This window comes from Triticum aestivum, chromosome 2B (genome assembly GCF_018294505.1).
Source record: "Triticum aestivum cultivar Chinese Spring chromosome 2B, IWGSC CS RefSeq v2.1, whole genome shotgun sequence".
Classification (NCBI taxonomy): domain Eukaryota; kingdom Viridiplantae; phylum Streptophyta; class Magnoliopsida; order Poales; family Poaceae; genus Triticum; species Triticum aestivum.
The window spans coordinates 540,997,166-541,069,254 of NC_057798.1; the positions used below are offsets into that span (position 1 = coordinate 540,997,166).

General features: G+C 48.3%; 1 long non-coding RNA gene across 2 annotated transcripts; it reads right to left on the minus strand.

The window, feature by feature from the left end:
• Positions 1-37,545: 37,545 nt before the first annotated feature.
• On the minus strand, positions 37,546-38,333 carry LOC123041597 (uncharacterized). 2 transcript variants are annotated; one of them, XR_006418570.1, is made up of 3 exons: positions 38,110-38,333; positions 37,922-38,040; positions 37,546-37,823 (listed from the first exon to the last, which is right to left on the minus strand). It is a non-coding gene; the product is annotated as an uncharacterized lncRNA (long non-coding RNA). The 2 variants fall into 2 exon arrangements; XR_006418571.1 differs by having other exon boundaries at positions 37,916-38,040.
• Positions 38,334-72,089: the final 33,756 nt, after the last annotated feature.

Here is a 72,089-nt window from a genome sequence, read left to right on the forward strand (position 1 = left end):
AGTATCCCGAACTTGTGCACGGGCAGTTGCAGCACACCGCGGCAAGGCTTGCCGGGCGACCGCCAAGGTCCTCCGTGGTTCCTTTGGATCCATTCAAGAACAAAGTATTCAAGCCAAGGAGACAAGGCCCCGGCAACAGGAGCTTGCCGGGAAGGCCAACCAAGGCATCTAAAGGAACTTGCCGCGACGCGCCACGCGTCCCGGCGAGGCCCGTTGAGCGACAAGCTTCCGAACGCGACAAGGCAACAACCGCGGCAAGGCGCTTGCCGCGGCAGGCTACCACTCTGTACCCGCGCTCCAGCACATCCACCAACGTGTCGCCCTGGGGCCTTTCCAGGCGCGCATGGCAAGAGGCTGTGCAGCCAGCGGTGCGCGGTGGCAAGCGACGCTGACAAGACTGCCATCGTGGCGAGCGGTGGCGTCCCTGACGGTCCCTTTCTGCATTGTTTGGGCGACGCAGACGGGCATTTAATGCCTTTATCCCCTGCCGTCAGGGTTAGGTAGGATACACTATACAGGTAGTATTACCAACCGCAACACCTTTTCCATTTTTACCCTTGACTACGTTGCCACCTGTCGGTGACCCCTTCAGCATATAAAAGGAGGCCCATGCGCAACGTAGAGAGGGGTTGGAGGGCTAGAAAAACACTCACGCTCGGTCTCGTTAGCAGCTCGTGTGTACTGTAGCACTCAGCGCTCTCGAGCAAGAACTCAATACAATCAGACAAGCAGCAGTAGGAGTATTATCTCTCCGGAGAGCTCCAAAGCTGGGTAAACTCCTCGTGTGCTTCGCCTCGATCCGCTCATCGTGCGATCTCCGCCCCCTGCCGAACCGAAAGGGGCTCGGTCCGCCGGTCCCCATAGGTGTACGTGGATCAGCTTCCCCGACAATTACCAATTCTTTTACATTCATCGCAAGACATGACAAACTTACGGGCATCTTTGAAGAGAGTAGGCCAATAAAAACCAGATTGCAATACCTTATGTGTAGTTCTATCTCCAGCGTGGTGCCCTCCATAAGCCTCGGAGTGACAGTTGCATAGGATTTATTCATGTTCATGCTCAGGTACACAACGTCTAATAACACCATCTACTCCTTCTTTATAAAGGTGCCGGTCATCCCAGAAGTAATGTCTTAAATCATAGAAAAACTTTTTCTTTTGATGGTATGTGAAACTAGGTGGTATAAATTTGGCAACAATATAATTAGCATAATCATCATACCATGGAGCAGTACGAGAAGCATTTATGACAGCTAATTTTTCATCCGGAAAGCTATCATCAATAGGTAGTGGGTCATCAAGAACATTTTCTAACCTAGACAAGTTGTCTACAACGGGGTTCTCAGCTCCCTTTCTATCAATAATACGCAAATCAAATTCTTGTCGTAAGAGAACCCATCTAATAAGTCTAGGTTTAGCATCTTTCTTTTCCATAATATATTTAATAGCAACATGATCAGTGTGAACAGTTACTTTAGAGTCAACAATGTAAGGTCTGAACTTATCACAACTAAATACAACTGCTAAAAATTATTTTTCAGTAGTAGCATAATTTCTCTGGGCACTGTTTAGAGTTTTACTAGCATATTGGATAACATTTACTTTCTTATGAACTCTTTGTCCTAGAACAACACCTACAACATAATCACTAGCATTACACATAATTTCAAAGGGTAAATTCGAATCAGGTTGCTGAACAATAGGTGCAGAAATCAAAGCTTTCTTAAGTATTTCAAATGCTTCTACACAATCATCATCAAAGACAAAAGGAATATCTTTTTGTAAGAGGTTAGTCAGAGGACTAGAAATTTTAGAGAAGTCTTTAATGAACCTCCTATAAAAACCGGCATGACCAAGGAAACTTCTTATACCTTTGATGTCCTTGGGACACGTCATCTTTTCAATAGCATCGACTTTAGCTCTATCAACTTCAATACCTCTTTCAGAAATTGTATGCCCCAAGACAATACCTTCATTAAACATAAAGTGGCACTTCTCCCAATTCAAGACAAGATTAGTTTCTTCGCATCTCTACAAAACTCGATCAAGGTTGCTCAAGCAATCATCAAAAGAAGTTCCATATACGGAAAAGTCATCCATGAAAACCTCAAAAATCCTTTGACAAAAATCAGAGAATATAGCCATCATGCATCTTTGAAAGTAGCAGGTGCATTACATAAACCAAAAGGCATACGTGTATAAGCGAAGGTACCGAAAGGGCAAGTAAAAGTGGTCTTATCCTGACCCTCTTTTGACACAGGTATTTGAGAGAAACCAGAATAACCATCTAGAAGGAAAAAATGGGTATGTTTAGATAATCTTTCTAGCATTTGAGCAATAAAAAGTAAAGGGTAATTATCTTTTCTAGTAGCTTTATTTAATTTGCAGAAATTAATTACCATCCTATAACCTGTAACAATTCTTTGTGGGATCAATTCATCTTTATCATTAGGAACAACAGTAATATCTCCCTTCTTAGGGACACAATGGACAGGACTTACCCACTGACTATTAGCAACGGGATAAATTATACATGCCTCCAGAAGCTTTAGTATTTCTTTTCTTACCACTTATTTCATCTTAGGATTTAACTGTCATTGGTGCTCAACAACTGGTTTAGCGTCTTTCTCCAATTTTATCTTGTGTTGGCATAGAGTGGGACTAATGCCTTTAAGGTCATCAAGAGTATATCCAATAGCAGCACGGTGCTTCTTCAGAGTTTTCAATAATTTCTCCTCTTCCTTCTTTGAAAGGTTAGCACTAAAAATAATAGGATATATCTTCTTTTCATCAAGATAGTATATTTAAGAGTAACAGGTAATGGTTTAAGCTCAAACACGGGATCACCCTTGGGTGGTGGAGGATCCCCTAGGATTTCAACAGGCAAGTTGTGTTTCAAAATAGGTACCTGTTTAAAGAATACTTCTTCTATTTCCCTTCTTTCATTCATAAACATATCACTTTCATGGTCTAGCAAATATTGTTCTAAAGGATCATTAGGAGGCACGGCAATAGAAGCAAGACCAATAATTTCATCCTTACTAGGATATTCTTTATCATGGGGTTCTCTAGGAAATTTAGCAAAGTTAAAGTCATGAGACATATCCCCTAAACCAATTGTAAGAATATCCTTTTTGCAATCTATCGTGGCATTAACAGTATTCAAGAAGAGTCTACCAAATATAATGGGACAAAAGTCATCTTGTGGGGGACCAAGAACAAGAAAATCAGCAGGATATTTAACTTTCCCACACAAGACTTCAACATCTCTAATAGTCCCAACTGGTGAAATAGTATCTCTATTGGCAAGCTTAATTGTAATATCAATTCCTTCTAACTCGGCGGGTGCAATATCATGCATAATTTCTTTGTATAAAGAATGAGGTATTGCACTCACACTAGCACCCATATCACATAAGCCATGGTAGCAATGATCTCCTATTTTAACGGAAATAACAAGCATGCCTACAACAGGTCTATGTTTATTTTTAGTATCGGGTCTAGAAATTCTAGCAGATTCATCACAGAAGTAAATAACATGCCCATCAATATTATCAGCCAAGATATATTTAACCATAGAAATACTAGGTTCAACTTTAATTTGCTCAGGGGGTGTAGGTGTTCTAGTATTACTCTTACAAACCACAGTTGAAGCTTTAGCATGATCCTTTATTCTAACAGGGAAAGGTGGTTTCTCAATATAAGCGGTAGGAACAACAGGATCAACATTATAAATGATAGTCTTTTCTTCAACTTTAATAGGTTCAAGTACTTTTAATTCAATGGGAGTATGATATTTAAACCACTTCTCCTTAGGGAGATCGACATGAGTAGCAAATGATTCACAGAAAGAAGCTTCTATCTCAGAGTCAAGTCCATATTTAGTGCTAAATTCACAGAAAACATCGGTATCCATAAAAGATTTAACACAATCAAACTTAGGTGTCATACCTGGCTCCTTACCTTCGTCAAGATCCCAATCTTCAGAGTTGCATTTAATTCTTTCCAACAAATCCCATCTGAATTCAATAGTCTTCATCATAAAAGAACCAGTACAAGAAGTTTCGAGCATGGAGCGATTGTTGAGAGAAAGCCGAGCATAATTTTTTTGAATAATAATTTCTCTTGAGAGCTCATGATTGGGGCATGAATATAACATTGACTTAAGCCTCCCCCAAGATTGAGTGATGCTTTCTCCTTCGCGAGGCCAAAAATTATATATATAATTACGATCATGATGAACCTGGTGCATAGGATAAAACTTCTGATGAAATTCCAATTTCAATTGGTTGTAGTTCCATGATCCCATATCATCACATAGCCTAAACCATGTCAATGCCTCTCCCTTAAAAGCCAAAGGGAAGACCTTCTTCTTGATAACATCCTCGGGCATACCCGCAGGCTTAAATAATCCACAAACTTCATCCACTTAGATTAGGTGCAAATCAGGATGCAATGTTCCATCTCCTGTAAAGGGATTAGCTAGCAGTTTCTCTATCATACTCGAAGGAATTTCAAAGTAAACATTTTCAGTAGATTCTATAGGTTGAGGACAAACTCTTTGCTCTACTGGTTAGGGTGAAGATACCCCGAACAAGCCCCTCAAAGGATTACTTTCCGTAGTAACAAGTGATAGTAAATTTTAGCACACTATATAATTTTTTCCTTACCAATTTCCACTTACCGAAGGCGCTTCACTCCCCGGCAACGGTGCCAGAAAAGAGTCCAGATGACCCACAAGTATAGGGGATCTATAGTAGTCCTTTCGATAAGTAACAGTGTCGAACCCAACAAGGAGTAGAAGGAAATGACAAGTGGTTTTCAGTAAGGTATTCTCTGCAAGCACTGAAATTATCGGTAACAGATAGGTTTGTGATTAGGTAATTTGTAATGGGTAACAAGCAACAAAAGTAAACAAGGTGCAGCAAGGTGGCCCAATCCTTTTTGTAGCAAGCCTGGAGAAACTCTTATATAAAGGAAAACGCTCTCGAGGACACATGGAAATTATCGTCAAGCTAGTTTTCATCACGCTCATATGATTCACGTTCGTTACTTTGATACTCTGATATGTGGGTGGACCGGTGCTTGGTTGCTGCCCATCCTTGGACAATCATCCCACTTATGATTAACTACTCTCGCAAGCATCCGCAACTATGAAAGAAGAATTAAGGTAAACCTAACCATAGCATGAAACATGTGGATCCAAATCAGCCCCTTACGAAGCAACGCATAAACTAGGGTTTAAGCTTCTGTCACTCTAGCAACCCATCATCGACTTATTACTTCCCAATGCCTTCCCCTAGGTCCAAATAATGGTGAAGTGTCATGTAGTCAACATTCACATAACACCACTAGAGGAAAGACAACATACATCTTATCAAAATATCGAACGAATACGAAATTCACATGACTACTTATAGCAAGACTTCTCCCATGTCCTCAGGAACAAACGTAACTACTCACAAATCATATTCATTTTCATAATCAGAAGGGTATTAATATGCATTAAGGATCTGAACATATAATCTTCCAGCGAATAAACCAACTAGCATCAACTACAAGGAGTAATCAACACTAATAGCAACCCACAGGTACCAATCTGAGGTTTTGAGACAAAGATCGGATACAAAATATGGACTAGGGTTGGAGAGGAGATGGTGCTGGTGGCGATGTTGATGGAGATTGACCCCCTCCCGATGACAGGATCGATGGTGATGATGATGGTGATGATTTCCCCCTCTCGGAGGTATGTTTCCCCGGAGAACAGCTCCCTCGGAGCCCTAGATTGGTTCCTCCAAGGTTCCTCCTCAAGACGGCGGCGCTTCATCCTGAAAGCTTCCTTCTGATTTTTCCAGGGCGAAGGAATTCATATAGCAAAAGATGGGCACCAGAGGCCTTCTAGGGGGCCCACGAGACAGGGGGCGCGCCCAGGGGGTAGGGCACGCCCCCATCCTTGTGGCCAGGGTGTGGGCCCCCTGTGGTTGATTCTTTCGCCAGTATTTTTTATTAATTCCAAAATGTGCCTCCGTGAAGTTTCAAGACTTTTGGAGTTGTGCAGAATAGGTCTCTAATATTTGCTCCTTTTCGAGCCCAGAATTCCAGCTGCCGGCATTCTCCCTCTTCACGTAAACCTTGTAAAATAAGAGAGAAAAGGCATAAGTATTGTGACATAATGTGTAATAACAGCCCATAATGCAATAAATATCAATATCAAAGCATGATGCAAAATGGACGTATCACACCGCCAAGTGCCTCATGGCCAAAGCCACCAACAAGGTAACCCCCAACATAAAAACTACCATCATTACTAATCCTTCCTTGACTGATTGCATTGATGAAAGTGAGGGGTACAATGAGGAAGTAAATCAATTTGAGTCTTTTATGAGTAAGCTCAAGGGAAAATCCAAGAAGCACTTCGTTGCTCTCTTGGAACAACTTGGTGGAGCCAATGACATGATTGAGGCTCATGAAGAAACCACCTCTAAGATGGAAGGTCATAGTCATGAGTATGCGGATGAGATATCTGATCTCTCTAATGCGCTTGAGGAAGAGCGTGTTCATCGTTTGGCTCATGACACTACAAAAAAATACACTTCCGTGATGATACGTGTTTTTCACAGTAGGTCGCGTTTTTTGTCATGCATGTACATCCACGACAATTTTATGACAAAATCAAGATAGTCATACATGTGCTGTCGTAGAAGTGTTCCATGACATTACCAAAATTATCATCACGGAAGTGTCCACCTCCATGATGATAAATCGCGCATCACATAAGTGCTTTCGTCAAGGGTGACCGACACATGGCATCCACCGTAACGGGACGTCGTTAAGCTATCGGGTCCGGTTTTGTATCCGATAACCCGTTAACAGCCCGGACCAATGGGAAATTTCCATGTGTAAAATACTGATTGGCCTGAGGAAACACGTGTCAGCTTGTTAGTGGTCAGATAGGCGCCTATGATATGTCGACACGTGCGACGGACCACCACTGGCCCATTAGCTTACAAAGGCCGGCCCGTTTGACCTAGTCAAAAGTTAGCGGGCTGGGCCATGAAAAGCCTGTTAACGGTCTCTTTGCAAATAGCCCATTTTACGGCCTGATAACTCACGACCCATTAGGGCCTAACCGAAATCGTCCCAACAACGTCATGTGAGCCGTCGAATATAACACCACCCCATTTCAAGTTCGGCCCATGTATGGCCCACGACGTCTTTCAGCCCATATGAGGCCTTCGTATCTTCAGACCCTTTAGAGGCCCACGGTGGCTCTAGCCCATAATTAATAGTAAATTTCTTTGTACCCGTTAACGGCCCATGATTCACATAGGTTGTTTCCAGCCTATGTTAGCTTTCAGCCTACTGACGGCCCATACGTTCTTGGGCTCCTTTCTTGCCCTCGATTACTTCCAGCCCGTTACTGGCATGTTCCCCTAATGGGCCAAATTCGGCATGTGGCAACAGTAAGCCCGTTTCTGGCCTGTTAACCCATTGTGCCATTTCCAGCCCGTCCTATATTCTATCCCATTAACGACCCGTTATGCCTCTGACAGAATTAAGCCTTTGCTGTCCTCCGGCCTGTTAACGGCCGGTTACTGTGTTGGGCCGATACCAATTACAGCCATTTACGGCCCATGTAGACCCATTTATCCGACGGCCCAAGGCCCACCAATTCTATGGCCCTGTTGGAGGCCCATTTATCGACGGACCGTAGGAGACCAATGTATCCTACGGCCCGTAGTAGGGTCAAGGTTACCACGGTCCGTATATGGCCCATGGTTGTTGCGGCCACTAGCAAACCAGGGAAAAAGAAGACTAGGAAATAAATAAGCCCGAAACTAACGCTAGGCTATTAAGGCGATTGCACAGATTACATCCACTTGGCATCAAAGATCGTCACCAGTGCAAATATAGGGAACACCCTACACTATACAAAAATGGCTTGCTGTTTTCTTCAGCCGATGGCTGCACTTTAAGAACAAATTTTGTATCGCAACAAAACAAATTACAACTATAAAACAAAAGGAAGGTTGGCATAAAAGTTAACAGTCTAGCAGATAAATGCACCACTAGAAGTTCAGAAGCTCAGTTCATTTGACCTGACTGTTATGTTTTCATGATGTATTGTCCGATGGAGCACCATAACCTTCACCTTCATTTCTCCTAAGCTCCTGAACAACATAGGAAATGTCTCATAGTCTGGTTTCAAAACCATGCATATCTTGATGACATCGAACAATGTCTGTCGTTGTTTCACAAAGGGTCTCTGTTAGGGAATGGACTTGTGTATGGAGCGCAGATATAACATTGTTTTGAGCTTGCATATCTTGATCTTGAGGCAGTTTGGACGAGATTGCCTTAACAACCAACCCAGTATTATGCAGGAACATGCTTTTGGCACTGTTAGTGGACAGGTACTGACCCACTGCAGCAAGAGCTGACATTGCGTTTATAGTTGCCTCGCCACCTTCAGAAGTTGGCGGTTCCACCATTTTTTCCATAGCTTGCTGAAAAGTTGAGTTTTTACATTAGTAGTACTAGAATAGAAGATATTAAGGTGGCAGCAAAACCAAACAAAATAGCTTTGGTCAATATACAGAACTTATTCTAGTGAACCCATGTAAAATATTAGTTGTATTTTATAGAAAAGTACATAATAAAACTGGGTTCCAAACATATGACCATGTACCATCACTAATGTGTTGTTTATTTCTTCACATTGTATTGACAGCTAAGGATAAAGAGACAAAGTTTATAATACGGTAAGCATAGTATGACATCATTCATATTACAAAACAACTGAGAACAGAGAAATAGGCAATTGTAACATTGTGTGGGCAAGTCCAGCACGAACTAGATTACATGTCAAGATCAAAGGAACATCACCCCTCTCTTTTAAACCTTGTAAGGTGCAATGATACGCTAAGACAATTGTGTATAAAATTGAAAAGAGTAATAGACATTGGCTACAAACCATGCAGTTCAAGGCACAAGTCAGAGTAAGTAGTAGTTAAAAGGCATGAGGATTAAGGACTTATAATAGCGGCTTTGACTGGTGTAGTCATTGAGGGAGTCCTGGATAAGGGGGTATCTGGACAGCCGGACTATGTACTTTGGCCGGACTGTTGGACTATGAAGATACAAGATTGAAGACTTCGTCCCGTGTCCGGATGGGATACTCCTTGGCATGGAAGGCAAGCTTGGCGATTCGGATATAGATCTCCTTCTCTGTAACCGACTCTGTGTAACCCTAGCCCCCTCCAGTGTCTATATAATTTAGTCCATAGGACACAACAACAATCATACCATAGGCTAGCTTCTAGGGTTTAGCCTCTCTGATCTCGTGGTAGATCAACTCTTGCAATACTCATATCATCAAGATCAATCAAGCAGGAAGTAGGGTATTACCTCCATCGAGAGGGCCCGAACCTGGGTAAACATCGTGTCCCCAGTCTCCTGTTACCATTAGCCTTAGAGGCACAGTTCGGGACCCCCTACCCGAGATCCGCCGGTTTTGACACCAATATTGGTGCTTTCATTGAGAGTTCCTCTGTGTCATTGCAGTAAGGCTCGATGGCTCGCCTCGTTGTCAGGGACAAGATCACCTCTGGGGGAGCACTGGCCCAAGGCCAAACTCTCCGTCTGGGCCGCTTCGTCATGACCGCCCGATCGGCTATCGCGCCGACGATGACTTCTCAGGTCATCAAAAACAGCCTCCACGTCAGTTCAGAACTCGCCGAACAGATGGATCCAATGGAACTCTCTTCCCTTAATGTGCTCTTGGATCGCATCGCCGCCCTGGGCGTCGCTATGGACTATGATCGGATCGGGCTTAAACCCGACCAAAGGGAGATTTATTCTCCGCCGGTCACCCACGAGATCGCGGTGGTGGAGGAGCATCATACAAATTCTCCCTCTATTTTGATGATGAACTATGTCTGGATCTCCGAGCTCTCTATCGCGGTGGTGGAGGAGCATCATACAAATTCTCCCTCTATTTTGATGACGAACTGTGTCTGGATCTCCGAGCTCTCTGAGCCGGACACCCGCTCGTGGGAGGACATGACCCAAACCCCGAACTTAGGATCGGGCGACAGGTCGAAAAAATTGGGCAACATCCCAGAGCCCGAGCTGTTAAGCTCGGAAGCTTCTTTCCCCCTGGGTCTCCGATCGGGTCAGGATTCAGATTCGAAAACACCCACCCACCCAATTTTATTCAATCTTCCAAATATTAGACAAGAGCCCCAGGAGACAGTACATCGTTACTGGGCCAGATTCCTCCGTGTGGTAAACAGGGTCAAGGACTATCGCGGGGAAGATGCAATCTCCCTCTTTTGCAAAAATTGCGCGGACAAAGGGATCATCAACGCTATAAGTCGCCGTGACATAGTACGCTTTGCTGACTTAGCGACCATAGTGCAGAAATAATATGTGATGGAAAGCGCTTGGAAAACCCAAACAAACTTCTGGGACAATCCGGCTCTCACTAAACCCTTCGTCCGAACTAAAAGGGCAAGCTCTCGTAAGTTACCTGATTCAGTTACCAAAAAACAAAAGCCTGATATAAGGCGCGGAACCGTATTGGAGGAATGGCTCAGTGGGCCGTGCAAAATTCATAGCACACCGGATACCACCCCAACCTATAGCCTTAGAGCATGTAGGATACTCCAGCAGGTAGCAAAGAGCGGTGATGATCTCCTCTCAAACCATACGGCAGAGCAACATCCCGCTCGCAACAACAGTATGGTATTTACAGTCTTCGAGACTTTCGTCTCAAATAATAGGCGCAAGTGAGCTCAACGCAGCCTCGTCGAAGTCTACCACGTAGCAACAATAAACCCATGGAACGACACGACTATAACTTACAATGCAAGTGATGAACCTCAATTCCGAACAGTTCGAGCACCAGCCGCTTTGGTCCTTAGTCCAATCGTGGACGGCTTCAGCTCACTAAAGTGCTCATGGATGGCGGAAGCGGACTAAACCTCATCTACGAGGAAACCCTTAACAAGATGGAAATTGACAAGAGCCGCATTGAGCAAAGCAGCACGACCTTCAGGGGAATCATCCCTAGTCGGGAGGCGCGATGCGCGGGAAAAATCACACTGGATGTGGTATTCGGCACGCTGGAGAATTACAGGTCCAAAGAAATTACGTTCCAAGTGGCCCTGTTCAGCAGCGGATACGACGCCCTCTTGGGGCGGGACGCATTCACGAGTTTCTAGGCTATACCCCAGTACGGATAAATAAAGCTCAAAATGCCCGGGCCCAACAGAATCATCACTCTAGCTAGTGTTCCGGACGTCGTACTCTGCGCCGAAAATAAAACCGCCGCCCTCGCCCTAGAGGCATTATCAAAAGCCCTCGCGGCCGAAGAACTCACAACGCTGCAAGCAACAGTGGACAGAGACGACGTGATACTCGACAAGCGACCTAAATCCACGTCCTTCAAACCCGCGGACGAGATAGTCAAATTCCAGGTCCACCCAACGGACCCTACAAAGACAGCTTCCATTAGGACACAGTTGAACCCCACAATACACGCAGCACTGCGAGATTTCCTGCGTGAGAATTGGGAATTCTTCGCCTGGCACCCTTTAGACATGTCGGGCATCCCACGCAGGCTGGCCGAACACAGCCTCAATATACTGAAAGGATACAAGCCAGTCAAGCAGACTCTTAGGCGCTTCTCAGAGCCAAAGTGGAAAGCCATGGGAGAGGAGCTAACCAAGCTACTCGAGGCCGGATTCATTAGACACATCAAACATCCGGATTGGCTAGCAAACTTGGTAGTGGTACCAAAGAAGGACAAATCCTGGCGCTTATGTGTCGATTTCAAGGACCTCAATGAAGCTTGCCCTAAGGATCCCTTCCCCCTCCCCCGCATTGATCAAATCATCGACGCCACCGTAGGGCACGACTCATTGTGCTTTCTCGATGCATACTCTGGATACCATCAGATCAAGATGGCGGAGTCCGACCAGGCCACAACGGCCTTCATTACACCGTACGGCCCCTTCTGTTTTAACACCATGCCTTTTGGGCTCAAAAACACCGGCACAACCTATCAACACATGATTCAGACATGCCTGGAGAAACAAATTGGCAAGACAGTAAGGCCTCAGTAGACGACATGGTTATCAAAACAAGACACGTTGAAACTTTAATAGATGACTTGAGGCTTACATTCGACAATCTCCGAACATACGACATCAAGCTCAACCCAGAGAAATGTGTCTTTGGGGTACCCTTCGGGAAATTGCTCGGCTTCATCATTTACAATAGAGGAATTGAAGAAAATCTGGCAAAAATCCGAGCTCTGTCACAGTTGGCTATCCCAACAGACCTCAAGTAGATCCAGAAACTAACTGGATGCGTGGCTACCTTAAGCCGCTTTATCTCCCGCTTAGGAGAAAAGGCACTACCTCTTTATCGCCTTCTTCGACGCACCGAACACTTCGAGTTGACGGATGCGGCCATGGCCGGACTGGAAGAAACAAAGGCACTCTTGGCCACAAACCCAGTCCTGACCGCGCCAAACATTGGCAAACCCATGCTATTATACATAGCCACAACAAACCAAGTTGTGAGTGCAGTGCTCGTCGTCGAATAAAAAGCAAACGGACACAAGTTCCCGCTCCAAAAGCTGGTATATTACGTGTCCACTGTCCTCACTCCATGCAAATCTCGGTACCCACACTATCAAAAGATAGTGTACGCGGTCTTCATGGCATCCCGAAAACTACGACACTACGTTCAAGAGTGCTCGATCATGGTGGCCTCCGAAGTACTACTCAATGACATAATGAATAACCGTGACGCAACAGGCCGAATTGCTAAATGGGATATTGAGCTCCTTCCATTCGACATAACATACAAACCACGGCGGGGCATTAAGTTGCAAGTACTGGCTGACTTCGTCGCTGAATGGACAGAAGCCGAACTCCCGAAAGAGTATGGCGCATAGTCAAATTGGATCATGCATTTCGACGGCTCTAAAATGCTGGCCGGATTGGGAGTGGGTGTTGTCCCGACATCCCCCACCGGAGACATGGTTCAATACGTACTCCAAATATTATACACAGACTCCAAGAATGCAGCCTAATACGAGGATCTGTTGCATGGTCTTCGGATGGCAGTCTCCACGGGCATCCAATGCCTCGAAGTGCGCAGGGACTCGAACCTCGCAATATCTCAGATAAATGGAGACTTTGATGCCAAGGACCCAAAAATGGCGGCTTATCGCAATGCCGTCCTTAAAATGTCAGCTCGGTTCGATGGGCTCGAATTCCACCATGTGGTCAGAGAAAATAATCAATCGACCGATAACCTTGCCCGCATCAGCGCTAAATGCGACCCCGTCCCACCAAATATCTTCTTGGAAAGGCTGTTCAAGCCATCCGTGGTATGGGAGGGGGAGTCCGGAAATATTAGTCTGGCCCCGAACACAACCCCAGATTATGAACAATCTGACGTAATCGGAGGCTCTGCAACCGAAATAACACCTTCGGCCCACGAAATAATGGTTGTCATTGCCCCATGGACCGAGCCCTTCTTGGCCTACCTAAATAGGCAAGAGGTCCCCGAAGACCAAAATGAGGCACGTTGTATTGTGTGATGCTCTAAGGCCTACAAAGTCCATGAAGGAGAGCTCTACAAGAAGAGCACCACCGTAGTGCTCCAACGATGCATCTCCGAAGAGGAAGGGCAACAGCTCTTAGCCGAAATCCATTCCGGACTAGGCGGGCACCATGCGGCAGCCCGAGCGCTCGTAACCAAGGCCTTTCAGACAGGTTTTTACTGGCCGACAGCCTGGGCAGACGCACAGGACCTTGTCCAACATTGCGTTGGTTGCCAACTATTTGCCAATCAGAGCCATATGCCCCCTACCTCTCTCCAAACAATCCCCATAACTTGGCCCTTCGTGGTCTGGGGGCTGGATATGGTGGGACCCCTTAAAGGGGGAAGCCATAAGAAAAAATACTTATTGGTCATGGTGGACAAGTTCACCAAATGGATAGAAGCCAAACCTGTTAAAACGGCTGAATCCAGACCAGTAATAGACTTCATATCAGGGGTTGTACACCGTTACGGTGTCCCCCATAGCATCATCACTAACAATGGCTCAAATTTTACAGTTGATGGGGTGAAAACTTGGTGCGGCAAAATGGGCATCAAGCTCGACTACGCCTCTGTCTATCACCCCCAAACAAACGGTCAAGTCGAACGTGCAAATGGTCTTATCATGAGCGGCATCAAACCCAGACTAGTGCGATCCTTGAAGGAATCAGACACACATTGGGTCGAGGAACTCGAATCCATACTCTGGGGGCTGCGGACCACGCCGAATCATACCACCGGATACGCACCATTTTTTATGGTGTACGGTGCAGAAGCAGTGCTACCCTGCGACATAATCCATGACTCACCTTGCATGCGCATGTACGAAGAGAAGGAAGCCGAGCTAGATCGGCAGAACAACTTAGATGCTTTGGAAGAGGAGCGTGGCATCGCAAATGCCCGTTCCGCATTCTATTAGCAACAGGCTTGAAGGTATCAAAGCAGAGAAGTACGGGCCAAAACTTACAACATTTGTGAACTAGTTCTACGCCTCCCTGAGAAGAAGAAGGACAAGCTCAGACCCAAGTGGGAGGGTCCTTTCATCATTGATAAAGTTCTCACCGGTGGAGCATACCGTCTGCGTAGTGCATCTGATAACAGACTCGAGCCGAACCCATGGAACGCGGCCAGACTCCGAAGATTCTATGCCTAGTGCCGAACTCAGTGTTCGTCTCCTTAACTCCTCTTCTTCAATTATGTTCTCTTTCCTCCTTTCTCGCCCTCCTTTTCCTTTTTAACATACAGCCTTAAAACTGTATGGATGCCCTGATCGCTCCGGCCGCACTATGCGTGCACACTATACCTGGGGGCATCCTATTCGGAAGCTAAATATAACTACTTTAATGGCTTCTTGCCAGCCACATATGCATTTTTATTTCCATATGTGCCTTTTCTTCACCATTATATGCATCGATATGACTTAAGTTTTGTCCATGCTGGGTTGCCTGGCTCTTGTGTTTAGGCCCTACATTCCCGTTAATTCGGCTAGGGCATAAGGGGAGCACCTCTGCGATTGTTACTGCCGGTTGAGCCAGATGTGTACCTCAGACTGGGTGAAGCCGAAAGCTAGCGTTCTTAAGGGAATATTCGGTCGGTGAACAAAACATGTTGTCGTTCATTACAATGTAAATACCCAGATGTTTTGTTTCCTGCGCTTCTATTCGCAGTTCGGACATGCACACCGATGCATGCGCATCCAGAGAAAGGAACCCCTAACGGAACTATTCTCTCTGGAAGATGTTCCTTACTATCCATGTAATATAACATAACTAGTTGGGTACTTGTCTGTTCAAGCACTTATGACCCCTACGCCTGGTTTCCACGCATACCCCGGTTTTTCATAACTGTGCGAGTATTCGGATACACTCCGGACTGTCGGGTCCGGGGGCTGAAGCGAAAAGGTCTGCCATGACAAATGATTTTCAATCCGGCTAGGAAGTACATAAGTCCACTCAAATTACATAGTCATTTAGACTGGCTGTACTCTTCCTCTATACCATCCAACATGTTGTCTACCTTACATTCCTGTTGGGAATACTTTGCAGCTAAGGCTACTTGGTCATATACCAGACTAACGAGTATTCCTTGCCCATCTGACCCCACCGGTCCAACTTCGGCCATATGGTTCGGGTCAGCCCTGGCGTATCGCGTCTTTACCATGGCCCAAGCTTCCCTCGCACCTTGCTGGCAAGATGATATCTTCCATAAACGGAAGCACCACCGTGCTCCTTTGAGCATCTCTACAAGCTCGCTCATGCCTCCTGGCACGGCAAAAGACGACCACAAGGCCTGGGAAATACCCTGCATCGCCTGCCAAGCTCGCTCGTGCAGTTGTGACAGATCTTGCAGCAAATCACCTGCGGTTCTAGGCATCTCCTCTCCAGGACGGACCGTCAACATACCTGCAGACACAACTCTGTTAATTCGCTCCCTCGCCGAACTATTTTGCAGCTCGTTTGAAGCACTTACTATAAATGCCGCATCGAAGTCTCCTGTTCTCCTTCACGGAGTCAGCAAGCTGAGACTGAACATCCACCAGTTTGACGCTTAGTCGGATATTGGCATCTTGGAGCTTATTTTTCTCTTGAATAGCCTGCGTCAGCATGCGTTTGCCCGCCTTCAGCTGACTTCACAGATGTGGCTCATTATCTTCTACCGTCTTCGGATTTTCTCCGGGATTGTCTGCAGAATCTTTTGTTAGATTCATAAACCATGTTGAACTAAAAACTGGTACCCATTCCTGCATGAGGGCAAGTATTACCGTAGGAGGCCTTTCTGGAATCCTCTTGTTCGGCAGCGGTGGCCTTCAGCTGGGTCTTACATTCCTCCAGGTCTTGAGATGACTGGGTATTCTTCTCTAAAAGAACATGTGCATACAGTGATCCTTAAATCAGCTGCGCCAACTGTTTCAAGTCTCAGGGGCTTCTACTACACCTACTTATTAAATTTTATTACCCATATATCCTTCACATACTGGTCCATTGCTCTGGCAAGTCCATCTTGAGTAGCGCGGATATATGCTTGTCCAGAATTGAAGGCATTAAACGCCTCTTTGGAAAAAATACCACCGCGAAGTACGACCCGTCGGCGCCTGTGATTCATGGCGCTCTCCACTTCAGAATTTGTGGCGGAAAGCCTATCCGTATCCTCCGCGGGAGGATAGTTCGGCGCTGTCCTCACATCAACCTCCGCCCGTGAATCCGGTTCAGGAATCCGGCTGCTGGAGGTGTGGCCGGTAGGGTCCCCGGATATAGTCCTACGTTTTCTGCCGGGACATAATTAAAGCTGTCACGCATCGACAAAAGACCAGAATAACCACGGGGCAAGTTTAATGAATACCTCTGCGCCTGCATCTCGGTCCTAACTGCTTTCCTTTTAAGCCTACCTTGTCTAGGCACCTCTTGCTGAGAAGCCCTCACGGGTTCCGCGCAGCGTCCTGATGGTCGTCTCTATAAAAATGCGACATGTGTGCATAAGGTACGGCATAACGAAGGAATACTTTCGGGAAGTTGGGACCTCGACATTACTTACATGCGACACAGGAAGAAATCCGGGATAATACGCGATGATGGCCACTAAGGAGCCGCCACTGCTTGACTGATAGAAAGTCCCGTTGACAAATTCCACGGATATGTCCGGATCTTCTCCAAGTCCAGGATTGAGAGCCCGGCCGGGATCCTCTGGCTGCGGGGAGGGGCTGTTGAACTCTTTCACGGCTTTCCTTAGTTCCTGCTTTGAAACAGCAAGGTAAATAATTGTGACAAAGGAGGTAAGAATGGACGGAGTCGAGTAAAGGATGACAGTTTACCCAGCTCCGGGGGTTGTACATGGAAAATTCATCCCGCGGTTTAATGCGGAGGAACTCCTCTTCTTCTCCTTTATACAAATCAGACAGTATCCTCGCCAGAGACGTGGCGGAGTCCGGACCTTTGCGACCGCAGCGGGAGGCATCGTCTTCTCGATTGAAGTGCCACATGGGTTTCCCCCTATATTAAAGTGGTTGCACTCCCCGTATTATACATATTGACATAACTTCGGTTATTGCCAGTCCTGATTTGGCCAGGATTTTTATCCTGCCCATCAGATAGAGGACTTCTCTATTATCCTCCTCCTGCGGGCTCCGAGGGTGCCAGCTTTGGCGTTTCTTTAGTGCAGTATTGGTAAACTCAGGAAGGCCTATCCGGACTGGGTCCGGAAGGGGAACGTCATCAACGTAAAACCACTCCAAAGGCCAGTCTTCGGACACCTTCTTTGGAGTACCGGACAGGTATCCGGTCTGGGCGACGCGCCATATTTCGGCTCCACCCACTTGATATATAGATCCCTCCAGGTTGCGAGGGACGAGGCAAAATAACCTCTTCCATAGCTCGAAATGAGCTTCACAGCCCAGGAACAGCTCGCAGAGGGCAACATAACCCGCGATGTGTAGTATGGAGGCGGGGGTAAGATTATGCAACTAGAGACCATAGAACTCCAGGAGCCCCCGGAGGAATGGGTGGATTGGAAACCCGACTCCTCTTAGCAGATATGGGACAAGGCATACCCGCTCCCCCCGAGATGGGTTAGGGAATCTCTCCGCTTGCTCCGCACCATTATAGGTGGCTAGTCCGGATCGGACGGGGACCATGTATGCGGGCGGAAGGAACCCCTGGGTCTGTAGCTCTATTAGGCGGCTGTGAGGGATGGATCACTTTTCCCAATCCCCTGGTTTCGTGCTAGGGAAGTGACAGGCAGAGCTGCGGCGACCGATCATGATGGGATGACCTCTTTCAGACGTGCTCTAAGGAATGATTGCTCGGGAGAAGGTGGTGTGATTTGGATCTGAGGATCCCTGTCTCTTCAAATAGATGGCTCGCCTACGGGATTAGGGTGGCAAATGTAAAAATGCCCCGGCCCCTCGTCTTCGCTCGACATGTGGAGACGGCCATTATTGAAACACAGAAGACGAGGAGTACAACATTGCTGGGAGGCCGGACACTGTTCGCTAAGACGGGTACGCCGGATTCGGAGAAGAACCCGCCTTGCAATGCCGAAGACAATCTACGCGCCGGACTCATCGTCATTGAAGCCTGGTTCGGGGGCTACTGAGGGGGTCCTGGATAAGGGGGTATTCGGACAGCCATACTATGTACTTTGGGCGGACTGTTGGACTATGAAGATACAAGATTGAAGACTTCGTCCTGTGTCCGGATGGGACTCTCCTTGGCGTGGAAGGCAAGCTTGGCGATTCGGATGTAGATCTCCTTCTCTGTAACCGACTCTGTGTAACCCTAGCCCCCTCCGGTGTCTATATAAACTGGAGGGTTTAGTCCGTAGGACACAACAACAATCATACCATAGGCTAGCTTCTAGGGTTTAGCCTCTCTCATCTCGTGGTAGATCAACTCTTGTAATACTCATATCATCAAGATCAATCAAGTAGGAAGTAGGGTATTACCTACATCAAGAGAGCCCGAACCTGGGTAAACATCGTGTCCCTAGTCTCCTGTTACCATTAGCCTTAGACGAACAGTTCGGGACCCCCTACCCGAGATCCGCCGGTTTTGACACCGACAGTCACGCCCTTCTTCTTGCTGGTGTGACAGTCCTTGAAGATTTCCACATCATTTGGTTCATGTACTTTTTGGTCCTTGCGGGCTTTCATCTGCATCTGGAACAAGTCAATATAGATCTGATAATATGATACAACAAAAATGGTGAAACAACAGCTAATTACAAGAGCCTCACAGTGTGCAATATAGCTACGAGATCCTGTCGTCTGTTGGAATTTCACTTTTGTATGGTTGTCCTTGTTCTTTGAACAGTTCACCTACAAGAAGATAGATTTGTGTGGCACATGAGTAAATAGGACTTCAACATGTGATCTGATCACATATATATAATTTTCCCGATACTTCGAATCAGACCAGTGTTTAACGAGGCCTCTCCAGTGTTCATCCGATATATTTTCCACTGGAGATGTTTGGGCAAGTTCACTGTTTGCGTTGCCTTCAAAGTGAGTTTTCCTAAAGTTATACTGATACTGTTGTAGAGCAGACTTGAAAACATGGGTGCAAGCTTGTCTGGTTGCATCATCTTGGCTATCCAACTTGAAACTCATCTGCTGAAAATTATGGGAGTCTCATTATTAGCAACCTAGAAAGTATGGGACAGAGCAAGACGATATTACTTGTTTCCATACATAACCATACTTACAGATAAATGGTCGAGGAAGGTGTTGAACTGGGTTTCGTCTTTGTCATTCCTGTACCGAATCCATGTTGGGAGGATATGTACATGAGACCTAACGGCTACCGCTGCCTCTGATACTAACTTGGCTGACTCTGTAGCATCACGTGGCCTTCTTAAACCTGCCTCAAAACGGATCTCCATTCTTCCTCCTCTAGATTCAGTTAACCAATCGAGCACTATCCCTGATGTTTGTTTCCTCTTGCAGCTAGGTGCTAGTCCAACGACGAACATAGGAAGTGTTAGTGTACATCAAACTGTGAGGTACATATAAAGAAGCATGCAAATGTAACTTGACTCCAGCAACTACCTTCTTGCTGTTGAAGCTCACAAAGTTCATCTGATCTTGCCAACTCATCTTTTGTCAAGAGTGCTTTGGAAGTAGTGTGAGGTGGCAAGGGAGCTTCGGAATGTGCTGCTAGCTGAGTTGACAAACGAGTAACTCGTGCAGCTGGTGGTACTGTGGAAGGTGTTGCAACAACTAGGGATGTCTCTGCTTGTTTGGTGGCAGCTATTTGTTCCTGTTTGGCTTGTTCTGCAGCTCGTGTAGCACGGGATACCCTGTTTGTAGAATTTTTTGCTGGACTTTGACCTTCTATTGCACCATCAGTACCAGCAAAATCTGCAGGATTCTTCCGCTTCCCATTCCCTGTCATTCTGTGTTGCTTCCTCTTTCTCTGTGCCATGTTAAGTCAAGCCGACAAGAAAAAAGAATAACAACTTAGTTCTTCAGAACAAATTGATGCGTGATACAGATGAACTAAACTTTGATTTTAGACAACCACATAATAGGAGGATCTAATATGTACGAAAAACAGGACGACATGAGGTAACCAGAACTATGATGTGTAAACTAAGCATAAGACATTTCACTAAATTAGAAATGATGCAATGGAAGGTAGACACCATATGAAAGATGCTACAAATATCGCTCTGCCAAGTTAACAGTGTCTCATCATAAATGGCATTTAAACAAATGTGAAGCAGTACAATAAATAAATCATATGCAAGATGCAAACAACATCACACTACCAAGTTAAAGGTCTCTCGTCATTAGTGCCATTGCATATTCACAGCATTGCATATTCACAACTTATGATGTGTAAACTAAGGAGAAGGCATTTCAAAAAATTAGAAGCAATGAAAGCTAGACACCATATGAAAGATGCAACGAATATCACTCTACCAAGTTAAAGATGTCTCGTCATAAGTGCCATTTCAACAAATTAGAAGTAGTAAAAGCTGGAAAATAATGTGAGATGTAACCTCTATCACACTCCCAAGTCAAACGTGTCTTATGATAAGTGATTGTTGCAGGTTACACAACAGTAGTAATTTGATGTAAGAACATGGTGTGATAGATAGATATTGTATGTTCTAGAAACAGAAACACATATCTTATTCACAAGTATAATGTGTAAAGTAGGCAGATGGAATTCAAAAAACTTAGAAGCAATACAAGCTAGACATCATACATAACATGCAACAACATATAACAGTGCCAAGTTAGAGGGAGCATGTCACATCCCTGGTCCTGTTATGCACTAGGCTAGACCTCATGTGAGCATCATGTTTTAATTCAAATGAAATTTGAATTGAGGAATTTTCAAAGCCTCAGAAACCTTCTAAAAATGATCAACATTAAAATCTCCTCAAAGAAGTCCAAGAAAATGTTCCTCTTAGTCTCTGAAAATATTGCAAAGAGGTAAAACTCAAAACAATATTTTTGGTATCTCAGAGTTAATTATTTTGGGCCTTTGAATTAAATAAATAGCTATTTGCATTGGATATATATTTGATATATAAATAATATATGTCCAATAATTACTGGAACATTTTATGTGGTTTGGTATATTTTAACTCTAGCCACATAACTATTTTCAGGATTTTATAAAAAGGTTTAGTATTTTACTAAACTAAAACAACACAGAACAAAATAGATAAATAAAAACAGAAATAGAAAGAGAGAGAAGGACTACCTGGCGCTCACTTGGTAGCCCACCTGGCCCAACTCCAGCTGGCGGCCCAGCCCGCCACCGCTACCCCCCCTGTCGCCTTCCTCCTCTGCCCGGAGGACGGGCACGCGCCCGGCGCGCGCGGCCACGCGCCCCGGCCACCTCCTCCCTGCCTGGCTGCCTCCTCCTTCCCCGGTCCCTCCAGCGACGCCACGCAGCCCCCGACCCCCTCTCACTTCTCCCTCGCTCTCTGGACCTCCCTCCCCCTCGCTCCTCTGCTTCCCCCCCATGACCGAGAGTCGTCGTCGCCGCCGCTCACCATAGCCACGCCTACCGGCCACCCCACGCCTCGCAGACGCTCCGGAAAGCTCCGCCTCGTCTCCCTCTTCATCCCCACCCAGACGAAAGGCGCTGGAAGCCCTTGGATGCCGCTAGCTCCACCATTCCCCTCCTCGGCCACCGAGGATCGCCGTCGTCAAATTCGTCGCCGTGCGGCCATCCCCGAGCTCCCCGACCCCTCCGTTCGATCCACTGTGAGCCCCTCTTCCTCTTCCCCCTTCTCTCAAGCTCGCGCTCATCCCCTAGCCTCTTTCTCCACCGCGGCCGATGGCTCCTCGCCGCCGGCCATGGCGCTGCCGTGGCCAGGGTCACCCCAGCTTGCGCCCGAGTTCGCCGCCCTCTCAGGAGCCCGCAGAGCCCTTCCGTTTTCCCTCTAGTGCACCACAGCGCCGTGTTCGACCTCGGCCGAACTCCGGCGGCCACCTAGGTCATCGCCGGCGCCGATTCCGGCTGCCCCGACCCCAATCGACTCCACAGGAAGACGCGGCGCCCTTCCAGCTATCCGTAGAGCCCCTCCTCCGTCCGTTTGGTCGCCGGAGCAAGAAACCCGAAGGCCTCCGCCGCCTCAGCCTCGCCGGCGACTCACCGCCGGCGGGTTAGGCCCTGTTGACCAGGGGTTTGACCCCCCTAGGTCGATGATAGTTGGGGCCAGCCCCTGTTAATTAGTTTAGTTTTTTCTAATTTTTTTAGCCACTGACTCACTGACCTGCGGGCCCGGCCCGGCTAATTAAACTAGGTTAGGTTTAAGTTATATTAGGATTAGCCATAGTCACTGACCAGTGGGCCCCACTGGTCAGGTTTGACCCGGACCGGCCCCTGTTGACTTGCTGACGTCATGCCAACGTCATGCTGACGCAGTAAATGTTTTCTGGAATTTAAATAATTCTTAAATGATTTATTATTTTCAGAAAATGTCCTAAACTTCTAAAAATCATAGAAATTCAACTGTAACTCCAAATGAAATAAATTATATATGAAAAATTATCAGAAAAATTCAAGGAATCCATCTGTACCATTTTCATGCATGTTAGAACAACTTATAGGTGCTGTTTAGCACAAATCATATTAATGGCATTTGAATAATCACATATGGAGTTTGAATTTGAATCTTGTATTCAAACCAACTTCATTTAATTTGTTGCTAGTTGCATTAGCTCAAACACATTCATATTGCCATGTCAGGAGCATGCATCATATTGTGCATTGCATTGATTGTAAATTCTTCTTTGTTGCCGGTATCTGTTCCCTCCCGGTAGACGATGTTCCGACGTTGTGATCGTTGACACTGATGAAGACTCAATGTTATCTTCAGAAGTGCCAGGCAAGCAAAACCCCCTTGTTCATTCCGATACAATCCTACTCTCTCGCTCCTGCTCTCTTTTACTGCATTAGGACAACACCGATTCATCTGTTACTTGCTGCGGTAGCTGAACCCCTTTATCCTTTGCATGACCTGTCATTACCACAGTAAATAGATGAAACCCACTAGCATGAGTAGGAGTTGTTTGAGCCCTGTTGTGCCTACTCATTCTTGCTTGTTTGTCATGCCTGCTACTGCTTAGAGTTGAGTCAGGTCTGATTCATCGGGGATGAATCAGAGGTGTGTGAACATGTCCTACTGTGTGTGAGCTAAGTGTGTGAACACGATTTGGTAAAGGTGTCGGTGAGAGGCCATGTAGGAGTACATGGTGGGTTGTCTCATTGAAGCCGTCCTTAGGAACTGAGTTCTGTGTTTGTGATCCATGATTCAGCTACTACCATGCATTGGGCCCTGAAATATGACCCCGCTCGACTTCTTATTCACCCTAGTCCTCTGTCCAGGAGTTGCAAGTAGTTTCTGGTGTTTGTAGCTTACTGGAGGCCGTGGACAGCACTGACCATAGGGGTGGGCTGTGATGCGGTAGGTACGTGGCACAGTGTACCGGATGCCCGTTTGGTATCTCGGGAACCCTGTTCACATCGTTTGGGGCTGTGAGCTAAACTCCGGCCGGATCTCCTCATGGATGGAACCCGAATAGGCGATAAACCTGGACTAGAGACTTGAGTGTTTAGGTAGGTCGTGGTCTACACCCACGTCGGCTTTCGCTTGAAGTCTGCCGAGCACATGTCGTGTGCAGACGCTAAGTGGTGAAAACATGTATGAAGAAGTACACCCCTGCAGGGTTAACATCATCTATTCGAATAGCCGTGTCCGCGGAAAGGACTTCTGGGTTGCTTATATCAGTTCATAGACAAGTGAAAGTGGATACTCTAAAATACACAAGATAAGCGTGAGTGCTATGGATGGCGTTCTCGTAGGGAGACGGGAGCGGATCCATAGTGGTGTATTGATATGGTGAATATGTGGACTCGTGTGCGCCACCTCAAAAGAGTTACATTGCAGTCGTAGTTCAGGATAGCCACCGAGTCAAAGCTGGCTTGCTGCAGTTAAACCCCACCATCCCCTTGTTGATAATGATGCATATGTAGTTAGTTCTGATGTAAGTCTTGCTGGGTACATTTGTACTCATGTTTGCCTATTTTATGTTTTTGCAGAGAGACTTCGGTCTCACTAGTAGTTCCACGTGGACTTCGACGTTTAGCTTGTTACCTCAGCTACGATCTTGTGCCTCGGCAGGATCTGGTAGATAGTCAGGCTTTTCAGCCTTTTTCATTTATAGTTGTCTGTACTCAAACATGTTAAGCTTCCGCATGTGCTTTGACTTGTATGCTCTGATTGTTGGGTCATGAGACCCATGTTTGTAATATCTCGCTCCTCGGAGCCTATTGAATAAATACTTGAGTCGTAGAGTCATGTTGTGATGCCATGTTGTGTTTGCACATATCGAGCATATTGTGTGTATGTTATTGAAATGCTTGGTATGTGTGGGATCTGACTATCTAGTTGTTTATCTTTAGTAGCCTCTCTTACCGGGAAATGTCTCCTAGTGTTTCCACCGAGCCATGGTAGCTTGCTACTGCTCCGGAGCACTTAGGCTGGCCGGCATGTGTCCTTCTTCGTTCATGTGTCTGTCCCTTCGGGGAAATGTCACGCGATGAATACCGGAGTCCTGTTAGCCTGCTACAGCCCGGTTCACCGGAGTCCTGCTAGCCCAGTGCTACAGCCTGGATTCACTCGCTGATGACCGACACGTTCGATGCTGGGTCATGGATGCCTGTCCCTGTAAGTCTGTGCCACTTTGGGTTTATGACTAGCCATGTCAGCCCGGGCTCCTTATCATATGGATGCTAGCGACACTATCATATACGTGTGCCAAAAGGCGCAAACGGTCCCGGGCAAAGGTCAGGCGACACCCGTGGGAATACCATGCGTGAGGCCGCAAAGTGATATGAGGTGTTACATGCTAGATCGATGTGGCATTGAGTCGGGGTCCTGACAGCGTTGGTATCAGAGCTTGACTGCCTGTAGGATTACCAAGCCAAACTGGTCGAAGTTGAGTCTAGAAATTCTTTAGTTATATAAGGGAATTGATTGTGGGATGGAACGTAAGGCTCTTTTTACTCCTTATACCTTATGCCCTTCTGATCTGAGTCATCTTATCTTTCATACGGGGATTAAGAACTAGGCTATCTCTTCTTGCTATCAGGATCACGTGTTACTAATCCGTAGACCTATAGAATTGCTGGATTAAGCCTCAGTTCAGTTTCTACCTTTGTATGTTAATTATTGATCTCGAGACCTTGATATTGTGCTTCTGAGTGGTTATGCCACCATTTTTGTGAATGTCTCAACTCTTTTCTGAGAATTTACAGCCGTGATGCTGTCCGAGTCATTCCAGGTTTCTAAATAGTCTGATGCATTGCAAAATCCTTTCCCTCTGGTTTCGATGCTCCTTTATGCCAGCTCAATCACACTAATTGTTGAGTTGAGGTATTCTACTGCCTCGACCTTTATGTTGGAGTTATTACTATGACCCTAGGTGTCTCAGGGGATTATCTAGTAGTTTAGCCATGTTTTGTGTTCTCAGTGTGAAGATTCTGGCCTTTATTCTCGAAAGCATTCCGTGATGCTACTTAGTAGTAGATATTCTATTCCTGGGTTCTTGAACCTGAGATTCACCCTACTTACCTCATGTTGATAGTGTTTGCTCGTTCCTTTAGGATATTAGTAACTTTTGCATTAGTCCTCGAGGTCCATGGTATTTTCCTTCTTCCAAATACTATGAACCGTTTATGGCAGAAGTTCCTTGAACCAAAAGATCACAACCAGAGCTCTTGATGAGTTCTCGATTCTATGTTATGACTCTGCCAGTTCTACCTTTCCGCATGGATTATCCGGAAGAAACCTGTTGAACCTGATTCGACATACTAATCTATGCATCCACAACTCAGAAAGTTATATGTTCCTTTGAGTTGTCCCTCTTTAGTTGTCTACTGACCTTCGTCTATCAATTGATAGTCAAGAGTATGTGTGCGTTCGTTTATCGATGCCTATTACTCTTGTGGTCCGTCAAGCCATTCTATCGCGGAATGACTAGGAGAAACAAACTCCAGTACCTCTTCCCTATCCAGGATTGGGTCAAAGAAGTTGTGCTCCGCAGATCAAATTGCTAATCCAGCTTTTATTCTGCTCTACCTTGGAGTATTACATATTTTTATATCGAGATTGTTATAGGAATTGCACACCATCCTATGAACTCTTGGTACAGTGATACTTCTTGCCATCATTGTTCATTCCTCGGTTCCTGTGTTATTGTAACCAGAATGCTGACAAATGAATCATGGCGTGTGAAATCAATATTGATAGCAACTCTGTTGCTTGGTAGTTAAATGGACGATAACCTCATTCTTAGCGTGTTGATCATTGAATCGTCACCCTAAGATTGATTGTGCTACCTAGTCCCTATTTCTGGTGCACTCCTCGGCCAATGAGTTAGGAATTATTTCAAGTCCTCACTCATTTGATCATGTCGTCTTGCCCTCAAAAGCAAGATTGTTCTCGAGCTTAGTAACATACCGGTGGTTCATGACTTTCCAAATATCTGCTTGGAAGTGTTACCGGGTTGTTTCCTGACTGTTATGTTGAGCTCGTGATCAAGTTGGTTTCTGGAGAACCACCCTTTCTCCAAGAATCTGTGTTGGATATCCCTGAGCTAGTTGGTTAAGCTAGACAACAACTTGGAGAATTGGAAGATAAAAGCTTGCCTAACTTAGTTCGTTCCAAAGGGATATTCTTGTGTAGTGTGTGTTGAAGAAAGATGATATCTTCATCGATTGGTCCCTGTGATCAGTTGCTGGACCTATTGTCTTATCAATCCTTTGATTTGAGTGTGGGCTATCGTCAAATCAAATCAGAACCAACGATGTTCGTAATGTTGTCTTACTCGTGGTCGATCCCTCGAGCATACACCATTATATCTTTTGGGTCTGACCAATGCTATCACTTGTTCACATAATTATGGAATTCCATTTACATGGAAATCTCGATGAGTTGTTGTTGAGCCCATCAGCAGCATTTTGTCTCTCCCATGAGTCATGTTGAACATCAACCTAGTGTTGGAAACTTGTGTAAGCATTTCTTCGTGTTTCGTTCATGAAGCATATGTTTGGATGAAGGAGTGACTTCCTCTTATACACGTGCATTTGGTGAAAGTTGCCGCCGTGAATTTGAGAAAGTTAGTTTTGCTTCCTCTGGAATCATCCCAAGTCAGTCATGCATATGTGCGAAGTATTCTGTGGTCTGGAGACTTGCAACCTCCATTCTATATGTGTCCCTAGCACACCAAGCCACTGATTGATTTGATCAAGGAGAAGAAGTTCCTTCTTAAGAGTGTACCTTATGCAAGGACTTCGATATCCTCGATGATGGTTCCCCTCCTGAACTCGGTAGTGTTTTATTATAAGACTACTTTGTGGTCATGCTTGTCTGGGACAACGTGTTCACATGTTGTAGCAGAACCAGCTCATGTTTTGGAGCTTGCTATCGTAATTCATTTCCCGAGAATCTCGCAACGTCATCTCGTCGATTTGTGTTGCAAACTTTCATTTTTCTTTCTAGACTTGATGAGTCTGGAATATCCTGACACCAACCAGATCTGAATCTCAGGTAGATGTGATGGTTGGAACATTTCCCAAGAACTATAATATTGGTCTCTCGATAACCGGCAAGGTGGATGTCGTGGCCAACACACCCATCTGGTAGACCTATTATTATAGTATCTTGTTTGAGGAAGTTGGCCACCCCCCCATAGGGATTTCGTAGGATTTACTCCCTAGTTGCCCTATGGATTTCTGAGATCCCGAAGTCCGACCTTTTTACTTGATGTTCTAGATATCAAACCATATCTATGAATGGGTTACACTAGCACATCAAGGAGAACATTAGAAGCGGAGTGCTAAATGTCTCTCAGTCGATCATCCAGATTTTATTTCCTTGGCCCCGCCAAGGGTGAAATCTAAGAAGGTGTTATCTTCCTTTGCATCTGCATCATCCATCATTAGCCATCATGGTAGCAAGTTGTGTTGCCAGGATCCTTGACACGGATATTGGTAAAACCTTGATGATTGTGGAAATGCTCAAGTTCTTGAGAGCACGCGCAAGTGCTAGGTTTGATCGTCGACATTAACTGTATAGCGCTCTCAGTTTCCTCGGTTATGCTATAACCATTTCAATAGTGGAATAACTCTCTATTGTTGAGCCTCTCCTCAGTTACCAGAATCATTCCCAGCATTTGCATTTTGTTCCTAGCTTGCACCACCAATGTGCCATTCTATCATGCGTCTCTTCCATTTCCGGTGGCAAGCAAATTCATCCATTACGTTGTCTTCAACAAGGTAATCCACATCATCCAAGTCCGAGTATGCCATTCTACCGACCCCCTCCAAACGATCGCTCGAGAATTGCCTTAGGCTGGTTTAAAGAGTTTCAATGATCTCTGAATCAAAGGTAATTCTTCTTGCCACTTAAGGGGATATATCTACGAGTCACCATCCCTAGGATGCCTCGTTGTGGTATCATGGCAACTCAACTCCTCGCTACGTTGACAATCGATTACCACCTTCTTAAGCGTGAAATTATTGTCTACCTAGTGAACCTTCGTCATCCGTTTCTTTCCACCCCTCTTGATGTGTATCTCGTGTCTCAACCCGAGAGATAGTCCTATGTCTCATTCCGTGAGTTGTTCGATCTTCGAGAAGATCGACCCTTCTAGAGTCTCCTTCTTCCCTCCATGTCATGTTGACAGGATTTCTCAGAGCAAGACTTCAAGACAATGATGGTGATCGAATCAACGTTCCTATGAAGTGCAACCTGGATCGTGAAGATTGTACTAGTTGCGTTCCCCCTTCACCTTACCCTACGCTTGAATCTCGGGACGAGATTTTTGTTAGTGGGGGTGAGTTGTCACATCCCTGGTCCTGTTATGCACTAGGCTAGACCTCATGTGAGCATCATGTTTTAATTCAAATGAAATTTGAATTGAGGAATTTTCAAAGCCTCAGAAACCTTCTAAAAATGATCAACATTAAAATCTCCTCAAAGAAGTCCAAGAAAATGTTCCTCTTAGTCTCTCAAAATATTGCAAAGAGGTAAAACTCAAAACAATATTTTTGGTATCTCAGAGTTAATTATTTTGGGCCTTTGAATTAAATAAATAGCTATTTGCATTGGATATATATTTGATATATAAATAATATATGTCCAATAATTACTGGAACATTTTATGTGGTTTGGTATATTTTAACTCTAGCCACATAACTATTTTCAGGATTTTATAAAATGGTTTAGTATTTTACTAAACTAAAACAACACAGAACAAAATAGATAAATAAAAACAGAAATAGAAAGAGAGAGAAGGACTACCTGGCGCTCACTTGGTAGCCCACCTGGCCCAACTCCAGCTGGCGGCCCAGCCCGCCACCGCTACCCCCCTGTCGCCTTCCTCCTCTGCCAGGAGGACGGGCACGCGCCCAGAGCGCGCGGCCACGCGCCCCGGCCACCTCCTCCCTGCCTGGCTGCCTCCTCCTTCCCCGGTCCCTCCCGCGACGCCACGCAGCCCCCGACCCCCTCTCACTTCTCCCTCGCTCTCTGGACCTCCCTCCCCTCGCTCCTCTGCTTCCCCCCCATGACCGAGAGTCGCCGTCGCCGCCGCTCACCATAGCCACGCCTACCGGCCACCCCACGCCTCGCAGACGCTCCGGAAAGCTCCGCCTCGTCTCCCTCTTCATCCCCACCCAGACGAAAGGCGCCGGAAGCCCCTGGATGCCGCTAGCTCCGCCATTCCCCTCCTCGGCCACCGAGGATCGCCGTCGTCAAATTCGTCGCCGTGCGGCCTTCCCCGAGCTCGCCGACCCCTCCGTTCGATCCACTGTGAGCCCCTCTTCCTCTTCCCCCTTCTCTCAAGCTCGCGCTCATCCCCTAGCCTCTTTCTCCACCACGGTCGATTGCTCCTCGCCGCCGGCCATGGCACTGCCATGGCCAGGGTCACCCCAGCTTGCGCCCGAGCATGTTACCAAGTTAGCCGCCCTCTCAGGAGCCCGCAGAGCGCTTCCGTTTTCCCTCTAGTGCACCACAGCACCGTGTTCGACCTCGGCCGAACTCCGGCGGCCACCTAGGTCGTCGCTGGCGCCGATTCCAGCTGCCCCGACCCCAACCGACTCCACAGGAAGACGCGGCGCCCTTCCAGCTATCCGTAGAGCCCCTCCTCCGTCCGTTTGGTCACCGGAGCAAGAAACCCGAAGGCCTCCGCCGCCTCGGCCTCGCCGGCGACTCACCGCCGGCGGGTTAGGCCCTGTTGACCAGGGGTTTGACCCCCCTGGGTCGATGACAGGTGGGGCCAGCCCCTGTTAATTAGTTTAGTTTTTTCTATTTTTTTTAGCCACTGACTCACTGACCTGCGGGCCCGGCCCGGCTAATTAAACTAGGTTAGGTTTAAGTTATATTAGGATTAGCCATAGTCACTGACCAGTGGGCCCCACTGGTCAGGTTTGACCCGGACCGGCCCCTGTTGACTTGCTGACGTCATGCCAACGTCATGCTGACGCAGTAAATGTTTTCTGGAATTTAAATAATTCTTAAATGATTTATTATTTTCAGAAAATGTCCTAAACTTCTAAAAATCATAGAAATTCAACCGTAACTCCAAATGAAATAAATTATATATGAAAAATTATCAGAAAAATTCAAGGAATCCATATGTACCATTTTCATGCATGTTAGAACAACTTATAGGTGCTGTTTAGCACAAATCATATTAATGGCATTTGAATAATCACATATGGAGTTTGAATTTGAATCTTGTATTCAAACCAACTTCATTTAATTTGTTGCTAGTTGCATTAGCTCGAACACATTCATATTGCCATGTCATGAGCATGCATCATATTGTGCATTGCATTGATTGTAAATTCTTCTTTGTTGCCGGTATCTGTTCCCTCCCGGTAGACGATGTTCCGACGTTGTGATCGTTGACACTGATGAAGACTCAATGTTATCTTCAGAAGTGCCAGGCAAGCAAAACCCCCTTGTTCATTCCGATACAATCCTACTCTCTCGCTCTTGCTCTCTTTTACTGCATTAGGACAACACCGATTCATCTGTTACTTGCTGCGGTAGCTGAACCCCTTTATCCTTTGCATGACCTATCATTGCCTCAGTAAATAGATGAAACCCACTAGCATGAGTAGGAGTTGTTTGAGCCCTGTTGTGCCTACTCATTCTTGCTTGTTTGTCATGCCTGCTACTGCTTAGAGTTGAGTCAGGTCTGATTCATCGGGGATGAATCAGAGGTGTGTGAACATGTCCTACTGTGTGTGAGCTAAGTGTGTGAACACGATTTGGTAAAGGTGTCGGTGAGAGGCCATGTAGGAGTACATGGTGGGTTGTCTCATTGAAGCCGTCCTTAGGAACTGAGTTCTGTGTTTGTGATCCATGATTCAGCTACTACCATGCATTGGGCCCTGAAATATGACCCCGCTCGACTTCTTATTCACCCTAGTCCTCTGTCCAGGAGTTGCAAGTAGTTTCTGGTGTTTGTAGCTTACTGGAGGCCGTGGACAGCGCTGACCGTAGGGGTGGGCTGTGATGCGGTAGGTACGTGGCACGGTGTACCGGATGCCCGTTTGGTATCTCGGGAACCTTGTTCACATCGTTTGGGGCTGTGAGCGAAACTCTGGCCGGATCTCCTCATGGATGGAACCCGAATAGGCGATAAACCTGGACTAGAGACTTGAGTGTTTAGGTAGGCCGTGGTCTACACCCACGTCGGCTTTCGCTTGAAGTCTGCCGAGCACATGTCGTGTGCAGACGCTAAGTGGTGAAAACATGTATGAAGAAGTACACCCCTGCAGGGTTAACATCATCTATTCGAATAGCCGTGTCCGCGGAAAAGGACTTCTGGGTTGCTTATATCAGTTCATAGACAAGTGAAAGTGGATACTCTAAAATACACAAGATAAGCGTGAGTGCTATGGATGGCGTTCTCGTAGGGAGACGGGAGCGGATCCATAGTGGTGTATTGATATGGTGAATATGTGGGCTCGTGTGCGCCACCTCAAAAGAGTTACATTGCAGTCGTAGTTCAGGATAGCCACCGAGTCAAAGCTGGCTTGCTGCAGTTAAACCCCACCATCCCCTTGTTGATAATGATGCATATGTAGTTAGTTCTGATGTAAGTCTTGCTGGGTACATTTGTACTCATGTTTGCCTATTTTATGTTTTTGCAGAGAGACTTCGGTCTCACTAGTAGTTCCACGTGGACTTCGACGTTTAGCTTGTTACCTCAGCTACGATCTTGTGCCTCGGCAGGATCTGGTAGATAGTCATGCTTTTCAGCCTTTTTCATTTATAGTTGTCTGTACTCAGACATGTTAAGCTTCCGCATGTGCTTTGACTTGTATGCTATGATTGTTGGGTCATGAGACCCATGTTTGTAATATCTCGCTCCTCGGAGCCTGTTGGATAAATACTTGAGTCGTAGAGTCATGTTGTGATGCCATGTTGTGTTTGCACATATCGAGCATATTGTGTGTATGTTATTGAAATGCTTGGTATGTGTGGGATCTGACTATCTAGTTGTTTATCTTTAGTAGCCTCTCTTACCGGGAAATGTCTCCTAGTGTTTCCACCGAGCCATGGTAGCTTGCTACTGCTCCGGAGCACTTAGGCTGGCCGGCATGTGTCCTTCTTTGTTCCTGTGTCTGTCCCTTCGGGGAAATGTCACGCGATGAATACCGAAGTCCTGTTAGCCTGCTACAGCCCGGTTCACCGGAGTCCTTCTAGCCCAGTGCTACAGCCTGGATTCACTCGCTGATGACCGACACGTTCGATGCTGGGTCATGGATGCCTATCCCTGTAAGTCTGTGCCACTTTGGGTTTATGACTAGCCATGTCAGCCCGGGCTCCTTATCATATGGATGCTAGCGACACTATCATATACGTGTGCCAAAAGGCGCAAACGGTCCCGGGCAAAGGTAAGGCGACACCCGTGGGAATACCGTGCGTGAGGCCGCAAAGTGATATGAGGTGTTACATGCTAGATCGATGTGGCATTGAGTCGGGGTCCTGACAGAGCACATGTGATGGTGCACTAGGGGAGACGTGCTCATCATCAACACAGCTACGTTGAGTGTCTATGCATGTGTTCTCTTGCAAATCATCTTGGGGGGGGGGGTGGAGGAGTAGAATCTATAGAGGCCCTCCGTTTGGAAGGAGCACCTTTATCCGCTGCCTTGCTAACATCCTTCTGCTTTATTGATTTTGAATTGTCAAGTAAAACCGACATGAAAAAGCAATAAAATTCTCTCTTCAGAACTCATTCATGCATGATACTGACAATCACTACTTTGATGCAAGGCAAACACATGATACCAGGGTGGAATATGTACAAAAACAGGACGACATGGCATATTCACAACTGCTTGTCTAAACTAAGCAGAAACCATTCCAACAAATAAGAAGCAATGCAAGCTAGACACCACATGAAAGATGCAATCAATATGACTCTGCCAAGTTAAAAGCGTCCCATCATAAATGGCATTTCAACATATTAGAAGCAGTGCATACTATAAATCATATGAAAGATGCAACTAATATCGCCCTTCATATACTAAAGGTGTCTCGTCATATTGATTGATGCGGGATAAAAAAAACAATAGTTTTATGTAAGGACATGCTTAATAGACAGATGTACTATGTACTAAAAATAGGAAGGCATGTCACATTAACAAGTATAATGTTTAAACTAAGCAGAATAACACATACAATTTAACCAGATTGGAAGAATTACAATCTAGACACCCTATGCAACATGCAACCACATATCATGCTGCCAAGTTAGAGCAAGCACCTACGATGCTAGTGTAGGGGAAATGCAGTAATCAACTATAGAGCACGTTCACTATCTTCATCTAGCCTTGCTGTTTCTTGAGAATCATGTCGAGAGGCTGAGCTGCATTCTTTAAATGAGGATCTTTACTCACAATAGTCCACTGGCCTGACTGCCTCGTCATAAGTGATTGATGAGGGATACACAAGAACATTAGTTTGATGTAAGAACATGGTTAATAGACAGATGTACTAGTATGTACCAAAAACAGGAAGGCATGTCATATTCAAAGGTATAATGTGTAAACTAAGCAGATGCAATTTAACCAAATTGGAAGAAATACAAGCTAGACATCCGGCAGGAGTGGTGAGCATGATCATCTAGGACCTGAGAGCCTGGTGGGAGGCTGTCACGCCCAATATGCGATACTATCCTAAAGAGACTCGAGGGTCCCACCAAGGATAGAACCGCATATTGAAACGCTTTTGCAAGGTGGATATCATTAGAACAGCTTTACATAAATAGATGGGAATACATACAAAAGTCATACAATGCCACATGAATACAACATCACAATACATAAGAGCAACATCCGGCTATGGATGAATCACAAATAGAAACTCAACGACATCCACCCTACTAGCCCAGGCTGCCGACCTGGAACCTATCCCCTAATCGAAGAAGCAGAAGAAGAACTCCAATACAAGTAACATCGCTCTCGCGTCATGATCATCGCATAACCTGTACCTGCAACTGCTGTTGTAGTAATCTGTGAGCCACGAGGACTCAGCAACCCCATTACCATGGGTATCAAGACTAGCAAAGCTTAAAGGGAAAGGAAGGGGTAAAGTAGTGAGGTTGCAGCAGCGACTAAGCATATATGGTGGCTAACCAACGCAAATAAGAGCGAGAAGAGAGCAAGCGGAACGATCGTGAAGCTAGCAATGATCAAGAGGTGATCCTGAACACCTACTTACATCAAACATAACCCAAAAACCGTGTTCACTTCCCGGACTCCGACGAAAAGAGACCATCACGGCTACACACACGGTTGATGCGTTTTAATTCGGATCTAGAGTCCATTTATCTACAACCGGACATTAACAAATTCCCATCTGCCACATAACCGCGGGCACGGCTTTCAAAAGTTTATACCCTGCAGGGGTGTCCCAACTTAGCCCATGATAAGCTCTCGCGATCAACGAAGGATATACCTTCTCCCAGGAAGACCCTATCAGACTCGGAATCCTGGTTTACAAGACATTTCGACAATGGTAAAACAAGACCAGCAAAGCCGCCCGATGTGCCGACAAATCCCGATAGGAGCTGCACATATCTCGTTCTCAGGGCACACCAGATAAGCGAATAGTAAAGGAACCGATGTAATCCAAGTTGCCAAGGAATGGTCCCGCACGGTGCTCTAGTTTGGACCAACACTCGGAGGAGCACTGGCCCGAGGGGGGGGGGTAAAATAAAGATGGCCCTCGGGCTCCAGAAACCCAAGGGAAAAAGGGCTAGGTGAGGCAAATGGTAAAACCAAGGTTGGGCCTTGCTGGAGGAGTTTTATTCAAAGCGAACTGTCAAGGGGGTCCCATAAATCACCCAACCGCGTAAGGAAGGCAAAATCCGGGAACATAACACCGGTATGACAGAAACTAGGGCAGCAAGAGTGGAACAGAACACCAGGCATAAGGCCGAGTCTTCCACCCTTTACCAAGTTTATAGATGCATTAATTAAATAAGAGATATTATGATATCCCAACATAATCCTGTCCACCATGAAGAAATCTTCAACTTCACCTGCAACTAACAACGCTATAAGAGGGGCTGAGCAAAGCGGTAACATAGCCAAACAACGGTTTGCGAGGAAGGGTGAAAAGGTTAGAGGCTGACATGACAATTGGAAGGCTTGAAGAATAAAAGATAGGTAGCGCAACATAGCGATAGAACGAACTAGCATAGCAATGATAGTAGTGAGATCTAGGGTAGCAGTCATCTTGCCTGAAATCCCGCTAGGAAGAAGAACGAGTCCATGAAGAAGACGAATGGGAGTAGTCGAACGAATCCTCACAATCACAACATTATCGGAACTAAGAAGCAACACCGGAAAGAAACAAACAACATGGTAAATGCATGAGCATAAACATGGCATGATGCACAAACAAGCATGATGCATGACCGGTTTAATGAGGCATGGCATGGCAAAGTGCAATAAACAATACTACAAGTTAAGTGGAGCTCAATATGCAACGAGTTGCATATTGACGAAACACCGCAAGCAATTATTTAGTTGATCTCGTTTAAGCTACCAAACTATATTAAATGTTGCTAAACATGGCAAGAGATGAAGCATATGGAAACTAACTATTTAGGCAAGATTAAATGAGGCCGGAACAACAAACAACAATTCCGAGAAAATCCTCATATGCAAATTATGAATTTGGTACTGTTCTGCCCTAAACACAATTTTAATGTTGTTAAACAGCAACATAAAGTGCACCATGTTAAACTAGGCATTTTTCCAGCCCATTTACATATAAAGTTTATTAAAATTGGAGCTACGGTTATTTAATTATGAAATAAATCATTTTACATGGCATTATGCAAAACAAATGCAAACAGTAGTTTAAACATGTTTAACATGGATGAAAATAGCATATTATGAAAGTGCATGAAAAACTTAGCAAGTTAACTATATGACATGTTTAAATCCGATGCATGGTTATTTAGTTGTGAGCAATTTAAAATCATGGCATTTTCTGTAATATGCATGTCCAGGATTTAATTATTAAAACCGTAGCGCGGGAATAAAAAAGGAAAACGAGCCGAACACAGCGCACTAAGCAAGCCCAGCAGCAGTTCCGGCCCAACGTGGTTGTGTGCCTGTGTGCAAAGTAAAAAGAAATACGAAAAAAATTAGGGGCGGTTGGGAATCGAACCCAAGACCCCCTGGATGTGTGCACAAGGAAAGAACCACTGGGCTAACTGCTCTGCTAGTGCTAGAATGTAGTGGCTACGATAAATAAACTCTGCGCGCCAGAATGGATCTAGGAAAAGAACGAAGCTTCAGAGATGGAGGAAGTTTCTCACAGCGGGGAAACAAAGAGGCCGGCGGCCATGGCGATGTTGAAACTTGGCTGGCTACGAAAGCGGAAGAAGCTGGGCGCCACTGGCCTTGCGGCGCTTGCGCACACGCGTGCGTGGTCGATGCAGGGGATCGAGCAGGCGACTGGAGGCAAAGCTCAAAATCGAGCTAGAGGGCAACGGCGGTGACGGACCTCAGCGGAGCCGACGAAGAGAAGAGCTACAGGAGACGGGGATGGGCAGATCCGGAGATGACGAGGTCGGGAACAGAACGGAGGCGAGCTCTGGATGGTTTAGGACGGCGGCGATGCTCCATGGCGTTCCTGACGGTGCTGTGAAGACAAGAGATAGAGAGAGCAGCGTGAGAAAGAGCCAGGGAGGAAGAGGGGAAAAGAGAAAAGAGAAGGGAGAAGCAAGAGCACACCGTGACCTGGGGCTTTAGTCGGCGGCCAAGCTGGCTGCAACGGGAGGAGGCTCGGGCACTAGACAAATTCCATCGGTGGGGCTGACGAACTTGAGGCGTTCGGGTGCCATGGCTGCTCCAACTCCCTGTGAACAAACAGAGAGCGAGAGAGATGAGAGACCGGAGAGAGAGATGGGGGAGGAGCGGAGCTTCACCGTGGGGTGTTGCTGGAGTCATACGAGTTCTGCGGTGCTGGTGGTGAGCTCCAGGGAGCTGGCCGGTGCTCGGGCGGCTGCAGGAGAGGGGCGACGGGCAGAGGAGCTCGGGCTCCTACAGGATTTGGGCGGGGCGATGGTGGTTGGACAGGAGGGAAAAACAAGGAGAAGGTGGAGGCTGTGAGGGGATTGGGCGCTGGTGGATCCCGAGGGGGATTGGTGACGGTGGCGGCGGCTGGACCGGGAAGGATCCCTAGAAAATAGGGTTGGTCTTTATATATCAAGTGGATTTTGGGTAGAGGCCTAATTGGATCCTCCGATTTAGATCGGGCGGTCGAAAAAAATAGGTTAGGGAGGCCCAAATAAGAAGCCGAAGATATTTTGTAGATGTTTGGGGATGATCCGAATCCAATGGTCACGACTGATCGGGTCGGGTTGGGGACAACTTACGGACGCGCGCGCGAGGGGGTCTGTGCACTTTACCAAGAGACTCCGGTTTAGGCAAGAGGGAAAAACAAAGAACAAGGTTGGTCTCGGAACGGTCAACGAAAGCAAGGGGGATGCAACAACTACGAATGGGTGCAAGTTTTATGAAAACATGCAGATGCAATGCACATGATGCTAAGAGATGAGATGCATGACATGAACAAAATGCAAAACAAAAGACAAAACCCAACCACGAAGGAAATATCATATCGCATCTCCGGAAAAGGCAAGAGTTGGAGTTACGAATATGGAAAGTTGCATCCGGGGTGTTACAGAGCCGGTCTACTTTGCCACCATCGTGGCTTTTTAGTTGGCTTCCAAGTGATGTTTGTCTGTGATGGGCTTGTCACTGGCTCGGCCTGTGCCCTGACTAGCTATTTGTCTTCTGGTGCTCACGGGATGGTGGTTCATGTAAAAAATATCTTTCCTTATCTTAATAAAGACCAACTTCAGCTTTTCGAATACTAGCTAGACACCATATGGAACATGCAGCCACATATGACACCGCGAAATTAAAGCAATCACCTGGGATGGTGGTTCATTGCGAGCGAGGTCATAAACTCTAGAGCTACATTTATCGTCTCCATATCCTGACACTACACCCTTTATAAGGGTGAAACGTGTCTGGCCTATCCGCATACCATGCTGGAGCAACTTCTCTCTTTTCCTTTTTGCTTCTCTCATGGCAGCAGAGTCTGAAATACCCTTGCATAAAAACACAATAATGAGAGTAAGGGTGAAGAGTGTGCAGAACTGGTGCACTGTAAAAGTAGCAGATAGCAAGTGGCTGAAAAATAAATGACAAGAGACATATGATAGCTCTACAACATTGCATGGCAAACAAAATTAGATTCTACTCCGTATGATTTTGTAATATATGAGCACAGGAAATGCAGGTACTCGTCCAGCACACCACCACCTGTGGTCATATCAAGATAATAGTCGGCTGAAAATAAATAGGTCAGTCGATTTTTTATGAACCATTCGATCTATAAGGAACGGGCAGATGGCCTTCATCTACATACCACCAATCACTGTTGACGATCACGAGCGACCACAGGCCCAGACCCCTACCTCCGCCGCCCCGCTCCCCTCGATCTCACACCACCGCCATGCTTGGCAGCGCCCCCAGGCCATCCCTTTAATCCCGGCCGACCTCCAGATCGGGCGCCAGCAGCTCTAGGCCCCACACGCCCCTAAGATAAACACCGAGGCGCTGCCAGGGAATGCTTCCGTTAATTGGGAATCAACTGACCAAGAATTGAAATCCAGGGGCAACAGACCTCTAACTAAGGTGAAATAGTATATGAGGAGAAACCTTGTGCTTCACGAGTTACTAGGAACATCTAGTATCAAGAAGAAGCGGCCAACTAGTGTCTTCTATGGGATGAATAACGTGCAAGCAGACACGTAAGATTTGCACGAATAAGGGAAGAGGAGTACCATTTCCGGTTGCCGGTGTGGTCTCCTCCATATGTCGCGACAATCTTCTTCTTTTTGCCGGGGGAACCGATGTTTTGGAGGATCGTGGAGCATTGGACGAACCCATGGCCAAATTGTTGACTCTGTTGTCGTGGCCGTATGTTGGCGGAGGGGAAGAAGATCCGAGGCGGCGAAGGATGGCATAGCTGGAACAGCTCCGGTGTGGTGGCCGGTGGCGAAGTTGGAGCGGCAACAATGAGGCGCAGGACAACGTGGTTGAACTGGCTTGGGTACGGACGGCTCAGCCTCAGCATCAAAAACTAGCTGTGGAGGGCATTGCGGTTGAGGTTGCGGTGGACGACGACGTCGGGGTATCGGCTCTGGCGTGATGGAGGAGGATGGCGGTTGATGGGTGGGATGGGGTGGCGGACGGAGGACACTAGGGTTTCACGACTAGTGGAAAGGTAGTTTTTGTGCCCATGGAGTACGAATGGGGAATCGGACGGGTGGGCTGGGGGGGCTAAGATAGAACCATGTTTCCGTCTGGGACACACTTGTTTGAAATTTAGGGCAAGCACAAACGTTGCCCCCCTCTTAAATTTCGGACCTACTGGGGGTCGGGGGTAGGATGGTAATCTCAGGTGTCCAAAATAGTGGGCGGGAGCTATTTCAGCCGCGCGCATGTGTGCTTAGGCGACCATTGTGTATGAATGTTTTTCGGAGGCGGTTGCGTGGCGGCTAGATGAAGCTACAAACCTACCCCGGTTTAGACCTTTGGACGTCAGGCCGGTAGGTTTCACAGGTCGTAGTTAGAAAAGTAATTTCCTTGTACTACCAAACACTGGTCTCACACGGTTTCGGGTGAGTAGAGGCTCTTTTGCCGCTTTGTTCGAAATTTTGAAACAGAAGCATTCTTATTTAGAGTACTCTTGAACTTTGAGGATTGACCTAAATAGACAACGTTAAATTTGACCTTGTATGTTTGAAAACCTCATTAAACTATCCGGTTCTTTTTGGAATTTTGACACTTGAAAATCCTATAACTATGTTTATTCTGGAATGGAGGAGCTAAATTTGAATATATTTTGTACACGACTACATATGCTATTATGTACAAAATCCAAGCAAAGATTGGTGCCCCCATAATTTAGGTATGATTTACAAATGCCATGATATCGAATTCAAATAATTGAATGGACTTCATGTTGAATTCGATTTTTTTAAACCACCTTAAGTTGAATTCAAATGTATGCTAGTTCATAGGTAGCTATTTATAATGTTCATTGTGTAACTTTCGTATGTATAATGTCCTTTACACACACAACATGAACTATACTCACGCTTATATTCGATTGCTAAAGCGATGCATTATCTGGAGTTCAAAATACTAACTATGTGGATCAGTTATGTCGAATAATAACATAGACATGCTCAAATTTGATAGAATCTAGATGTCTGATGGATCAATGACAATTCCTTACGTGAATTGCAAATATCATGATCCCATCCTAATATTTGGATACAATTTATATCTATAATCAATGCGTACATTAGTCTTTTACGTGTAGTTTCACTCTCCATCGGTGGTCTCTCACACATGCTCACACACTCTCTCCCGAGGTGTCTTTCTCGCAGACATGCTATCGATATAACCCTCCCTCCCTCTCGTAATCATTTATGACTATTTTCACTAACCTTTATCACAAGCACTCTTCCTCTCACAAGCATACACACACACAATCCCCATCGATCCTTTCTATATACATAGACCTGCCTACATGTCTCCTATATGCACATTATCTTTAGGCATGTCTCTCACGCATTGTCTCACACCTCTCTTCCTCATCGACGAGTATGATTCTAGCAGAGCATTCTGTAGGATGCCCCTTAAAGTTAGGTTGGATGAATAGTAATATCAGAGATAAGGGGTTACCTTAGTCCGAGAACCTAGGGTAACAAATCCTATCCGGCTTTGTCAATGGCCACAGAGTCCTTCACAATTCTGCTATCTTTGTCTTGTATGACTAGTCATCCATGGGTCTCCCTAAATGCGTCACGGGCCGACCAATGTGGAATAGGACAGAACCGAACGAAGGGCCTCACCTCGACCCACCGGACCTCACGCGGTGACACACCCTCTGCCCCTAGGTCTCGTTATCTTCTCACACCCACACATACCAACACACACACCACACAAAAAAATTCTCCTAGTGCCTCTATTGCCTCCCCCCTTGCATATACACACTCAAGGGAATCTCTCGCCGTGACATCATATTCGTCTCTCTCTCTAGACCACTCTCATTTCTCGTGCTATCTCTCCCACGCCCCCCGGCCCTCTATCCATGCCTCTCTCGAATACGTAATACACACACACACACCTCTCTAGGCCCTACCAAATACATCAACTACACATTCACACATGTTACATCACTTACCCCATTGATCTAAAAGGCCCTCTCTTCACGTTTATTTCGCATACAACATTCCTTTTGAACAAAGTGTGGCCAAAAAATAATTTTAGAATTTCTACATATATACAACATTACAAAGTTATATGGAGGAGTATGAACATTAATTTGCATTGCATGGTCATATTTTTATACTATATACAAAGTTAGTCATAATAAAGAGAAACGAAGAGCATCTCTCTCTCCATTGCATACACCCCCTCTACACCCCTTTCACGTACGCACACAAACTATCTCCAGGTCCTCTAAAAGTAAGCCCCCAGCACATTCACACATGTTTCATCTTTCTCTCGTGATATATACAGTGACGATCATTGTAGTTGAAGAGAAAGCACGATACATACATTGGACTTCAGAATCCACTCATTATGGTCACTATTTACATTTTGTGGTTATTATACAGTCACGGGCTAACTGTACATCTCTGTATTTGCTCAAGACATGACTAGTTGACCAGTTAAATGCTCCACGTGCCACCTCTAGTGTTGCATCACATTATCTCACAACCATTGGGCCCACCTATCAGCTTGTATCTACTCTACACTCTTAGAAAAAAACAGAGTTGGTGATGATGGTGTGCCTACCATCCTGCAATATAGGCCGTCCGATTTATATCTGACAGATAGGAAGGAAACTTTGGAAATTTTGCAAAAAGGTACCCACATAGCTCTACACATTTGCAACTAAGGCCTTCCCTCATTCATCCTTTTTTCTCACAAGATAAACTAGTCATACAAATGCATCTTGATATTACGTGCAACGCACAGGCATCTTGCTAGTAAGAATGAAAACAAACGACAAAAAATATTGGACGGTGGTTCGAAGTCATGACCGCGGGCACAATGGACAAGGTGGCCTTGTACTGGTATGCTGACCCATCTGTTTTAACACACATGAGATGGTGTGGTGATTATACACACACGCGCACGCATGCACACGAACTGCATGCACACAACACTCACACGAACACATGCAGCCACGCACGCACGCAACACTCACATGTACACATGCAGCCACGCACGAACGCAACACTCACATGCTCACACACACGCATGCATGCACACACCACACGACCAACACACACTCTCACTCTCAAGTGCTCAACCTACACGTGCATGCGCACACATCAGGCCCTGGCAGACACATACACAACTAGGTGATTCCCACGCATGGGTTGGAGTCTTGTTGCACCTGAGTAAATTTATGTTTATCTGACCATTTTCCTATGCAAACTGACAGGTGGGACCCACTAGGAACGTGGTCAATTTAACTAGTCAACATGGTGCCATGCAGACTATTTGGCCGGTCAACAGAGTGCAATCCGATGCTGAACCCTAAGCAAGTGACCGTATAATCACCGCAAAACATATATAGTGACCGTAATCAGCGTATTCTGAAGTTCGGTGACCGTATTACACTTTTCTCTCTGTAAGCCCTCCAAAACTACATCTCTACACGTTCTCGCATGTTACATCTAGCAACCATGCAATACAACACTACTACTACACTCTAACACAATAAATCATATGTTTTTTTAGTTTTACTAGATATCATATTGTTACTTAATTATTCAATTTTCATACATTAAAATTGCCTTTGAAATGTATGGCCAGTATCATCTATAGCATGGGAAAAATCCCGTCCTTTCCTGTTTAATCGGGTTTGTATCAATGGATCGTGCGAAACAGCAAAACTATAGTACTATACAGTACAAGTAACAATTCACTGCACCGCCGTGTCGTGTACTCCTCCGTCGTAAGAGTGGAGCGCTCGCTTTCATAAATGTTCTAGTCCCTTTCACCGACATGTGGGACATCAACCTACCGGGTCCACGTGCCATACCGAAATACAGTGCAGAGCAGCCGAGGTGAAGCACCCCAGTCATGGCGCCAGTGTAGTAATGAGCAATGAGGCGTCAAATCACAACGCTGCACATTTCCCGCCGTTAAATTGGAGGGACGAAGTAATAATGCTAAAAAATAAGTTGGAGGGACAAAGCAACCATAATTTCACTCGTTGCTGCATCTGCTTCTCCCTCATCTTTGTCAAGTTAACCACGTGTTGCTTCTGTCATTGTTCTGCCTCATGTGGGACACGGATCGGCTTGGTAAAACACTGACACGTGGGACCGCGTGTTAGAAAACCGTCGGGCCAGCGTCCTATAAAAATAAGAAACCTCCCCTCCATCCGCGCAGCAAAATCACCTGCTTTTTACTAATCTTGATTCTATAATTTTTTAGATCAATATAATTGAAATTTGTATAGATAGCACAAAGGAGCAAAACCAAGTGGTACGGTTAAGGGCATCTACAATGTGTAGCCAAATGTGAAAATAGCTTTTAGCATCAATGGGAACCATTGTGGCCGGTGCTGCCAAAGCCAAAAAGATGGAACCAAGGCTCCCTGATTGATTGATTGAAGGAATACAAAAATGCAACATCTCTCCTCTTTCTCCCGTGCTTGGACGCATGTGCAATATAGAGCACAGAGTCTACTCCCCTGTCCCTTCTATCAGAAATCACAAAGCAGTGAGGCATCAAATCACAAAGTACGAATGAAGCATCATTTCACTCTTCGCTGACTCCGCTTCTCCATCGTCTTCTTCGAGAAACCACCTCACCGCACTAAGTTGGATGGACGACGCTATTGTGTACTAGTAGTACTAGTACATTTACACGTCCTTTGGTTCAACGGACTTCCTGGATGCATTGTCTCGGCTTGTAGGCGGCACTTGCGAATGACTTACCATGGTCTCCCTCAATGGTGTTATCCGTCGAACGCACTTCGCCAAACCACAACATTCGAGATATCATCGACGTTGCCGCAATGGGAAAGGAAGTCAGTTACTACCTCCATTTTTTTGTACACAAGGCCAGTATATCAAAATTACATTTTGCAAAAGGCCACTAACACTAATCGAGGCAAAATTGATGGGGTTTGCCTCGTACTAGCAACCAAGGACATTAATATACCCTTGCATGCATGCGAAAGTGAGAAGGTTGGTTTGCATGGCGCTCATTAATCAAGCGATGAGGAGTGAGATGGTTAGCTATTTGGGCTTTGGAGAAAAAAATACGCATTAATTGACACGTCAAACAAGGATTTGTATCGATTAATCCCACGAAGGAAAACCCCGCCTTTCTTTTTTAACACTAGTACTCCTAGTACGTACGTACTTATCCTGTTTGGGTCTAGGCCTTGCATTGCCATATTTCGCCACACATTTTTGCCAAGCTTGCCTAAAGTTTTCAAAATGAAAAGGAGGCACACTTGCGCATGGCTGTCGCGGTCGCACCGCACCCTCACATGGTCGCTCCTGCACGCTGCGGTCGCACCGCACCCTCACACAGTCGCTCCTGCATGCCGCAAACCCATCCAAGGGAACGCACCCTCACTGAAATGTGCTACCGCATGTGAACAAACCAAAATCAGACATCCTATCACTGACACATAATTTTTGTTCATACAGTATGTTTATCCAACCGCATGTTGGGGAGGATCCGTACGGCCCGTGCGGTGGTCTGTTGGGGAAGAAGAAGAGGTGAGGAAGAAGGGTTAGGAGACGTAGGATATTCATCCAACCGCCTTAAATGGTAGACTGTCCCGAATGATGAAACTCAGGCGACTTGCATAACAATATATGTTTTTACATAGCAAAAGATCCCTAAAAACAACAACATAAAGAAAAACTATCACTGCTTGCAAAATGCGACGGCCTCGTCATCTTTGGGTGCCGGTGTGAACCTGCCGTAGCTGCCGACATGTGTCTCTACACCGTGGTTGTCCTCTCCCTCCAGCTACTCGTTCACATGGAGCATGCAGGCGCTCTTGACAGACGAGAGCACCGCCTGGTTCAAGTCGAGGACGCCTGATTCCGCCTGCAGGAGGGCCTCGATGGCAGCGGCATCCGCGCGCTCCGTGTCGAGTTAAGCCTCCATCGTCCGGTTCAAGTCCCGGACGTCCAGTTCCACCTGCAGGAGGGCCTCGATGGCAGCGGCATCCGCGCGCTCCACGTCAAGTTGAGCCTCTGTCGCCTGATTCAAGTCCAGGACGTCTGATTTCCGCCTGCAGGAGGGCCTCGATGGCAGCGGCATCCGCGTGCACCGCCTCAAGTTGAGCTTCCCCCGCCTGGTTTACATCCACGACATCTGGTTCCGCCTGCATGAGAGCCTCGATGGCAGCGGCATGCACGCGCTCCATGTTGAGTTGAGTCTCTGCCTCCCGGTCCTCCTTTAGTATCGCCAGGTTGAACCGCGGGTCCGCCTGCACCATGGGGGACCCGAACGCCGGCACGAAGTCGACGTCCATCGTATCATACCCATCGGGGGCCTTCTGCGCCGCGACCTCTGCCATGAACATTGGATCGGCTTCCTCCTCCTCGTAGCTTGGCTCCAGAGAACTTGGGGATTGGCCCGCCACAAAGCGAGCTTTGGAACGGAGGTCTGTGGCGCCGACCGCTGCCACGATTTCCGCGCGGCGCTCCGGCGTCAGCATCTTGTAGTACGTGATCTTGCGGCGCACCATGGCTTTCCGGCAAACTACGGGACACTTGATGCGGGCTAGGTGATCGAAAGGTGGGGGAATGGGCTGGAGAGGAGGTGTGGTTTTGGGGCAGTGGCTAGCGTAGGCCGAGCAACAAAGGTTCTGGTGTGAATATTGGTTCCAGTGAGGACCGGTCAATCGGTTTTGACTGTACATCGCTCTTGTTGTGTTCGCATTGCACCCTGGCACGCTGGACCCTCCACGTCACTCACCGAATGGAACATGCTTCGTCTTGCGTTTTTCCTCAATTGTGGGACTGTAGTTGAGGGCAAACCAACATCCCTCCCCCTCCCCGCCCACGTCATTTATACTACCACTCCCTCCGTTTTATGCAGAGTAAATAAAAATAGATGGAGTATACTACGGATGAGGATCCCCTGACATGGCCGAACCCATTGAGTAACTGACATGCGGGGCCTAGAAAGCATGGGGTCCACCAGTAAGTGACCGAAAGGAGGGTAAGGCAGGGATACTGTTGGCTTTCTGGGAATGGGGGTCCCCAGACTTGCCTGCCTACGGCCTGCGGCGTGGCTCAAGGGGAGGCCCAGCGCGGCCCATCTTCATCATCACGAGTTCAAGACCCACGCAAGGGGCCAAGCCTCGCGGGGCGGACGACAGGAGGCTTCCTCAGGAGCGGCCTCGTCAGGCTGGCTCGCGAGGAGGCGGAGAGATCAAGGCGGGCACCTCGCGAGGTGCCCATGATGCAAGCCATGACGACCAAGGGCGCCAGGCGTGTCACACCCAATATGCGACCCTATCCAAAAGGAACTCGAAGGTCCCACCAAGGATAGACCCGCATATTGAAACGCTTTTGCAAGGTGGATATCATTACATCAACATTACATAATAGATGGGGATACATACATAAGGCATACAATGCCACACGAATACAACATCACAATACATAAGATCAACATCCGACTACGGATGAAACACAAACAGAAGCTCAAACGACATCCACCCTGCTAGCCCAGGCTGCCGACCTTGAACCTATCCCCTGATCGAAGAAGAAGCAGAAGAAGAACTCAACGCAAGCAAGCATCGCTCTCGCTTCATGATCATCGCATAACCTGTACCTGCAACTGTTGTTGTAGTAATCTGTGAGCCACGAGGACTCAGCAATCCCATTACCATGGGTATCAAGACTAGCAAAGCTTAAAGGGAAAGGAAGGGGTAAAGTGGTGAGGCTGCAGCAGCGACTAAGCATATATGGTGGCTAACATACGCAAATAAGAGCGAGAAGAGCGCAAGCAGAACGGTTGTGAACTAGCAATGATCAAGAAGTGATCCTGAACTCCTACTTATGTCAAACATAACCCAGAAACCGTGTTCACTTCCCGGACTCCGCCGAAAAGAGACCATCACAGCTACACACACGGTTGATGCGTTTTAATTTGGATCTGGTGTCAAGTTATCTACAGCCGGACATTAACAAATTCCCATCTGCCAATAACCGCAGGCACGACTTTCGAAAGATTATACCCTGCAGGGGTGTCCCAACTTAGCCCATGACAAGCTCTCGCGATCAACGAAGGAATAGACCTTCTCCCAGGAAGACCCAATCAGACTCGGAATCCCGTTTTACAAGACATTTCGACAATGGTAAAACAAGACCAGCAAGACCGCCCGATGCGCCGACAATCCCGATAGGAGCTGCACATATCTCGTTCTCAGGGCAACACCGGATGAACACTACGTACAACTAAAACCAGCCCTCGAGTTTTCCCGAGGTGGCGCTGTAAGTGGCTCTGGTTTGGACCAACACTTAGACAACCACTGGCCCGAGGGGGCTGTAATAAAGATGACCCTTGGGTTTTATTCAAAGCGAACTGTCAAGGGGGTCCCATAAATCACCCGACCGCATAAGGAACGCAAAATCCAGGAACATAACACCGGTATGACGGAAACTAGGGCGGCAAGAGTGGAACAAAACACCAGGCATAAGGCCGAGCCTTCCACCCTTTACCAAGTATATAGATGCATTAATAATATAAGAGATATTGTGATATCCCAACATAAATCCTGTCCACCATGGAGCAATCTTCAACTTCACCTACAACTAACAACGCTATAAGAGGGGCTGAGCAAAGCGGTAACATAGCCAATCAATGGTTTGCATAGGAAAGGTGTCAAAGGTTAGAGGTTCATGGCAATTTGGGGAGGCTTGATGAGCAAAGATAGGTAACGCAGCATAGCGATAGAACGAAGCAACTATCATAGCAATGATAGTAGTGAGATCCAGGGTAGCGGTCATCTTGCCTGAAATCCCGCAAGGAAGAAGAACGAGTCCATGAAGAAGACACATGGACGAAGTCGAACGAATCCTCACAATCGCAACATTACCGGCAACTAAGAAGCAACACCGGAAAGAAAGAAACAACATGGTAAATGCACAAGAATAAACATGGCATGATGCACAAACAAGTATGATGCATGTCCGGTTTAATGAGGCATGGCATGGCAAAGTGCAACAATCAATACTACAAGTTAAGTGGAGCTCAATATGCAACGAGTTGCATATTGACGAAACACCACATCAATTATTTAGTTCTCTCTCGGTTAGGTGAAACATATGAAAACTACCTATCTAGGCAAGTTTAAATGTGGCCGGAAACAACAAACAACAATTCCGGAAAATCCCCATATGCAAATTATGGATTCGGTACTGTTCTGCCCTAAACACAACTTTAATGTCGTTAAATAGCAACATAAAGTGGACCATGTTAAACTAGGCATTTTTCCACCCCATTTACATATAAAGTTTATTTAAAATGGAGCTACAGTTATTTAGTTATGAAATAAATCATTTCAGCATGGCATTATGCAAATAAATGCAAACAGCAAGTTAAACATTTTTAACATAGATGAAAGTGGCATATTATTAATCTACACAATTTTCTGAGCATTTTACATATATAAATTATTTTAATCCGATGCACAGCTTGAGAGATATTATATGCATGAAGTTTAGGGTCCAATCTGTAAAAATGTAGTTTTCTGGATAATAGGCAAATTCGCAGAACGGGAAAAAAATATAACAGGGCCGAATCTACTGCAGTTGGGCCAACAGTGCACAGGGGGCGGGGCTGCTCACCAGGCCTCATGGGACGGCTCGACTGGAGCTGGGCTGGCTGGGGCAGAGGGAGCTGGGCCTTGGCATGGCTGGCAGCCCATGCAGCTGCCCAGCACGGCGGCGGCGCGGTCAACGGCAGCGAGCGCTGCCTCGTTCCCCTCCAACGCAGAAGAAGACCGGTGGCAGGACGTCCTCTCGGCGACGGCGACGAGCGTGGAGGTCGAGAATGGACGTGGAGGAGGAGATCCGGGCGGCGGAGGAGGAGATCCGGGCGGCGGTTGCCGGGTCCGGTGAAGACGACGCCCGCGACGATGATTTCGGGGCGGCAGACGGCGCGCTGCAAAGGGAGAGAGAGATGCCATGAGGGAGAGGGAGAAGGAAGAGAAGGGAGGAGGAGAGAGACGGGGCCGGCGCGCAGCTCACCGGCGGCGGAGACCCGGCAGTGCTCCGGCGGCATCGGGCTCGCGAGACGCTGGGCCGGCGACGCGCTCCTGATCCCATCGGGATCGAGCGGGAGGGGCGAGGCGAGCGCCAGGGGCGCGGGCGGCGGCGCGGGGTCGGTCCCAGATGGGCTTGGCGGGCCCTGCGCGGGCTTGGACGGGCCAGCGGTAGCGGGGAAGTGGGCAGGGGTGCGCTGGGGACGTGTGGAGGGCTGTGAGTGGCTGCGGGAGGCGGGGAAGGCGATGTGGCGGCGCTCGGTTGGCCGGGGCGACGCCTCAGGTGGCGGCGCAGCCTCTGGGCCGGCGACAAGTGGCGGCGAGCGACCGGGGCGGCGCGGATTCTGAGGAGGGGGGAGGCTAGAGGTAGGTGGAGGGGGGTTAGGCTGCCCAAAATGGACAAGGGGTGTCCATATATAGGAAAATTGCTAGGGTTTGGGGGTTAGGAGGGGTTTCCGGAGCCCTCCGATCTCGATCGGGCGGTTCCGGACGCGGGGGGTTAGGTAGGAGGGTAGATGGGCTGTGCAGAAGGGTTGGGCTGAGAGGAGAGAGATGACGTGCGGCCCGGCAACTATTTCGGAGGCCGAAACGTCCGACGAAGATACCTACTATATCGCGGTTATAAATATAACGGTTGGGCAGTCAAACGGACTCCGAATGCGACGAAACTTGACAGGCGGCCTGCTACAACAATAAGACCGCACGACAAGCTGCAACCCATTTCGAGAACATTTTTATGCCGCTTATAAAATAATATTTGGAGGTGCCGCGGGCGCGTGCGAGTGTGGTCTGAACTCGAACGGACAACGGAGAGAACTGGCGGAACACGAACGGATGCAAGTTTTGAAAATCATGCAGATCAAATGCAGATGATGACATCAGATGAGATGCATAACAAGAACAAAAGCAAAACAACAGACAAAAACCCAACCACGGATGAAATATCATATAGCATCTCCGGAAAAGGCAAGAGTTGGAGTTACGAATATGGAAAGTTGTATCCGGGGCGTTACAAGGCGGGCGCCAGCCCGCGTAGTGTCCTTGTTTCCTTTTTGGTGCAAAGGGAGCAAGCGCAGGCGAGAGTATCAAGCAAAGGTAGCCATTTCGGTGCAACAAGATCAAGACCAGCAGAATGGCGGGATGGAGGTCATCGTGGATCCCAAGCCGGTGTCATCACCAGAGCCTTTGACAGGCGAGGACCAACTTTAGTCAGGATAAGTGTACTAGATGTTCCCCTTCAAAATGGCCAATTGTTGGCGCCCTTCCCGCTCAATATTTGGGAAGAGGCCCAGGGCCTTTGCCTATAAATAGGAATAGCCACCCCCAGGGTAGAGGCATCTGGACAGAGCCAAACAGACCTAGAGATCGAATCATCATCTGGCAGAGCGACTGAACTCCCCCTAGCAGTTCATCGCACCAGCCAAGAACAGACCCTCGCGAGGCTGGTCTTCCTTGTATTGTTCATCATCAGCCCAAGAGGCAATCCACACACCACACACTGGAGTTGGGTATTACACCACAATGGTGGCCTGAACCAGTATAAATCCCGTGTCTCTTGTGTTGTTCCTTTCATAGCTTAGATCCTAGCATAGCGGCGAGGTGCAGGTAGGCAGAGGGCGAAATCTCCGCGCGCACCCCAGTGTTCGAATCTTAAGGGTCTGCTGGAACCCGAAATCCGACATTTGGCGCGCCAAGTAGGGGTGCGCCGGAATTCGTCTTCCGCCGCCCTGTTCTTCCCCAATTATCGCATCCATGTCAGACACTCGTCGGGCCCGCGCCGAGCGCCTAGCCGCTCTCGCCTCCTGCATCGCCCAGACGGCCCCCGTCGGCGGGCGGCCCCCGCCGTTCCCCGTCGCCTGCCATCAACGCCACCACCGGCCCAGCGGGGAATGAGCAGCAAGCTTTGTCCCAACATCCGTCCATGAGGCGAGACGGCCGCACTGCCACTCCCTCGCTCGCCCCGGCTGGTTCTTCGTCCCGCGCGGCCCGCGCTGCCATGGAGGCTCGAGCTGTGCACATCGCAGCAAATGAGCTCCTGCGTTACAGCCCAGTTGACGATGTCTATGAAGAATGGCTCGATCGCGTCGCCGAGCTCATCCGCGCCGCTGGGGGTTCCCCTGTGCCGTCCACCTCGCTGCACCGCGCCCCACCCTGCACGGGCGATGAAGCTCCGAGGGAGCCTTAGTCGCCTCCTCCCCAAGAAGGCGCTCTCGCCCCAAGGTGCGTGGCCCTTGGGCGGAACCCTCTCCGTCCGGCGCCAGTGCAGCAAGAGTGGAGCTGCCAAGAGGTCCCTCGCTCCCAAGAAGCTGCTCGAGTGCTCCCTGCTCCGGCCCGTTACGACCGTGCTCCTGTTCTAGCATGCCAAGACCCCCTGCTGCTCCCAGCTGCAGTGCATGGGGACCCGCAAGACCAAGCCCTTCGTCACCCAAGGCCTCCCGTGGCCACAGCAGGCTGCCTCGCCTTCACCACCGAGTTGCGCAGCGTCGCATGGCCCTGCAAGTTCAAGGTAGACCTGCCTCCTCGCTACGACGGCACGGCCGACCCCGCGGAGTTCCTCCAGCTTTACAAGCTGGGCATCGATGCCGCCAGCGGGGACAAGAAGGTCATGGCGAACTGGTTTCCCATGGCGCTCAAGGAGGGAGCCCGCACCTAGCTCCTGGCATGATCTCCTCTGGGACGAGATGCGCACCCGTTTCATTGCAAACTTCCAAGGTACTCGCGCCCGGCCACTCGCCATGAGCGACATGCGCTGCATCAAGCAGCAACCAGGGGAGACCCTGCAGAAGTACATCTAGCGCTTTAACAACGCACGTCTCAAGATCCCCAAGGTGACTGAGGAATCCATCATCTCAGCCTTCTCCGATGGTGTGCGCGACGTCAAGATGAAGGAGGAGCTGGCGATGCATGAAGATCTGTGCACTTCCTTGGAGTTGTTCAACTTGGCGACCAAGTGCACCAAGGCTGAGGAGGGGCGCCTTTCCCTCCTCGAGCTGCCAGCCACAGACCCAGAAGAGAAGAAATCCAAGGCCAAGGACGTGAAGCGCAAGGGGGCTGCCGTGCTGGCGGTGGAACCAGACACCAAGCAAAGCAGAGATCAGCCCGACTCTTTCAAGGGCAGCCGGTACTGAGTGTACCAGGACCTCCACACTCACAACACCAACGAATGTCAAGAGCTCCGAGCCGTGCGAGAAGGGAGGACCGGCCGATGCCCAGACCGCAACGATCGCAGCTACGGCCGAGGAGGAGGAAGAAACACAGGACGCTGGGAAGACCGCGGCCCTCGCCAAGGGTGGCGCGACCGACCTCTCGAGGATCGCTGGTTGGGGCAGCCTCGCGAGGGAGACTGGAAGGATCAGCCTCGCAAGGATCGTCCGCAAGGAAATGCAGGCCTCCCTCCACTGCCGCCACAGCCAAGGAGAAACAAGGACCATCATCAGGACGAGGGGGCTGAGGCCTTCCAGGAGCCGCGCGCGATCGCCTGCATCCTGGGCGGAGCTCAAGCCCCAGCCTCTCAGCGCATCTTCAAGTAGTTCGCCCGCGAAGTCAATGCAGTCCTCCCCAAGCTCGAAGCCACGCGCCCCATCAGGTGGTCGGCGTGCGCCATCAGGTTCAGCTCAGCGGATCAGCTCAAGTGCGCAGCCACAGCCGGAGTCCTCCCGATGCTTTGCTCCCCAGTCATCAACAACGTGCAAGTCACCAGGACCCTCATCGACGGCGGAGCAGGGCTCAATGTCCTGTCCATAGAGACATTCAACAATCTCCAAGTGCCTTAGATCAGCTTCAGCCAACCCAAGCCTTTCTCCGGAGTCACTGGCGGCTCCACGGTTCCGATCGGGCAGGTCTGCCTCCCTGTCACCTTCGGGGAGCGCAACAACTACCGCACCGAGCTCATCGACTTCGACGTCGCCCACATTCGCCTGCCATACAACGCCATCCTCGGGTACCCGGCGATCGCCAAGTTCATGGCCGTGACTCATCATGGCTACAACATCCTCAAGATGCCAGGAAGCAGTGGAGTCATCACGGTGCCTTGTGAAGAAAGAGACGCAGTGTGCTCCTTGGAGCGAGCTTTCCAGGCCGCATCACTTGAAGACCCAGATCGCAGGAGCGGGAGGCTCCCCGAGACCGCTCCCAAGAAGAAGAAGACATCGCCAGGCCCAACCCCTCAGGGGGCAGGCCCCTCAGGGTCTGCGCCTGCTCAGGGGGCACTTCCTTCTGTCGCATAGGAAGGCGTGCCCAGCGCCCTCCTCAAGCAAGGCTTGGGGGCTCCCTCCTGGAGGGCCACCGACCTTGCCAAGGTCACGAGGGAGGCGCTTGGGCACCACTTGGAGGCATGCTTCAAAGAACGTTTCCCTCAGGAAGGAGCAAGGAAAGGAGGGCCAAACCCTCAGGAATTCGTCAGTCAGATCACGCAGGAGTTGCAGGAGTCAAGAGTCATGAGTGGCAGCCGCCGCTTACCCACCGCAGCTCCCCATCCAGGCGAGGATGGTGGGCTGCGCGTCTGCATCGACATCCCAGGGCTCAACCGATCCGCCTCTCTGGAGCGCTTCTGGCTCTCACGCGTGGGGCGCTGCGAAGGCCCACCCCACAACTACGTTCGCATGCCCTACGGCTTGCCGAACACGGATGTTGTGCGCCAGTGCCTCATGAGACGCATCCTGGAGGCTTAGGAGGCCAGGCGATCCGCAGTCCTGGCGGAGGTGGAGATGGTCCATGAGGAGCCACCAGCGCCTCCGGAACCTCTCGAGGCTCCTGGGCCTGGGGGCTCGTGAAGATCTGCTTCCACAGCACGCGACGTCTGCTACTTCAACACCCCTTCGTCTTCAACGGTATCAGGTGACATCCTTCAAGTTTCGTTTCCAGCTGGGAGCGCCCCTAGGGCTGCATTATTCCCGGACCGCATGGGTCCGTCCCTACGGCATGTATCCCCTTTTTTTACTTTATGTTCCTAGCTTACTTTGTTGGGGGCGCCCCTCGGGCTGCATCATCCCCAAGTCGCTCGGGTCAGACCCAGCGACATGTACCCTTCTCGCGTATATTTTCGGGCCATGCGTTCGACCTATCATGCTTGTTATTTGATGCCTCTCCGCGGCACCTCTTCTTCCTTCATGTCCGCCACTTGCACGTTAAAGGGGGGGGGGGTACCTGAGCATCGTGACTCAGGGCTCCTACTAGCACTCCAGCCCTCACCCTCTGGCTTTGTCCACGGCATCGCGACCTGGCAAACGAGCGATGGCTGAGACCAGCTCGAGGGCCAGGACCTGAGGACGTAGAGCGTCGGCATCTAGCCAAACTTGCAGGAACATATCAAAAGATAAGGCCCAGTACCAGGCGCAACCCACCTTGAGGTAGGGCCCCATGAGTCCCGCGCTAGCTCACGAGTGCCTGAGTACACCTCGTCAGACCATCAGTGCCTCGTCACCTCTCCAAAGCAACCAACGGCTGACCACCGCTTGTCATAGCGGACTCTTGTTCTTCTTGTGATGAGCCTGCAGGATCCCTTCAATGAGCAGCGCCGGGCGAGGCCCTCACGGCGTCTTCTTCACCCTCATCCGCGCGAACCGCTTGCACGTTAAAGGGGGGTACCTGAGCATTGCGACTCAGGGCTTCTACTGGCTCTCCAGCCCTCACCCTCTGGCCTTGTCCACGGCATCGCGACCTGGCATACCAGCGACGGCTGAGACCTGCTCGAGAGCAGGACCCGAGGACATAGAGCAGACAGAGGAGCAAAGGCGAGAGGGAAGAGGCATGCGGGGACCTCACCAGGCAATCCCTCGCTGGCCGATGCGTGGACCTAGCGCCGCACCAGGAAGCGGTTCCTGACTCACGAGATAAGTCACCCTCCGGAAACACTAGCTATCGTAGCACTGTCCCCGTATCCAATGCAATCCCGTGTTAGCAACATCGCGCTCCTTTCTCACTGAACGATGGCTGCTTGAGCGCTAAGGGGGACCTCCTGAGCATCGCGACTCAGGGGCTCTTACTGGACCCCGGGCCGCTCACCTCCTGGCCTTGACCACGGCATTGCGACCTGGCATACTAGTGACGGCTGGAGCTTGCCTTGGGACCGGGACCTGTCGGCGCAGAGCATCAAGCCCTCGCGAGGTTCGAAAGTTAGAACTAAGCTAAGGCGGGACAAGCATCTCACACTACTTTGTGATAAGGATCATATTAACAAAAGGAACTACAGACACCATACAAGCCCCACGGGGTGTGTTCTTGGTTCCTCGTAGGGACAAAAGACGCGAATCCTAAGGAATCCTGACTACAAGAACTACGACGACAGACGCTATCATCAACAGTGGGCCGCGTGAGGCTCGGTGCCAGCCTCATCCAGATCAGAGGCGGTGGCGGCCTAACGAGCCTGTCCTGCTCCGAGAGCGGCGCAGGCTCGGGGGATCATAGCTGTCGTCGCTCGTATCCAGAGTCGCGAAGAGCTCGGCGGAGTTGCTGGATCCTTCGAGGCGTCTGCTGCCACCGGAGGAGCTACTGGAAGGCAAGCGGCAGGCCTAGTCCTCGCCGCTCCGGAGCTCCGGCCGATGCCTCTGGGGCAGCACTCCAGCCGGCGTCCTTCCTCGTCGAAGACCATGAAGAGCATCAAGGAGGCGCCATCATAATCCAGGTGGATCACGAGGGACTCCTGCGATCGGCAGACCCGGGCGATCTCGCCCCAACCCCGGGTCATGAAGACCTTGCCTGGAGCGACGACCTCGACATCCGCTTCGGTCGCGGGAGTCTGGCAGTCGGCGTGCTGCAGCCAGAGCCTGAAGGGCCCCCTTGGCAGAATCTCGAAGGCAAAGGAAGGAGGAAGGCGAATCCAAGATCGAGGAGGCATGGCGGCGCGGAGAACAAACTCTCGGGAGGAGCCGTCGGTGTGGACTCCAAGAGAGACAAGGCGCACTGCCGTGACCCGCCGACGCCGACGGCGGCATCATCCATGGCGCTCGACATCAACTCATGCAGGGCCCTCAAGGTGGGCGTGCAAGGGCAGCGGGAACCCCGGTGGTGGTCGTTCGCACCAGGGCCTCGACACCTCCTGCCGGGCGCCCTCACCTCTACAGCATGGGGCAAGCCGTTTCTTTGGCGGAAGCGGGTGGGGACCCTCTTGGGCAGCCTTTCCCTTCTCATCCGCGGAGAACCGGCGAATCGGAGCCATTGCGGCAAGGTGGAGCAAGGACGGAGAAGAAGGAGAAGCAAGAAGAAGATGAACTGGAATGGCTCACGCCGTTCCGTACTTATAGCCGGAGAAGGCCAACCGTCGGCTTCCACGATTGCAGGTAATCATGACCCATTTTTGCATGCAGGGACTTGTCAGTTCGCGCAGTTACCAAGGCATCATGTGGGAGCGGAGCCGCCCACGACCAATCAACCGCCACACGACGCCCAAGGCCATAGGCTGTTAGGGCCCGCGGTGCTTTGCACTTGCCCATTCGCTTCCCTGGTCAGCCAAGTCCGGGCGAGCCTTGGGCCCGGGGGCGACTGTCGTCATTCTGGGAACGGGGGTCCCCAGACTTGCCTGCCTTCGGCCTGCGGCGTGGCTCAAGGGCAGGCCCAGCACGGCCCATCTTCATCATCACGAGTTCAAGACCCTCACGAGGGGCCAAGCCTCGCGAGGCGGACAACAGGAGGCTTCCTCAGGAGCGGCCTCGTCAGGCTGGCTCGCGAGGAGGCGGAGAGATCAAGGCGGGGCACCTCGCGAGGTGCCCATGATGCAAGCCATGACGACCAAGGACGCCAGGCGGGCGCCAGCCCGCGCAGTGTCCTTGTTTCCTCTTTGGTGCAAAGGGAGCAAGCGCAGGCGAGAGTATCAAGCAAAGGTAGCCATTTCGGTGCAACAAGACCAAGACCAGCAGAACGGTAGGATGGAGGTCATCGTGGAGCCCAAGCCGGCGTCACCACCAGAGGCTTTGATAGGCGAGGACCAACTTTAGTCAGGATAAGTGTACTAGATGTTCGCCTTCAAAATGGCCAATTGTTGGCGCCCTTCCCGCTCAATATTTGGGAAGAGGCCCAGGGCCTTTGCCTATAAATAGGACTAGCCACCCCCAGGGTAGAGGCATCTGGATAGAGCCAGACAGACCTAGAGATCGAATCATCATCTGGCAGAGCGACTGAACTCCCCCTAGCAGTTCATTGCACCAGCCAAGAACAGACCCTCGCGAGGCTGTTCTTCCTTGTATTGTTCATCATCAGCCCAAGAGGCAATCCACACACCACACACTGGAGTAGGGTATTACACCACAATGGTGGCCTGAACCAGTATAAATCCCGTGTCTCTTGTGTTGTTCCTCTCATAGCTTAGATCCTAGCATGGCGGCGAGGTGCAGATAGGCAGAGGGTGAAATCTCCATGCGCACCCCAGTGTTCGAATCTTAAGGGTCTGCCGGAACCCGAAATCTGACAGATACCTACGTCAGAGGATCCACTTCCACTACTACTCCCTCCTTCCATTTACTATACAGGGCCTAATGCATTTTTCGAGGCTAACTTTGACCAAATGTTAGAGTAATAATATATGACATGCATCTTACACAAAGCATACGGTCAAATTCTTATGTGAAAGGAGCTTCCAATGATATAATTTTCACATTATACATCTCACGTACTATTAATCTTGTCAATAGTCAAAGGCGGTTTTGAAAAACGCATTAGAGCAAGGTTATAATATAGCCAGCCAATGGCTATAAGGAACTGCCATGTCATCTATAGCCATCATCTATATGCACTCATACAGTAGTGTTGGCTATAAGGTTGGCTATTTCCCGCAAAAAATATAAGGTTGGCTATTGAACCAGTACTTCCATCTCCTCTCTATCTCTTCATATTTATTGTATTTAACTAGGAATGCGTATACAGCTAGGCTCTTGCATGAGATCTGACTCCCCTTACTTTTTCACATCTGTCTCCTCCACATAGGCCCTATATAAATGGAAGGAGGGAGTACTATGAGCACTGCATACTCTACTACAGATGTTGTTAGTACTCCACTAGTACTATTGGACAGGGAGCTTAAAAAAAGTTACTATTGGACTGGCTATACGTGGCGAAATCCTAGTAGGAAGAGCATGCGCGAGAACAAGCACATTCACGTGGTTGAAAACAAATTGGAAACCATCTCTGTGTGAATACAAATCTAGTAGTACGTACGAATCTAACAATATTGATTGGGCGTTTTTGAATGTTGATACTTTTTTCTGTATGTTTGATCAAAGTAGAGATACTTTGACTACACATAAAACCTATATGTAAACTAGAAAGGACCGGAGGGAGTATATATGATTTGCGGATGCTATGACCACTGGTTCAAAATTTTGAATCCACCTTAGGTATCACACATGCCCCCACTCGTTCTCTCTGAATTTCATATCGGGGTCTGGAGATCGATTGAAAGAGGACTAGGGTGGGTACAATACGTTCGTTTCGCTTATGAACATACAATATACTCCCTCTGAACCCCACAGAAGCCCCATGGGTCATTTCTATCATAGAAACTAACCAAACCTTTATCTCCTTGCATGACATGCAATTGATCTCTCAACATCAATCGATCTCGTCAACATGTGTTGGGGCATGAACCGAATGGGATGTCAAAACTAAGACGGGAAGCGACACGTAATGGAGGCAAAGTGAAACTTTAAACGAACTGTTTGTTTGTATGCATGTCGGACAAATTACAACATTGGAAATACAAGCATGGTCTAGGCCCACATGCGAATGATACTCAGTGGAATGTTCAAATGAGGCATGTGGGAGGATGGACTCGACCGGAGGGCGGCATGATCAATGGAGAAGAGGGTTGGAGAGGAATGAGAAATAAGCAAACGCCACATGATTATACTTGAATTGCTCAAATAAACAATAAGTTCTCTCGTTTGGCCTACATAGTGAAAGGCCTAATGCGTAAAGTGGAGCACTGACGCTCTAATATGACCGGCAAAATAGGGAAACTGACATGTGGGCCACACCTGTCGGGATGATGTAGCATAGACTAGTCCAATTGAGGAGTTGTCCCACGACCTACTCGCCACCGGCAACCGTTCATGTGGGTCATGGGGGCCAGCAACATGGCGCATCTCCAGCACCGCCTGTGTACATGGCGACCACTGTGAGCGACATGCTCATCGTCGCTGGACATGGTCGGTTTTAGTGTGCCGAGGGTGGCATTAGCGCTGTTGCACGACCAGCAGATCAACACTCGGCTCGTTGAGGATGCACAGGGTGCCAAAGTGCGCGCGCGCCATGATGCATCCACGGAGTGGTGTAGCACGGCCAACTGCATCCACTACAAAAAAAAGACACATCCGTGACATTTTGGGCCGAACGAATTTTTTTCTGTGATACATATGACACTTCTATGACGATAATTGTGACAAACCCGGTATCATCATAGATGTGGTGGGCTCCTACTTCTATGACAAAAAATCATGACAGAAAATGGGCTTTTCGTCCTGGGAGGGCCGGAGACGCAGCTGCATGACATTCTTTGGGCCGTCCATGACGGAAAAAACCGTGGTAGAAGCGAGGGGGAGGAAAATTTCGGGGAGTTGCCGGTTACGGTGGGAGGTCGGGGCCGAGCGATGCGCATTTCTCTCGTACACGTACACGCGTGTGTGCAAGGCGTTGGCTCTAACTGAACCCGAGCGAGGCGTTGGGCTCTAACTGAACCCGAGCGATTGCACTATAGGCTACGCATTACTGAACCCGAGCGATTGATCGATGGCTGTTAACTGAACCCGATGGAGCGATTCCTTCGCTACTGCCACTAACTGAAGCCGATCGATTGGATGAACAGTGAGCGTTGTGGGGGGCGGGGGTTGGATGAACAGTGAGCGGTGGCGTTGCCTCTGGATGAACAGGACCCCGTGGTGTGGAGGGCTAGATGAACAGTAGACGGTGGATGGGTGGCCGTGGAGGGGTGGTTGAACAGGACCCCGTGGTGTGGAGGGCTGGATGAACAGTAGACGGTGGAGGGGTGGTTGAACAGTAGCCGGTGCAGTAGCACGCGGTGGAGGCTGGAGGAGGTCGACGGTAGCCCGTGGAGGCTGGAGGAGGTCGACGGTGGAGATGAACAGTATCCCGTGGAGTCCCGTTTTGCGGTACGCCACACCCCTCCCGATGAACAGGACCCCCGTTTCGACCGTAGCGCTCCAACACAAGTCCGTTTCGTCCGTTTTGCGGTACGCCACACCCCTCCCGATGAACAGGACCCCCGTTTCGACCGTAGGAGGTCCGTTTCGTCCGTTTTGCAGTACGCCACACCCCTCCCAATCAACAGTACCCCCATTTCGACCGTAGGAGGTCCATTTCCTTCGTTTTGCGGTACGCCACACCCCTCCCGATCAACAGGACCCCGTTTTGACTGTAGGAGGTCCGTTTCCTCTGTTTTGCGGTACGCCACACCCCTCCCGATCAACAGGACCCCATTCCAAACGTTGCCGGTCGAACACAAGGCTGTTTCCTCCGTTCTGCGGTACGCCAAGCCTCGTTTCCATTGCCTGTTCCGTCCAAGACGGTTGGCTCCCACGCATTCCATTGCCTCCCGATGAACACGACGCATTTCATTGCCTCCCCATGAACACGATGCATTCCGTTGCCTCCCCATGAACACGACGATGACTTTGTTTCTCCGTTCTGACCCAGCCATGTATGTATGCATGAGTAGGCGTTCGAGACCCTGCCCGTATGTATGTACGTGGTCGTATTTTCTTTCTTGTAGCCTTGCCGATGTATGTACGTGTACATGCTACGTGCGTGCCTCTACTATGACACGTGCGCGCCTCTACTACGACATGTGCGCACCTCTACTACGACACATGCGCACCTCTACAACGACCAGTATGTACATACACGTTCGCGACCAGAATGACAACCGTATGTACGCTTCGACTAGGTGGGTTCCGACTGTCAGGCACTTCCTTGCCTGCGAAGATGTAGCTGGTGGGTCCCAGCAGTCAGGGGGCGAATCGTTTTTTTGCCCGGACGCACTTCCTTGCGTGCGAAGATGTAGCTGGTGGGTCCCCACAGTCAGGGGGGGGCGAATCGTTTTTTTTGCCCGGACGCACTTCCTTCCGTGCGAAGATGTAGCTGGTGGGTCCCAGCAATCAGGGGGAAACTTTTTTTACGAAATACGGTGGCCCGTTTGGTGGGTCCCCGCTATCAGGCGGAGGAATCATTATTTTCTGTGTAATAAGGAGGCACTTCCTTGCTGCGGTGGTGGACCCAGCTGTCAGCCTCTCCACGTATAGTCCACGTCCGATGGAAGTCGTTCCTTGACCACGTTGACCACGCCGCACCGAGAGCACCACGGTGGTGGATGACGGCGAGGCCTAGGAAGGGGACGACTCGGAGCCGGGGAAGACGCAGCAGTGGATGCCCATGTGAAGAGGAGTATGAGGGTTCACTGGTTCGGCTGCGGTGTGAGGCTACTGTTGCCACAGAATAACAGGGGGTGTGGGTGAGTAGAGGGATGGCCTGGCCAGCGGTGGGAGTAGTAGGGGGCGGTGAGGCCTCCGCAGCATCACAGCCGGCCACGGGAGGCAGAAGCACACGGCACGACTGGCGCTGGTTTGGGCGGCTGGAGCAAGAAGACCAGAGGTTGAAGAAGCACTACAACCATTGGATGAACATTGTACAGTAACAGGAGGTAGAATCGTTCATATTGACTAAGTTGAGTAAGCCCTCCATCCCCGTCAACTTGGTAGGCCCACAAGTCAGCCTCCCAGTATGCTGGGTTCCAGCTGGCAGGGGGAGTATTCATTTTTTTGTGCATAATAAGGAGGCACTTCCTTGCGTGCGAAGATAGCTGGTGGGTCCGACAAGTCAGCGGGGGGCACGTTTTTTTTGCGAAATATAGAGGACCTCCCGGTGGGTCCCAGATGTCAGGTGGAGGAATCATTATTTTGCGCGTAATAAGCAGGTATTTCCTTGTGTGCAGTCGTGGACTCGGCTGTCAGCCTCTCCACGCACAGTCTACTTCCGATGGTGTCGTTCGTTGACCATGTTGACCATGCCGCGCCAAGCGCATCCAAGGTGGTGGACGACGGCAAGGCCCCGGACAGCAACGAGCCGGAGATGGGAAGACGCGGGTGTAGAGTCACAGACGGAGAGGTGTACGAGGGTTAACTGGTTCTAGTGTGGTGTGCTTCGGCAGTCGGTGGAGAAGAACAAGAGGTGTGGAGGGGTGGAGGGATGGCCTGGCCAATGGTGGAGTAGCGCTTCATAGCGAAGCGTGCTAAGCAGAGCTGCTAGCAGCAGGAGGCGGGAGGTGGTCCCGGCGGCATTGGAGGAAGAAGACGAGAGATTGAAGATGGATGCCGGTTGTTGGATGTAAATCCAATGGCTAACATGTCAGAATCATTTGTTGACTAAATTGACAACGACTTGCGTTGGCTTCGACCTATTGGCCCACATTTCAGCCTCCAAAAATGTGGCACGTATTCAACCCATCTTTTCAGAATTTACAGTCTTTTTTTTGCGTGGTAGAATTTATAGTCAGTTTGATCTTTTTTTTGAATTACAGCCATTAGCTGGGCTGGGTGAACAATTAATGTAGCATCCATGCGGCCCATTTATTTTATTTCCAAAAAAATTACAGGCCATTTGCACTTTATCTAGATACATGATTTTGCTGGCCTGATTCTAATTATAATGTTGGGTTGGGCCAGCAATATTATCAAAAAATAAAAAAGGGCTGAGCATTTTGTTATAAATATATTTAAATAATAAGTGATATTGTTACATTCGTCCTTAAATCTTACCAAGCTTTTGTACACAATCACTAGGATTTTCATGCCAAAACAATCCAAGATTTTATTTGTCAAGAAATTATTTTTATAAGTTAATAAGATGTGGGATATTGTTTTCTTACATATGTAAGTATCTGTTAAATATATGATGACAATAAAAATAATATATAATAACATATCAAATAATTTAAATATATATAATATAGTTAGAAGGGAAACATAAGTTGTACCTGGCGTTCCTATTCTTATATAGAAAAATAGAACAGACCTCTGCGTTTTCTTCAAAAAAATACATAAATTGGGCTGCCAAAAATAAAACCTCGGATGGGAGGTCCATAGGCCGGTCGATACATGATGGCCCTAAGAAAATACAAACATCCCCTCCCATCCGAGGTCGTGGGCTGCGCATGTTAAAAATGAAAGCCTAGACAGGGCAGCCCAAAACCTCGTCCAACACTTGCCAAAACTTCGTCCCTCGTTTTCTCTATGCTTCGCACACTCGACATTGTGTGGGCATTTTGACTGTGCATCATATGAAGATGTGCTATGCATGAATGTTGATCAGCATGATGTTAACTGGCTGGTAGTTCCATTTTCGACCATGAATAAAACTTCCAACATGATGTTAACCCTGTTTGAAAAGGCCGTGTTAATATAAATGCTCTGCCTCTGAAAGATGCAGTTTCTTATCTGAAACTGAACTTGCAGTTTCTTCTCGTCTGCACTTTTGTACTCCTATGAAACTACATTTTTTTAAGTGCTAAAAATAGATCTCTAGAATTCATAAAATTCTTCATATGCTCAATACTGCAAATCTGAAATTCAAAAGACATTCATATCTGAAAGTACTCTCAAAATACACAACACAAAACACAATTCACAACCTACAAATACTGACAACCCTAAGCTCCTCCTGACAATTCACAACCTGCCCGACTATTGGGCTGGGGGGTGGGGGGCAGCCCCCTCCTACCCCTCGACGGCAGACAACCGCCCCGTGAGATGATGTGAATGGCGAGGGAGATGATGGAGGGGAAGCGTCATCGGGCCAACTGATTTTCTCCTCTTGCAGTTGGGTTTGGTTGACGAAGACTCCACCGGCTCGCTCTGGCAGGACACCCACTACCGCTCCCTTTGGGATGCTCCATCTGGGATCGATACTCCCACCACCGCTCCCTCACGATCGGATTGGGTGAATCTGTTTGCTCCATGACCCAGAGGAGCAGCTCTATGCACTCCGATGTGACTCCCTCTGGGAGTATCGCCGCCTTTTCGCTCTGTTGCAGATATTTGTCCATGGATGTCGCCGTCGCCGCTAGTTGGTCCTTGTTATCAAACAAAGACTGTATCTCCAACATCCTAGCTAGCTTCACAGGGTCGCCGTCTGCGATCCTCACATATCGGTTGTACTCCTCCATCGATCTACTTCTCCACAGCACCTTCACTCGCCGGCGGTGGTTTTTGAATGGAAGAGGAGAGGAGCAGCGCTAGTTTTGGATTAGAACGGGAGAGGAGCGACGCTGGTTTTGGACTGGAACAGGAGAGGAGGGGCGGTGGTTTTGAAATGGAAGAGGAGAGGAGCGGCGCTAGATTTAGATTGGAACAGGAGAGGAGCGGCGGTGGTTTAAGAGGAGAAGAGCGGAAGAGCGGTGCTGGTCTTGGAAGTATGTTTTTGTTGTTTTGCGTATTTTGGGTCAAAGTTTGACTACGTACTGTATGTAACAAGCAAATTGTGAATGCATGTCACCAAAAATTGTATCGTTTGGTTCGTATCTGAATGTACTTTCAAATTATATTATTTTTGCAACATATAACATATATTTTATGTGCGAAAATCATGGTCAATTATGACACAGAATAAAAGGGAGACTAGTTAATGTGGGTCGCTTTCTTAATTGAAGGGTAAATTGATTTTGATTTTGATCCAGTCATAGCGCACCGGCCCTATCAGCCAATCCTAAATCACTGCCGCATGCTCCTCTCCCTCTTCTCCATTGCAAAACCACCTCCTCTCCTCTCCATCATCTCCATTCCAAAACCACTATCTCGCCTCTCCCTCTTCTGATCTTCTCCATAGCAAAACCACCTCATCTCCTCTCCATCATCTCCATTCCAAAACCACCTCCTCTCCTCTCCATCATCTCCATTCCAAAACCACCTCCTCTGCTCTCCATCATCTCCATTCCAAAACCACCATCTCGCCTCGCCCTCTTCTGATCTTCTCTCCATTGCAAAACCACCTCCTCTCCTCTCCATCATCTCCATTCCAACTGCCTCCTCTCATGTCCCTCTTCTCTATTGCAAGACCATTGTCTCTCCTCCCATCTTCCAAAGCTAGCACTGGACCACTCAGAACGACATCTATGGAGAGGATCAAGGTTGTCAGAATCACGATTCTGTTATACGATTCTACTACTTTACGAGCCAAACTATCCTCTATGATTCTACGATTTTACTTCATAGAATCTACGTTTCTACGATCCTGATAGTGAAGATTCTATGATTTGCGATCCTACCATTTGAGCTCCAATCTGATTCAAAATCACGATTCTGACAACCTTGGAGAGGGTGCAATAGCGAATCAGGTAGATCGCCCGCGGCGACCAGGCAAAGTTAGCCAGGTTGAAGGGGATCCTTAGTTGGTTTGACAATGAGTGGTAGATTTCGAGGACGGTGCAGGCCATGTGGCAATGTGCGCAAAAGAGCGAGACGGCGGCGATGTACATCTACTCCTCGGCGACAGTCATGCCACAGTCCTCCGAGTTCATCGAGTATCTCCTATGGGCGATGGAGCAGACAGATTTGCCCGAGGCGACAGTTAGGCGGAGGTGGTGGGCGTACAGGTCGAAGGTCGAGCACCCAGAGGATAACGAATCGATTGAGTATGGTGTGTCGTTCGTGAGGGTGCAGAGCCAGCCGGAGCCACATGAGTATTCATTCTCGCACCACAAGATGAGGCCGGATGGCGCGATGTCGCTTCCCCGCCGTTCTCCACGGTTCCCTTGATGCTCGCCCCGTTTCAACGGCGGCGGTAGGGTTTAAGGTAAGCTTCGCACTAACCTAATCTTCCACCTGCTCATGCTTACAATCAGTGTGACAGCTAATGAAAATCATGCTTACAATCAGTCTCCGAGGACTACGCCAATCACCCTAAAATAGCTCTGGACCGTTGGGTCAAAGTTGTGATAGTGTACAAATAAAGAAAAATAGATTGGTGCTTCTTTCAGAAAAGAGTACTCCCTAGAAAACTGCCAATATAAGCTACTAGTATTTGGTTAGAGGATTTGCTGCTGAGAAAGATCCGTCCACAAAGAGCGCCACACATCCCACTGGTGGTGGTGGATGCCAATGTGTGCATGCAGCATCATTGGTGTCAGTAATTTTTACTTGGCACACCTCGCACTCTGCATATATGCTGGTTCCATACGTACATTTGTGCAATTCCACCAAAATGCAGCTGAATAACCCTGTTTGCACAGATAATGAAAAAGCGTGATTACATTATAGTGGCACTAGTTGATGAAAAACACAAAATAAATAGAAGAAAATATTGCGATAGTATCATAGTATGCGATGCTGCAAGGGCGAGATGGGCCCTGCAACGCCTCATATGGTACGCCTCATACTGGACATCTTCCAAGTCTCCCGGATACACCTTCTGCCAGTGATGAACATCAGTGTACAGTAGTAGTACAAGGAGGTGCCTTGAGACATTCAAATCTCTATTTTTGTACATATCAACTAAAATTAAGCACCCCAGTTTGCAGAAACGCTTAAACATTAATAATGGGACTAGTTGATGAAACATACTTTAACAAAGAGAAGCACTTCCTTTATCTACATTGGAAATGAAATGATAGAGATGACACTCGCTCTATTTTAACTGTATTATTACTTCATTTTATCAGTGACACTAGGGTCGAGCAGGTGGCAAACCAGGTGTACCGTTCATCGCAAGGATGGAGGCCGGGGTTGCTTAGACTGGGATGCTGAAACTAGCTCTTTCAGTCACCAACATGGATGATTCAATTCATGTGACCTTTTGGTGCAGTTCACCTAAAATCATGCAAAATCCCGTGAGCTAGCAGCTTCTTCTTCAATTTTTTTTAAGAAAAGGGCTCCAGTCCCAGTTCCATTTCCATCAGAAAACGAAACCCACAGAGCTTCTTCTTCATTAGTTGCAATAAAATTGAGCAACATCAAGGTTGGTTGTGAAGCTTCTGGAATGCTCAACTATAATTTGGATATCATTTGTGCAGTTCAACTAAGATCGAGTGTGAAATGTATATCTCTGTTTGCACAAAAAAGGTGGAAAGGAGGGTGACTAACAAGTGATGAAACATGCATCAAATGAAAAGAAGCATGTTCCTTATCTGAATGGCAATCCTACAAGGACAGTAGCGATTTCTAAAGCAATGGCATTGCTAGATATTATTGTGGGCATTAGGATTAACTATGACAACCGTTAAATACGACATTACTTTGGGCACGGGAGAGTAGGCGGGCTAGGACAGTTGCATTTCTAACGAAAAGAACCAACTTATCTTAATGGGAAATTTTAGCAGGACATGTAAAGAAGTGCCATTGATTCATATTACTGGAGGCATTACATTGAAAACAACATTGGTTTAACATGTCCTTAATTTTAACAGTGCGACTGCTACATTTTACCAGTGGCATTACATAAGAGTGGCTCGGGGCAACAAACATCAGAACAGGATATCTGGGTTGGTCCCATTTATGTTCGGTATAGCCACCTTATACTGTGTGAGGCTAGCAAATCTAGTGCTGGACTTACTCTGTTGACTTGTCCCCCAGTCCCCACTTTCTTTCCTTTTTCAACCAATAGATCGGGTTTATATTGAGTTTGTACTGCGTTTCCCTTTATTTCCCTATTAGAATTAGAGACTAGTTGGATAGCCAGTCTCTGCTACTTTTCTCCCCCATTATTTCCTCTTTCGACCAAGTCCTAGACTCAGGTAACAAATCCTCCCCTACCCCCACCCCCTTTCTTCCTTGTTTGAACCAAGTAGTACTAGATTCGAGTGCATGAACTAGTTTTACCTCTTAAACGTAAAAAATAGGTGGTTTTCGAACAACCGATCGATCCTATCTATGAGGGGCCCTGAGAAATAGTAAAAGTTACAAATGCAGCGACGTCAGGAGCTAGGGAAGTAGAGCAAGGCCAGTTTCGAAGGAAGTTATACCTGATGGTCGCCGGGATGTCGCTAGGTGGGCGGCGGGAGGCCGGATCTGCCCACACTATGGCAGCAAGGAAGAAGGGGTCAAAGACCCTCCCTCGCTAGCGGTGCTTGGGAGAGAACGGCAAGGCAGGCTGATCGGGATGCGCCCAGCAGTGGGTAAGAGCCGTCGCCGATGATGACCGCGTGAATGTTGCACCTTCCCACCTTCCCCGGCGGAGAGGATCCGGCTGGATCTGTGACCAGCGGTGAGCAGAGAGAGAGAGAGAGTGTGTGTGTGGCCACCGCTGTCGTGTTTAGATCTGGAGAGGTCGAGACAGTATGAAGAGAGCAACACTAGCAAGCAAGCGCGGAGGCTCCTGCCTATATAGTGGAGTAGTACTTAGTTTTCTTTTGTCTACCGGAGCCGGCTTGACCTCGTCAATGACTGTCGAGAAGTCTTCATGCACGTGGCCCGGAGGCGCAGTTGTCGACATTTTGATCTGATGCGCCGGATTATAACATATAACACAAAAAAATGCCGCATGACAAGAAATCATAACCTCACTGCCCAAAGGAGACAACATGAATCACGACGGACAAACTAGACAAGGAACAAAGCTCAAATTAAAGATAAACTCGTAGAAAAGGGGTTCGTCAATAGATGTCCTAATTAACATAGCCGGCTTGACCTAGATGGCAGCTGAGTAGCCATTGTTCGTGCATGTGCCCCCAATGACTAGCCCGTTGTCGCTGTTTAACCCTCGCAGTGATCCAAAGCACATGACACATAATTTTGCGAGATGACAAGAAACCTTTTTTTAGATTTCTCACCACAACTACAGCCATATACAACACAGCCTGCACGATATGTAGACGATGGCCAATCCAGGCGTGTCTGCTCGAGTCTGGTCACATGCATGGACGAACTGATCTTCCGTGTCTTGCAGGGATCGTCCAGGCATCAACGTAGTACAACACTTCTCTAGTACTATTGCTCGTCTCTCTCTTCTATTAAGTCACCAGACTTGCCGGGCCAGGGAGTGTGCCTATGGACGGTTCTCAATTGTCGTCCCACATGTGTGTGCGAACGCAATATGATGCGCGTTCCATTCGGAGAGCAGCGTGCCAGACTGACCGACCGTCTGGGGTGCGACGTGAACGCGAGGGGCGTGCTGTATACTCCGTACATGTGTACCGCCGTTTTCTAGACGCTTTGCTCCATGGCGCGGGCGCAATCCATGGATACAAAATTAGTATTTGTATACTATTTAAAAGTCGAGGGCGGGGCTTTTCCTGCCCGGTAGGCGGCGGGACAGTTGGGCTGTGTGATTTGACATCGAGAAGACGAAGGAGTAGGCTGCTGCAAACGTAGGGCTGTGTGATTTGACATCGAGTTACTGCTGGACAGGTGGGGCCCCGTGATTTGACTTGCCATTATTATTTTAACTGCCGTGCTACGACCGGCGTGAGTCTCCTGATTCCTGACCACCTCCATACAGGTGCCTCTCCCAATGCTCCACCATGTAGTAGTAGAGGTTGGCTCTTGCATGAGAGCCCACTTCTCCACTTTTTCCATGCCTCTCTTTCCTCCACATATCCAAAAATGCCATGTAAAGCGCACTATTGTACTTACTTGCTCCTACAGGTGCTTAAGCTTGCCACATAGGCATCAAGTCTGATGTGGCAAGTTAATCAAGAAGAGAGAGACTAGTTTGTTGACCGAAGGAAGAAACGATGCTAAGCGCGTGTACCTAGGTGAAAAGACAATTTTGAGTCTGTAGCTAATTAAATTAAGCAAACCTAGCAACACCATTTCATTGGAAGAGGTCACTCCTTGGCAAATGCAATAAATACTAGTACTCCATGTGTCCCATTATATAAGAACATTTTTGACACTACACTAGCTAGTGTAAAAGACGTTCTTATATTATGGGACGGAGGGAGTACGAAGAAAGAGATAGAGAGGAGTAAAAAAATACACTTATAGCCAACCTTATAGCCAACCTTGTTGTAGTATGAGTGACTAAGTGATGACTATGTATGACATGCCAATATCAGATAGCCTAACGCACCGTGTTAAATCTCCAAGGGCGTGACCACGCGAGCGACACGACGGTCATGGTAGGCGCGACCATGATACGGGCTGCTGGCAGCCCTTGGATCTGAGATCAAACGGTCGCATGCTAAGTTGCCGAAAATTTCCAGAATAACCCTCCAGGATAGGTTATTCACCCATAGGTCTAGAATCATGCCATGCAACATTCGATCTCTGATCCAAGGGCTCTCGGAATCCCGTATCATGGGAGAATGGAAAGCCACTACCCTGCCATTCGCACGCTGGTAGTTCACTCCTACTCGTCCCCGCACGTCCTTTAATACAATGGCGGTTCGCTCCTAGTCGTCCCGTCCATTCACATTAGTACATTACGGCAGTTCCACTAATCCTAACCCTCCTCCCAAATCCATGGCGTCCCAAATCTCCCCGATCTTCGGTGAGTACAAGGTTAGAACCATCACCGTCGATGAGTTCGACATCATCTACACTCATACTTCCACGATGGTGAAAGGATGCCTTTCTTGCTTCAAACGCATGTTCGAAGACTCAGATGATGAGTGGGTCGCTG